The 72,089-nt window shown below is 36.7% G+C and overlaps 2 protein-coding genes and 2 non-coding genes across 4 annotated transcripts; 3 read left to right on the top strand and 1 right to left on the bottom strand.

Annotated features, from left to right (window-relative positions):
- The first annotated feature begins 27,385 nt into the window (after positions 1-27,385).
- LOC141669463 (small nucleolar RNA R71) lies at positions 27,386-27,492 on the top strand. Its single transcript, XR_012553747.1, has one exon. It is a non-coding gene; the product is annotated as a small nucleolar RNA R71 (small nucleolar RNA).
- Positions 27,493-39,274: 11,782 nt separating this feature from the next.
- On the top strand, positions 39,275-39,381 carry LOC141670092 (small nucleolar RNA R71). Its single transcript, XR_012554339.1, has one exon. It is a non-coding gene; the product is annotated as a small nucleolar RNA R71 (small nucleolar RNA).
- An 11,887-nt stretch (positions 39,382-51,268) lies between these two features.
- LOC141666648 (uncharacterized) lies at positions 51,269-54,892 on the top strand. Its single transcript, XM_074472768.1, has 2 exons — positions 51,269-51,346; positions 51,645-54,892. The coding sequence occupies exon 2, from the start codon at positions 51,648-51,650 to the stop codon at positions 54,774-54,776; it is 3,129 nt and encodes a 1,042-aa protein (XP_074328869.1). The 5' UTR covers positions 51,269-51,346; positions 51,645-51,647; the 3' UTR covers positions 54,777-54,892.
- A 4,557-nt stretch (positions 54,893-59,449) lies between these two features.
- LOC141667111 (kinesin-like protein KIN-12E) lies at positions 59,450-68,793 on the bottom strand. The gene is made up of 22 exons (XM_074473473.1): positions 68,441-68,793; positions 67,768-67,923; positions 67,598-67,681; positions 67,292-67,411; positions 66,657-66,770; positions 66,294-66,386; positions 65,948-66,037; positions 65,769-65,839; positions 65,577-65,651; positions 65,334-65,421; positions 65,198-65,256; positions 64,911-64,974; positions 64,614-64,679; positions 63,719-63,877; positions 63,530-63,634; positions 63,157-63,392; positions 62,817-62,886; positions 62,679-62,735; positions 62,530-62,592; positions 61,816-61,875; positions 61,630-61,709; positions 59,450-61,551 (listed from the first exon to the last, which is right to left on the bottom strand). The coding sequence occupies exons 1-22, from the start codon at positions 68,678-68,680 to the stop codon at positions 59,613-59,615; spliced, it is 4,089 nt and encodes a 1,362-aa protein (XP_074329574.1). The 5' UTR covers positions 68,681-68,793; the 3' UTR covers positions 59,450-59,612.
- Between the last annotated feature and the right edge of the window lie 3,296 nt (positions 68,794-72,089).

The raw sequence follows: 72,089 nt of genomic DNA, 5'->3' as shown, positions 1-72,089 counted from the left end.
TATACACATATATTATTCATTTAATAATTCCATAGTTACACTTTAATTAAATATAAAAGTATACGAGTCGTTACATTTTAAGTGTGATTAAAAAGGCCATTATGCGTCACAGTGTAGCTCAGGAAATACCGGAATTACCTGCTTTAAATGTGGTAAGGTTGGACACATTGCCAGAAACTGTAAGGTCGCTCCTCAGGGCAGCGTAGGAGGTAGTGTATCTCAAGGACCGACAACCAGCACATCAAGAGCCAGAACCTTCAAGATGACCAAGAGATCTAACGCTCAGGATTCGGATGTAGTTGCAGGTACGCTTTCTCTTAATTTTGTGCCTGTTAAAGTTTTATTTGACTCGGGAGCGTCTAAGTCCTTTATATCTAAAAAATGTATGTATAATATGGATTTAATGTTGGAAGACTTAGCTGAGCTCTTGACTGTAACACCCCAAAATCCAGGGTCGGGGATCCGGGTTGTCACGAGTTCCATTTCCCTTAATAATACTTAATCTTAATAATCAACCAACTACTGCGTACTGTGACCCCATAATATACACACACACCATAAGTTATAGTCTCAGAGATGAATATCCAAAAATAACACAAGTCATTTTATTCCACAATTATAAGCCATTACACCTCAAAAGGGTTTCTGAATAATTTTACATATTCTTTGCCATTATTACAATTCATAAATGTACATAAGTCTGGCACATCAAGAGTTGAAAGCCTATCCTATTGGTAGTTCCTACCTCAGCTACAACGGCATCAACGCCTACAGGAAACTGCAGAACGTTTCCTAACCGCTCACGAATTGGGAGCTTGATCCTGTTCATCTTGTCTATTTGTTGTTGTGTGATGAAAGAAGAAAGCAAGGGTGAGTAACAAGCCCACCAAAATAATATGTATAATAATTTACAATATATGAGCATTCTCATAGCTCTCATGAAAGTGTTGGTAAAAAAGAAATGAACCAAGTTTGATCTCTTAATGCGACTAAGTCGTAAAATATTTAGTATATATGTATACATACTTTTCAAAATCTTGAAATCCTCTGTCATGTATAATATACACAGAGTTCCAGTTTATAACTGTATATAAAAAAATATCATTGCAAGGTGATCTCATATATCTAACCTTGTCTCAACGTTTTTCTGAAAATCTTTGTCATGCATAAGATAATCATTAACCAGATATAAGTTGAAAAGGTGAAGTTACGAGATACTCCAATATACTTATATTTTTTCCGAATACTACTTGAACTACCACCGTTCAAGGTATAATCTGTTTCAAAAGTTCATCACATAGATGAGACTACAAGATAAGATTTGAATAGATTCAATCCTTGAAATATCATTATAAATAATGAAGTTACGAGATACTTCATTAAGTCCCGATATATATATACACCTATATATATATCTCATATTTTCCTTGGAAACCTCTATTATAAAAAGTATAAACAGAGTTGTAATATCCAATTAATTTGGAAAGGAGAAAACCTTGGCATAAACCTGATATCTTGTTGATCAGGCAAAGATACCAATAAGTAACCTTTTCTACTAGTAGATGGACGAATTCCCCACTGGTCATCACCCTGGCCGCATTAGGACCTTATGCTGGACTGCCACTCAGCCACTTACGCATTTGATGGACTCCCACTGAGCCACTTACACTTTCATGAACGCCCACTGAGCCCATGTTGCTTATGCCGACTCAAATAGATGGACATACTTCCCGAACGTTGGGCAAGTAATCAAAATGTTTTATCAAAACAGCAACCTCGTTGCGAATATAAAATACACCACAGAGCCGGATCCCTCAATTTTTAAGCAAGTATTTAAATCCCCTTCGAAAGGAAGATCTTAAATTTGAAAACGAGTTTTGGGATCCACTTTAACTTTTAAAATCATTTTGAAGACTCGAAAACATTTTTAAGAATGGTTGGATTAATGTTGATTTAATAAAATAAATCAGTCCCGATATGTTGGAGAATATCTGAATATTATTATTTAAATAATATTCCCATAAAGGATAATCCTTATAAAAAATAATTGAAGTAGAAGTTTTAAAACTCATACTTGAAATGAATAATAAATAACCAAAGATATACTTATACGAAAGCACGATCTTTATTTGAATAATCAAAAATAAGTTTGATTATCGAAACATTATTCTTTAATAAAATAAAGAATATTATTTAATAAAATAAGCGGAGTCATAAGTCCTTGAATGAATATTCAAAAATAATATTCATTAAATAAAGTAAGCGGAGTCATAAGTCCTTGGATGAATATTCAAAAATAATATTCATTAAATAAATTTAGCGGAGTCATAAGTCCTCGAATGAATATTCAAAATAATATTCATTAAATAAAATAAAGTTATCGAATAAACCTTATTCGATTAATAGTTTTGAAAACTATATCAATATATATATATATATTATACTCGGGAACATCGACTCCCGGTTTAGAAAATGTTCACCTTTGGGTCCCCTATACTAAGGGTATACGCAACTACTGCTTATCTCTAGCATAGGTATTATGTAACTTATAAACATTTGAATCAACAATCAGATATCAAGATTACGAAACAGACATGCATATATACCATATCAGCATGCTCCAATATATCACAAAATTTGCTAATAACAATCATGCACTTATCACAAGATAATGCATATACATATATTTACATCATAACAACAGTATAACGGGTAGAAAACTTGCCTGAGTGTTCCCGGATAGACTTAAGCTTAGAGTGGGTCCGATAACCTATGAACAACAACATAAGTCGGAATTAAACCCCGATCTCTTAAGAAACTAGACTTTAACTAATTGAACCCTAACGTTCGCTTATGGTCACTTCTACGCTTAACGAATCACATAAGTCATTCGAGTACCCTCAGCTCCACCATTTTTAATAAATTAACCATTAAGAATTTTAAGGCGATTCTTTCGCGAGTACTCTACCAACTTCCTAATACACTTTACATAATTGTTTCATACTCCAATTAGTCATTTAAGGGCCTTAACCAAGGTTTCAAAGTAAGGCGAGGGGTATTGGTTTGTTCGCGAAACGTCGTTACTTAAAACGGTCGTTTCTCCTAAACCGTACATCAGATTTAAGCGAACCACACATCAAAACGAAGCTCGTAACATTAACTATCTAAACATGGAAATGGTCAGAATCTAAAAGTGAGTTAAAGGGTCCTGAAGTTAAGAACAAAATAGTCTAAGGTAAATCGGGCATTACGACGGCTATGTTTACGCGATTTCCCAAATTTTACCATTCCAAATCATATCATTCCAACTACCAATCAACAACAACTCAAGATACAAATCAATGCTACTAATTTCAGTCATAATAAGCCCAATAATCTCAATTTAATCCAATATCATACTATTTTCAAATTCAACCAAACTACTAAATCAAACAAGGTTCAATTCATGCTTAAACATTTAAACTACTACTCCTCCATTAACAATCATCAACACCTCAATTAAAATCCAATCACTACAAACCCAACCAAACTTTAAACACACAAGCATCATGTTTCTAATGAACTATATTAATCAAAACCACTCCTAAATATTCAAAGTAAAACTAGGGTTTAAAGTTTTATACCTTCCTTGAAGCTTTTAATCCATGAAAGATCCTTGGAATGCCCATGGAAGCCTTAATCTATGCTTAAGCTACCTTGACCTTACATATAAAATCAAGAATCAAAAATTTGTTCTTGAAAGTTACTATTCACCCTAAACTAAAATGATTTATTTGAGCTAGCAAACCTTGGATTCAAGCACTCAAACTACTTGCTCTTCTTAGTTATGAAATATAGAATCCAAGGAAACAAACCTCTTGAATTATAATTGAGTGGAGCTTGGATTTGGAAATTTTTCTTCTTGTTTTTTTTCAAAAAACCGTGAGCAAGGAGATGGGGGGAAGAAATGAATGTGTTTGCTTGGTTGCTTCCTTTTTTGTTTGTTAATCAACCTTTTACCATGGTAAAAATTGTGTGGCTCACAATCAACCAACCAACCCTTCCCATTTGGTCATGCTTATGTCATCTACTTATGTCATCTTGTTACACTTGTCTTCCTCTTGTTGGTGTGATGACATCATCATCCACTAACCCCTTTGATTAACTCCTAATTACTTGGCTAATGATCGCTGATCTGTTATACGGTTCGCTTAACTTTCGTTCGCATTTATCGTTCGAGGGATCATATCCGGGATCTTATTATTTGGGTTCCCCTACCCTTTCTCAATATTTATATTCCTTTTATAATCCCCTCTTATAATCCTTGAATTTAAATCCTTTTAATCAAGTTACCTTATACTCAATTCTTTCTGTATCTGGTGGATTTTTGGGAAAAATCAAAGTGTTCGAATTTGGATTCTGACGATCTTTACATACACTTATTTACTTTATGGAATACTAATACGATCTTAGAATTTCCATAACAGTACTCCTATATAGCGTGGTCTGATAATTTTCCTTAATTAGCATCATCAGCAAAAGTTACTATTTATCCGTGTTTCAAAAATTCCAAAAATTGGGGTTATTACATTGACCATAGAAGTGGCCAATCAGGATAAGGTTTCAGTAAATTAATTTTGTCCTAGGTGTCAATTAGAAATCTGCGGGTATTCCTTTTCAGCGGACCTAATACCCTTCGAGCTAGGAGAATTTGACGTGATTCTAGGAATGGATTGCTCACCCTTGCAGCTTGTTTTATATTTATATGTTGTAGATGTCTAGAAGACCAGTTAGACCACGGCAGAATAAAGCGTCAGCCCCCTCTGGTCCCGGCTCCTCTGAGGTAGCTTGTATCAGACCATGAGGTTTGATGAGTTGCTGTAATAAGTTAGAGTGTCAGGTTGTGGAATAAATTGGTTGTAGTGTTGTAACCTAAATAATACTTGAACCTGTATCATATCTTAGTTTGGGGTCGTGTTTATATAATAATGTTTAATTAGTAGTCTATATTCGTGGTTTGTTATATTTTAGTGACATCAGCCCCTGACCCCGGGGTTGAGGCCGTCACACAGGCTGCCTTAGAAGCTAAGAATGAAGCTGCAAAGGTTGCTACCAAATCAGAAATTCAGAAGCCTTCCACAATAACGGAAACTGAGAAGAGTGAAGAACCAAAGCACAAACCAGGAAAGAGGTATAGAAAGCAAAGAGCTAAAAGGAAGCTGGAATTTGAAGAAAAAGAAGAGAAAGAAGATGAACCTGAGCATGCCCAGACTACAACTACAAATCAATCAACTTTTCCCACAATAAAGCAAGTTGAATTCAAGGTCATTCCTAAAGTGAACTTTCATGGTGAACCAATTATTCCAAAGGATGAACCAATAGACCGGGAAATCCTACCCATTCCAGATCTTAATCTCCCAATTCCAACCTCCTCTAAAAGAAGAAAGAACATGGCAAGCAAGCCAGTCAAATCTATTCCATCCAAATCCAAAACTCTACCTAAGACTAAACCTATAGTCAACAAAGGAGATCAATTATTCATTTGTAACATTAATGAGTTCTCAGATATCAATCTCTATCTGGATGAGCTGGATGAAGTGAGAGCTATTAATGCCCTTGTTAGTAGCTAAACATGCGCTAAAATTACACGCAATTATACGCGTTCGCAAGTAGTATAAGATATAAATCAGATTCATTCCCACAGGGACCAGTTTAGGTTAACTTAATAATTTATGTACTTAAGCAACAATGTATTAGTTTTTATTCAATGCTAAGACGAATAACAAATTGAGGTTGTTTATAACTAAGAATTAAACTAACAATTATAACTAAGGGAATAAGAATGATTGAATTAATATATATGACAAACATGGGATTCTAACTTCATTAAGTACTTCATTCAATAGCCTTTTCGTTCTTAACCTTAGCATGTAATGGTGATGACACTAATCAAATAACACGAAACTGATAAACACCAACTTTCGTTGTATGAATACCATACTACCAGACATCCACAAAAGAGATAGAAGCTGAATAGGCACCAATTATATTGAGACCCTATATGTCTATAGAATTTGACAACATAACGGTTTAAGCACAAGTTATCTATCTTGATTACATAGGACAAGTAAGATGGTTAAAATTACCCACGAATCATGCATAACAAATACATGAACCTATGCTAGCATGGCAAGTTCTAAACTCTTAAATTCACTTTCGCTTCATTAAGAATTAACACACTATCTTATAAGTTCGCGACGCTCATAAGACGAATACGCACAACCAATACTAGGTTATCATAAAATCACTACAAACTAAGGTATCGAATCAAATCAACAAAAGAAATCCATAAATAAATCCGCTAGAACCCCACAATAACGACTAGCCCATAATCGGACTCATCATCAATGTGGGTTTTGATGAAAGCATGGTATAATAAATGTAGTTTTTATAACGAATAACAAAACAAGTTAACACAAGAGTATAGGTTCAACAAAACAAGAAACGAGCATCCAAGATTACAACTCAAAACAAAGATTCACAAGAATAAACTAGATCATCCTCTCCTTTGTTGAATTGTGCTATAGGTCTCTTGCCGACTTCTCCTTAGCTTTGATACGTCTCTCCTTGATATCTTATGAAAAATGACCTAAAGTTATGATTATATAGCAGCTCCATGCAAAGTAGAAGTCTTTCTCTCAAAAGCCAGGTAGAATCAGGATTCTTCTATCTCGACACGGCGCAGCCGCGCACTTGATCAGCGCGGGCCGCGCTGGGTTTCTGATGTTTGGGCGCGGCCGCGCGCTTTAACAACGCGGGCGCGCTGGCTTTCTGATCAAAACTTTGACTTCTTCTTTTTCCTTCTTGATTTGAGCTGGTCTTCCACTATCTTTATTCCAACACCTTCTTGACACCAAATTAGCACCAAAATAATGCTAATTCACCTGATTACCTGGAGAATGCCTGAAAATGCAAAAATACTAGAAAAAACATTAAAACACCAATAATATGAGTATAAATACTCTAATTCAAAGCTTTATGGAGCGTAATAAAGTGTCATAAATGCCACTCAACATACCCCCAAATTTGAATCGATGTTTGTCCTCAAGCATAAACAGACTCAAAAAATAAGAAATAAAAATGCATGAATGCAACTAAATGAATGCAACTATCCTCATAGAATAACTAAACCAATCAACAAGCAACACCTCAGCAAATGCAGTTATTCGCATAAAGATCAACCAAACCCCACAAATCAATCTACAAACCAAAGACGTGCGTGTGTGCAACTGCTTACAAATATACTATCACAACTATATCAACAATCATGACTCACTACTTATCAAAGCAATTGCAAGTTTATAAATAGAATAAAAGCTAGACTCAAAATAACTTATCACACTTCAATTCTTATATCGGAGTTTTACATGTATTCACACTTTTATTCATAACAAAACAAAACAAATATGCTTATTTAACCGTGCAATGAGTGAGGTCCACAAAAGACTTATACAATAGTACCCATGTAGCAAGCATTAGGTTAGCGGATCCCAGGCTATAAAAGCCTTAGGTCACTAGGCACAAAGTCCCCTAAGAACTTAATAACTCGAGTACTAAAGAGCCCACTCGTGATCAATTTTACATAACACTTTTTTTTCTTTTTCTTTTTTTTTCTTTTTTTTCAAATTTCTGAACGAGTGTGTTTCGTTCCATATCGCTCAACCCTATACTACTCATATAAATATGAGCCGGCTACTAGCCATTTGACACCTAGCCACACAACTAGCAATGAACTCTAATTTCCTCCGATTTTTAAATATCCATGCTAACTTATTATTAAGAGAATATCCAAAATTCTAAATATAAACAAGAGATTAAACCTCGACAAACAAACAAACCATGATCATGATCTAGTACTTTAGCAACCTACAAGACTTAGTGAAATACAATTGTCTCTAGAATGCAAATCAATTCGATAAGACTTAACATCACTAAATACGACATCACTACACTAGCATCAATATCACAAATTAATCCGAAAAATCATCTAAGAGATCATATTATTATGCACATGCATGAAACTACATGAACAAACTATCATTAAAAACTATCAAAAAAACTACTACATGGTAAATATATGCAAACTATATGCACTAAACTATCATGAATATACAACTATATGCGACTCACACAAAACATATTCCTTCAACTACTACCCCCAAACTTAAAATATTCATTATCCTCGGTGAAGGTAAAAGTAAGGAATCAGACATACCTACTCTGAATCAGAAGCATCATCCTCAATGGGTGGAGTGTCAGGCGTGTCTGGAGGCGGATACACGAAGTCCTCACCAAATACTGGCCACTGGATGTCAACACCGGTAGCTCTGAAAGCTGCCCCAAGTGCCTGGGTGAGATCATGTGCAAACCGACTATGGATGTCGTGCATCACATCCATCATCCTCGCTAGACACCTATACTGCGTCGAACTCAAACCAGCTCCAATCTCTTCTCCTGCTAATCCCTGCTGATGCGATGAACCAGCCTCCTCTCCTAACTGAGCTCTCCAAGCTACTCTACGGGCCTGCGAAGAACCTCCCGCAAAAGTCTAATCTGCTGGTACACCACCTGGCAGATGATAATATGAATAACCAAGCCCCTTAGGATCGGGATTCCCTCCATACCAATCCTGCATACTCAATAGTGTAGAACTATCAATAGGAGCACTGCGAAGCTGAAGCTGCTCATGTGCGGGCCAACGAACACCAACTGCCACGCACAACTTTGTCACAACGAACGCATAGGGTATAGAACCCGTAGTACCTCCTCTCAAGAACCTCAAAATCCCCTGATAAATAACCATCCCCAAATCAATGTAATCGCCCTAAAAAATACCCCACAACAGATGAGTACGCTCCACAGTAATCTCATGCACATGGGAAGATGACATGATATTAGCACAGATAAAAGAATTCCAAACCCGTGCAAACCTGTTTATGCATGACGCAGGGAACTTGGAGTAAACAGTAGTGCCCCTCTTGAACTTCCAGTGAGTCTTAGGCACTCACAGAGTCGCAACGATCAGATCCAAGTTGAAGTCCTCAAGAGTCTTATCATTCCAAGTGTCCTGACTAGGCTTCCTCGCGGGCTGCTCGATCACCCTCTTAATGGCATAAGCACTGTACTATACAGCCATCCCCCTAACCAACGTGAAGCCATTCTTCTCCGCCTTTGCGTTAACATAGAACTCACGCAAAATACTCGTGGGCACAGCAGCGGGAGCCTCACAAAAAGGAACCTAACCCATCTCAAGAATCATCTCCAATAGCTTACCATCTTCCCTGATGGTAGAAACCCTTGCTCCTTAGCAATAGGCTTCGAGAGAAGCCTCGTGTACTCCTCTTCAGCCTCAGGAGTAGAAAACCTTGGCCTCACACCACCCACATATGAAGAATCGGTGGTGCTGCTGCCTAGTTGTGTTCTTTGTCGCTTCGGTGCCATTGGGATTGAATAAGAGAGAATAAAAACTAAGTGTTTGAGAGAGATTTATGTTTAAGAATTTTTGAAGTGGTGGAGAAGTTTGTGTATAAGTTTATGTATTTATAGGTGGGGAGATGAGAATTAGATATGGAATAGAAGTGGGAATTGATTATGGGAATCGTGGGAATAATGGGTTTGATTTGGAGAGGAAAATTTGGGATGTGGAAGAGTAAAATTCGGTTTGAAATTGATTTTGTAGCAAAAATCCCATTTTTTACTCTTCAGAGTGTTGTTTTTATTTTTTTCTAAGTCGGGACCCCGGCACGGTCGCGCACTTGGACAGCGCGGGTGCGCTCACCTTCTGGAAAACCGGCGCGGCCGCGCGCTAGATCAGCGCGGGCGCGCTTACCTTCTGGAAAAACAGCGCGGCCGCGCACTGGATTAGCACGGGCACACTCAGCTTCTGAAGTTGGCCCTGAATTTTTTTCTTTTTCTGACTTTTTTGTGTTTTTCTCTTTTCTTCTTGCTTCCTCTACCTACTAATGTACAACAAAGTTGGGTGCCTCCTAAGAAGCGCTTCTTTTATGTCGCTAGCGCGGCGTAGAACCTTGAGCTCAAATGGACAATAGAACGGCACTAACCACCTCGCGGTTTGCCATGTCACCATAGTAATGCTTCATCCTCTGACCATTGACCTTGAATGCTTGGCCCGGATCACTTTCAAAAATTTCTACCGCTCCATGCGGAAACACAGTTTTGATTATGAAGGGCCCTGACCACCTTGACTTTCACTTTCCAGGAAAAAGACGGAGATGAGAGTTGAACAAAAGAACTTGTTGCCCCGGCACAAATGATTTGAGCACTAGACCCCTATCGTACCACCTCTTCACTTTCTCCTTGTACGTTCTGTTGTTCTCATAAGCTTGAAGTCGAAACTCGTCGAGTTCATTAAATTGAAGCATCCTCTTCTTTCCAGCTACATCCAAGTCAAGATTCAATATCTTTAAAGCCCAATACGCCTTATGCTCAAGCCCCACAGGCAAATGACACCCTTTACCATAGATCAACTGAAACAGCAACATTCCCAATGAGTCTTGTATGTTGTTCTATACGCCCAAACAGCTTCAGCAAGCTTTGAAGACCAATCTTTCCTCGATGGACACACAACTTTCTCTAAAATTCGCTTGATCTCTCTGTTAGACACCTCAGCTTGACCATTTGTCTGAGGATGATAAGCGGTAGCAATGCGATGATTCACATTATACCTTTGGATCATAGCAGTGAACTTGCGATTGCAAAAATACGACCCCTCATCACTTATTATGATTCTTGGAGTTCCAAACCTTGTGAATATCTGCTTGTGAAGAAAATTAAGAACCACTTTCGCATCGTTCATTGGCAACGCCTTAACTTTAACTCATTTTGACACATAATCAACCGCCAACAGGATGTACTAATTGTTACAAGATGAGACAAATGGCCCCATGAAGTCACTTCCCCAAACATCGAAGACCTCAACCTCGAGAAGCACATTAAGAGGCATCACATCCCTCTTAGACATATCATCCACACGTTAACATCGATCACATTTTAAAACAAACTGGTGAGCATCTTTAAACAAGATTGGCCAAAAGAAACCTGCTTAAAGAATACGATATGCTGTCTTTTCTCCACCATAATGTCCTCCATAAGCCGTTGAGTGGCAATCTCGCAAGATCCCCCCCCCCCCGTTTCGCTGTAAGGAATACATCTCCTCATGATTTGGTCAGTTCCTTACCGAAAAAGAAACGGCTCATCCCACATATACCACTTCACTTCATGTAGAAACTTCTTCCTTTGAGCATATGATAAGTCGGAAGGCATCATATTACTCATAAGGTAGTTCACAATGTCTACAAACCACGGTTCTTCTTCTTGCACTCTAAACAACTGCTCATCGGGAAAAGACTCATTTATCAATGTCTTATCCAATGAAGTAGCATTAGGGTTTCTAAACGCGAGAGATGATCAGTGACTTGATTTTTAATCCCCTTTATGTCCTTGATCTTTAGTTCAAATTCTTAAAGCATCTAATCAATCTAGGCTTCGAGTCCTTATATGAGACGAGATATCGAATTGCAGCGTGATTGTTGAAAACTGTCACCTTAGTCCCAAGTAGATAAGATCGAAATTTCTAAAAACCATATACAATAGCCAAAAGTTCTATCTCCGTAGTAGTATAATTTAGTTGAGCACCATTTAGGGTCTTGCTAGCGTAGTATACCACATGAAATATGTTGTTCTTCATCTGCCCAAGAACTGCTCCAACTGCATAGTCACTTGTATCGCACATCATCTCAAAAGGTTCATTCCAATCAGGTGCAGTTATGACAGGTGCCGTGATTAAACTTCTTCAATGTCTCAAAAGCTGCAAGGCACTCATCATCAAACTTGAAAGGGACATCTTTCTTTACCAAGCTGCACAATGACTTCGAAATCTTAGAAAAGTCCTTGATGAAACGCCTATAAAAACCCGCATTGTAACGACCGAGGAATTACGCTTGTACTATATTATGATAATGATAAATTATGTGTATTATTATGTGATTAAATGTGTTAAGTTGTTAAACCATAACTGTTATGTGTTATGTGTTGGCTGTTTTGATCCAAACGTGTTTTGGATATTTATTGAGCGTTATATCGTCAGTTATATATATTATATTAAAACCTGTACAGCTCAAAATTATGTTTTAAAAGCCCGTATTTCAAACAAAATCATTGGCTCTATTTTATTAAAAATGCCCTATACCATATCGCTATTCTGAAACCCTAGACGTTTTACAAATTGACCTTTTTCGCGAAAAACGACTTTTCCGGACCCCTTCGAGTATCAAAAACCCCACAAAAATTACATTTTTATTTTTATATGATCATGAAATTATCATATATCATTTTTCTTTGTATTTTTGTAATTTTCACAATTTTTGGGAATTTTTAGTATTTATTTTGTATTTATTGGATATTTAAAAATTCAATATTAATGCCCAAAAATTATAAAAATTGGGGCCAAATATTTTTATTAGGAGTGTAATTAGACCCTTAATTTTACTGAGGGGTATTATTTTCATAAATATAAATACCTGATTTATTAGTAATTAAATCAGTTAATTATACAGAAAAATCAGAAAATAAAAAGAAAAAGAAAAAGGAATTAGGGTTAGGTTTTCTGTGAAGAACAGGGCAGGAGGATCAATCGCGATTTTGAAGGTGATTTCGACAACCAAATCGAGCGTGTAAGTAGTCAAATTGAAGCTGGTGATTCGTAGTTTCTGTTTATGTGATTATTTTTGTTGATTGTTGAGTTGATTTTAATTTCGTGTTTTCGGGTTTAATTCTTGAATTCGGGTTTGATTCTCTGTGTGTTGTTTGATGTTATTGTTGTTGGAGATGAGTAGATCGTTGTTGTGCGAGTCGAATGGTACCGAATTCGTGGTGTTTGGCTTTGGTTTCGTGCTCGTCGGAAAAACGGCGACGCCGCCGTCGTTCTTCATCTCCGGCTGTGTTCGACGAGGAAGGAGGACGGGGAAAGGCCAGGAAGCAGAAGGGGAGCATCGTTTTGTTGCTGTATGTCGAAAACGCAGAAGAAGCAAGTTGGAATCGAACGTTTCGTCTCGCCGGAAATTTCCGTCGGCGTCGGATTCTGGGATTGCAGGGCGGTGTTCTTCCCAACCCGATCGGGTCGGGGACGACCCGGTTGCAACCCGGTTTCGACCCGGGTTCAATCCTAAAAACCCTAAATCCTGTTATGTTTTTGTGTTTCTGAATAAAATAATTAACTATTTATATTTTAGTAATAAAAAATCATTTTTAATAATTCTAAAAATTAATTAAAAATTAGTTTGATATTCTGAAAAATAGTATTTATAATTTCTGATTTATTTTATTAAATTATAAATTCGAATTTATTTATTTAATTAATTATTTAATTATTTATCTAATTATTTATTAATTATCTAATTAATTAATAATTGGGTAATTAATTAATAATTAGGTAATTAATTAGTAATTAAGGATTAGAAATAATTAAGTGAGGTAATTAATAATCTAATAATTAGTTAATAGTGCGAATAATGATTCGATAATTAGAATTATTATTCGAGCGTTAGTTATTCGAATAATATTGTGATAATTATTCGTATCGTATAATAGTTATCGGTAATTATCTGTTTAGCGAATCGTATGAGTTTCAATAATAATAGAATAGTTCGGTAATTAGGCGAGAATTGCGAGTAGCTCGTAGTTATACGAGTGATTAATCGTTAAGTTGATTTATAATTCGAGTAATTCGTAGTTATATGATAAATAGTGTATCGGTTAATTAAATCGATTGATTATTTGTAAATAATCGATCTGATCGAATAAGTAATAATAATTTGAAATAAATAATAATAATTCCTAATAATTAGGGATTAATTATTTTAAAATACAATAATTATTAATTAATTATTTAAAAATATAACTAAGGATTGTTTAATTATAATTAATTATTAATTAATTAAATCTTGTTTAATTCATAATAATTCAACCGTTAGTCCAATTTGAGCGAAACGAAGACCCCTAGACTCGGAAAAATGAGACGAATCCAATAAAAATAGTTGTAAGTTATAATTTCTTCCGAAAGAAAGTGGTTTGGTGATAATTGATAGTTCGTAGGTCCTAGTAGGAGTATAATTGAGCCGAATAAATCCCGAAAAATTATAATAAAATCAGATAAGACTAGTAATGTAGGTATAAGCCTAGAATTGATTCTAAAAATAATTATAAATCTAGAAATTAATTATGTGCTTTATGTGCTACGTGCTTTACGTGATTATATGAACCTATGTACTGTATAAATGTATGTGTATATATACGAGTCAGATAGAAACGCATGGGTAGACTGATAAGGTTGCGTGTTATCAATTCAAGATACACGTATATAGTAAGTTATCTAAATGCCTATCTTTCCATGATTTGTTCAGTGTTAGCAAGGCCAAGCAAGCTAGGGTCAGAAGGCGGTGAGTTAAACCAGGTTAAGTACGCGCAAGGCAAGTTTTTCCCCTATTCTAAATTCAAAATAGTGATTTATATTTCTTTTCTATCATATCAGTTCTCTTTGATAATCATTGTTCATATACACTGTTACCCATTTATTATCGCTTGATTCCAATTTCATTTCAATTCTTGATTTACACAATTTATTGAATTCCCTGTTCATATTTTAATTCCTTTACCCTTGTTACATATACTCTGGTATATCCTGGTGTTGGGATATATCAATAGCATTCCGATTGTTCCGGATGCTAAGCCTTGGACTGGATGGTTACTATACGGGCTGGGTTTTACCCAGACCATTATTTAATAGGCCATAGTTGCCTGAGTACTCCTTATGTTGGTTGGGTCTATGCAGTTGGGTATAGATCCGCACTATATTCTGACTGATCAGCAGGTTATAGTACATATGTTGGTTCTTGTTTCCAGTCTTGTTCATTTGGTACTCGCCAGCATTGGCAAATTACTATTCTATACAGATTCAGATGGTTGTTCCGACCAGCAGCTTATTGTTTCACTCATTTCTCTTTCTTTATACTATATATATTGTTGCAGGCTTGTTGAGCAATTTTGGCTCATCCCTTTTTATTGTTACTCCTATTGTTTTACAGTTAAGGTAGAGAATGAAACCCATCAGAACCCGCATAGTCAAGAAGCGAGTCAAGCAGCGGGACCCTCTTATACCAAGAGTGTTCCTTCATATTCCTGAAGAGAGCTTTGAATTGCCAGATCAGGTGTAGCAGGATAAGTAGTAATGTTGGGTTGAATAAAAGTCTTGTGTAGTTTGAATAAAAGTTGTGTAGTGAGACTGTAGATAGAATAAAGTTTTGTATCAAAGAGAGTTCTTGAGACAGGTTTTATTTAGTTGGGTTTGTAATAAAGTGTAGTATGTGATTCTTGTTTTCAAACTCAGACCTTAAAAGATCCTGAGTATTGATAGTTCGGGGTAATTATTATATTTATATTCCGCTTGTGCAGGTTTAGTTGGTAATTGTTGTTAATAATGCCCCAAATCTATACCCCAGATTTGGAGGGTGTTACAGTTGGCATCAGAGCTTAGGTTTGACTTTTGAAAACAAGAACGTTAGGGCTAAGATAAGATAGTAAAATGAGATAGGATAGAAGTAAGAGTGTTAGGATTGTTTGTTTATGTGATTAGAAGTTATGAGTTTTAGGATTGTGATTTGATTGTTTTTATGTTATTATTTTTATGTATATTAAATGGCTTCTTTATCATCGTCTACGAAGAGGACCGAGACAGATCCAGTGGTTGCACCAGTATTAGCCCCAGTGTCAGAGCAGATCTTACCTCCATTGCCACTACCTCCACCATTGCCACCTGGACCACCACCAGAGATACCACTTCCCCCAGAGGTACCAGCTTTTGCAGATTATTTTCCATACTTTGAGCCAGAGATACCAGATTTTCCACCATTAGAGTTTCTGATGTTCGATATTCCTGACATGGTTGATCTTCCGCAGTCGGAGGATTTAGAGCCTCAGATTCCTATGCCACCAGTCGAGATTCCAGAGATGCCACAGATGGAGCCAGAGGCAGAGCCGCCAGTGTATGCACCTATGGAGCAGCCTATCTTATTCCCTGCCCCATTAGCCATTTATGCACCTGTTCTGGGAGTTTATCAGTTTCCCCAGCCAGAGTTTATGGATGAGATCATGGTAGATGGACCATTACCTTCTCGAGGTTCCAGCACTGATCTTCATGAGCATCATACAGTGACTTACCAACGCTTTCAGGCAGAGAGGGAGGAGAGGATTAGATGGCAGAACCAGTGTAGAGAGATCCTTGGATTGTATGAGACGCAGGCAGATGGTCCTGTCAGAGCATTACGACCAGATTATATACTGAGAGAGAGGCTACATCAGATTCATCGGATTAATTCTCAGCAGCTTACTGATTTGAGACAGCAGGATCTTAGTGCGGAGACAGCATATCGCAGAGCATTAGGACTTACTGAGGCAGTGCTAGAGGCATTACAGGAGGAGTTGAGCCACGTGCCACCAGGATTTTGAGACTAGCAGATCGATGAGTGTTGTATTATGTATATTTTGTAGATAGAGGCAGTATAGTATTGTATGACTAGTTGGTATGAGTATAGCTACTGACTTTGACTGATAGTAGTAGCAGTACAACTGTTATATCATAGGTTTTTGTATCAAGCACTGACACCTGTAGCTGGTGTTCTACCTATATATATATATATGAGATAATCTTTTGCACGTTTTCTTTATTTTATTTCCAGTTATTTAAGCATTTACAATTATTTCAAGTACCATTGGATATTTACAAATGTTGTTTTATTTACGATCATGTTGTACCCTTATATTTTAAAAAAAAAAATTAAACACATCATACTGTTTTATTTATTCAGTTATTTAATAAGCTGTTTTATTTTCCCAAATCAACTATTTTAATATATGTTTAATATACTATTATTAAAGAAGACCCATTGTTTATTTATCAGAAAGATGGCACCCAAAAGAAAAGCACAACCCGACTCATCAAATGGAAACACCGAGGGCCAAAACAATAATAACCAGATGGATCAGATGTTTAATCTCATGCAACAGCAGATGTTGATGATGCAACAACAAATGCAGCAGCAATAGCAGCAGTTCCAGCAACAGATGTTACAACAAGCCGCTCATCCAGGACATCAAGTACCACCAGCAGCACATACGGTCACTTTCAAGCAATTTCAGTCAGTGAAGCCACCGGAATTTATGGGTTCCACGAATCCTACAAAAGCGAGAGCTTGGCTGAAAGAGATGGAAAAGGCTTTTTCGTTAGTAAAGGTTGAGGAAGAACAGAAGATGGATTTCGCTAGCTACTTTCTGAAAGGCAAAGCTAATTACTGGTGGGAATCGAAGAAAGCTTTGGAAGAAGAAGGTGTGGTGACCTGGGATAGATTCACTGATCTTTTCTTGGAGAAATATTTTCCTCGTTTTATTAAGAACCAGATGGAGATCAAATTCCTGGAGCTGAAGCAAGACAACTTATCGGTTGCGGATTATGAGACCAAGTTCACTGAATTGGCAAGGTTTATTCCAGAGCAAGTGGATACGGACGAGAAGCGGGCCAAGAGATTCCAGCAAGGACTGAAACCATGGATTCGTAGCAGGGTAGCTGTGTTTGAACTGACAACTTATACGGCTGTTGTTCAGAAGGCTATGATTATTGAAGGTGAAAGCGAAGCAGCTCAGAAAGAGAAACGACCAGGAAATTTTCAGAATCGTTTCAACAAAAGGCCGGGATTTCAAGCTCGAGGAAAAGTAAACTTTAGGAGGCCATAACAAAATAACCAGAGGATGGGTAATCGACTACCTGCCCCAAATCAGTAAAGGCTTATTCGACCGCCTATATCTGATTGCAGAACGTGTGGTAGAAAGCATACGGGAATTTGCAACAAGCCAAATGTCACGTGTTTCAAGTGCAAGCAAAGGGGACACTATTCTGGAGAATGTCCGATGGGAAAAGCAGAAGTTACTTGTTTCCAATATGGGAGAAAAGGACATATCGCCAGAGACTGCAGAGGAATTGCAATGGCCACTAGTATTCCAAGAGTTTTAGCATTACCTCCACCTCTACTACCACAGCAAAATCAGCCTAGAGCAAGGACTTTCAATATGTCAATGAAGGAAGCGGTACAGAGTCCGAATGTGGTTGCAGGTACACTCCCTATAAATTCTGTAAATGCTTTAGTATTGATTGATTCAGGAGCTACTAGATCTTTTATTTCTGAAGAATTTATCTCTAAGATAGATTGTAAGATCCAGTGGTTAGATGAAGTGTTAATCATAAAATTAGCAAATGATGATCAGGTTGTAGTAGATCGAGTATGCCCGAGTTGTGATATTGAGATAGGGAGATGTTAGGGCAAAATCACGCACTAATATTCACGCAAGTATACGCGTTCGCAAGTAATATAGAATACTTTCTAGTTCGTTCCCTCAGAGACTCAGACTAATTTATTGTCTAATTAAACTCACTCACCAATGTATGATTACTTCTCAATGTTAAGATAACACTTAAAATTGTTGATCAAATATTAACTATAATTAACTACTTAATTAACCACTTAACTAACACTTCAATTTATCAATAATAAAACACTCATGAGATCACAACTTCATTATTACTTCCTTCTATAGCCATAGTTATTACCTTTAGCATGTGACAGTGATGATATTAATCGAATAACACGAAACTGATAAAAGCCAACTTTCATTGTACTAATACCATTCTACCAAACATCCACAATTAAGATAGAAGTTGAATAGTCATCAATTATGTTGAGTTCCTATATGTCTACAGAAATTGACAACACAATGATTTAAGCACAAGTTATTCCTTTCGATTACATAGGGCAAATAAAACTGTTAGAGTTACCCACTAATCATGCACAACGTACATGAACCTATGCTAGCATGGCAAGTTCTAAATCTCAAGATCCACCGTCGCTTCACAAGAGATTAACACCCTATCTTATATGTTCGCGACGCACATAAGACGAATACGCACAACCAATACTAGATATCATGCAATCATCACACACTAAAGTATTAAACAATTAACTAGAGAATTTCATAATAAATCCGTTGCAACCCCATGATCACGATTAGCCCATAATAGAACTTATCGCCATCATGGGTTCATATGAAATCATGATAAACAAACACAAGAAAATATCAACTAAACTGATTATATTAAAACAGAGTACGTCACAAGAGCAAATAAGTCAAAGCAAGAAAACTAGCATCCAACGTTACAACGAAACAAGAATCACAAGAATATATGCTTCCTCTTCGTTGCTGTGTGCTAAATCGGTCTTCTTCCCTATCTCCTTCGCTTCTTGCAAAACACAATCTAAAACATAATCTCCTCTTAATACTCTGTGAAAAACATCTCAAATCTACTTATATAATAGTCCCATAAAACTCAGATTACATAGAAGTTGGAAGCTAAACAGAAGTAGAAGTCTAAAATAATTCAGCTTTTTCCCCGACCCTGCGCGGCCGCTCAGCATTTCTGCGCGGGCGCGCAAGGCTGCTGTGCGGCCGCTCAGCATTGCTGCGCGGGCGCGCAGGACCCTACTGGAAAATTTCCAGGTTTGCTCCGTTTCTTCGCCGTAATCTGCCCGTTCTTTTCCTCTCGCAATGGTGAATACATGCCAAGGCTTATTCTTGATGATTCCTTCTCCGAAATGCAACTAATACCCTGAAATGCATAAACACTAGAAAAACGCATCAAATACACAAAATACTTGATTTCAAGACACCAATTTAAGCCATTTTAAGACATTCTAAGTGGTATAAAATGCCACTTATCACACCCCCAAACTTAAATCGATGCTTGTCCTCAAGCGTCACAGACTCAAAAACAAATAAAAAAATATGCATGAATGCAATCTATATGAAAATGCAACGATCCCCCTTACTACAATTAACCAACCAATTTGTCACGTCTCAACGAATGCAGTTAGGCATTAAAGATCAATAAACTCATGCAAACGGACATACAGCCAGAAACGTGGTGTGTGCAAATGCTTAACAGATATGCTTCGGAACTAGACCAATTACTATGACTAGACTATCCTCAAGGCAATCCTACGATTATACAAAGAATAAAAATTCTAGGCACAAAGTGATATACAACACTACAAGAACTTTGGAGCTTACTACGGAATCGTGCTTTTTATTTACAACTCAAATGCTTATTTGACCGTGCAATGAGTGAGGTCCACAAAAGACTTATACAATAGTATCCATGTAACGAGCATTAGGTTAGCGGATCCCAGACTCTAAAAGCCTTAGGTCACTAGGCACAAAATCCCCTAAGAACTTAATAACTCGAATACCAAAGAGCCCACTCTTGATCAATTACGCAATTTTTTTTTTTATAACTCTGAGCAAGTGCGTTTCGCTCCATCTTGCTCAACCCTAGACTATTCGCATAACATACGAGCCGGCTACTAGCCATTTGATGCCTAGCCATAACTAGCAACACAATTCCATTTTTACTCCATTTTTTTTTCATGCCTTTACCACTAAGAACCTATTATTAAATTCTAAGCATAATAAATAGATTATCCTTGAAAATAATCAGATCATAACAACAATCTAGTCCTTAAGCATTCTCTAAGACTTAGTGAAAATACAAGTGCTTCTAGCATGCATATCAACTTACACAACTTAATATCACTTTAATGCTATCACTACACTCGCCTCAATATCACAATTCAGTCGATAAATCATTGCAAAAGGGATCATGGTATATGCATGAGCTATATGATATGACAAACAAATAAAGCTATATATAAAAAAAACTATATGGCAAAAATTATGCAACTATATGAACTAACTATCATGATTATGCAGCTATATGACACACACAAAATATTCCTTAACTACCACCCCCAAACTTAAAATCTTCACTGTCCCCAGTGAAGGTAGTAGAAAGGAACACAGGGTATACCTACTCGGAGTCATCATCATCATCACCCTCAGTGGGTGGAGTATCAGGCGGCGGGTATGCAGAGTCCTCACCAAAAACTGGCCACTGGATATCAGCTCCAAGGCCTCGAAAAGCAGTCCCTAACGCAAGGGTGAGCTCCTGAGCAAACCTGCTCTGCGTCTCATACATGGCATCCATCCGCCGTGAAAGCCTCCTATACTGGGCATCACCCATCCCAGCACCCTCCTGAGCTCTCGAAGAACTAGCCTCACCACGCCCTGGCCTGGCCATAGTAGCACCTCGTACTGGACGCCCTCCTGGAAGATGATAACCCAGCCCATGCTCCTCAGGCTCACCACCGGTCCACTCCTGCATCCCATTCAGAGTGCCAGAATCTATCGGAGCTGCTGGCAACTGCAACTGCTCATGAGCCGGCCAGTTCACTCCTACTGCTCGGCATAGCTTCGTAACCGTGGATGCATAAGGGATGTTCATATGCTTTGCTCCCCTTAAAAACTTCAGAATTCCTTGGTAGATAAACTCACCAAGGTCCACATAGTATTCCTCATTCAGAATTCCCCACAACAACTGTGCTCTCTCAACTGTGACCTCGTGTGCATGTGAAGAAGGCAAAATATTAGCACATATAAATGCGTTTCATGCACGGGCATACATGTTCATGGCGATCGCCGGAAAGTGACGATACTCATTATTGGCTGGACTGCGGTTCCAAACTGTGCCCGGTCGACAGAGAGTCGCACAAATCAAATCCAAGTCAAAGTCCTCAGTAGTCTTTTCATTCCAGTTCTCCTCCTCGGGCTTCCTCTCTCGCTATCCAATCACACGGCGAATCGCCGCAGGATGATAATCAACCGTCAGCCCACGAACTACAGAAAACCCATTCTTTTCAGCCTTCGCGTTCGCGTAGAACTCGCGAACAACACTCATCGGTACTGCTTCGGGTGACTCACAAAAAGCTATCCACCCCTTCTCTGCAATCATGGGCAACAACTCACCATCCCTCCCTGATGGTAAAAACCCCCTCTCCTTCAGAATCGGCTTCCCCAACAGCCTAGTGTACTCCTCCTCCGCGGCTCTGTCAGTTAACCGAGGCCTTGCAGCAGTACCCCTTGATGAATCAGCAGTAGGAACTGTGCTGCTGCTGTCAATAGTGCGTGCTCTCTTGGGTGCCATTGATTTGTGAATAAAAGTGTGTAAGAACTGATTTTTGATGTTTATGAGAGGGTTTAAGTGTAGGAAGTTGTGGGAGATATGTAGGATAGGTGTATGTATATATAGGGTGTGGAGTAGGTTAAATTAGATTAGGAGTGGGGTTGAGGGATAAAATCATGGGGTAATGGGAAAAGAATTTGTGGGTTTATGGGCTGTAATGGGTTTTTGTGTTTTTGTTTTTTTTTTTTCTGAACTGTAAAAAAAATTTCTGGAACTCGACCCCTATGCGGCCGCTCAGCATAGCTGCGCGGGCGCGCAGAGGGTCTCTGGAAAAAAAAAATTCAGCCCCTATTTTCTGATTTTTTTGTGTTTTTTGGATAGGTTATTAACTTCTAAGGGTTCCTGTAACAACAATTCATGGGTTGCCTCCCACGCAGCGCTTCTTTTTTGTCATTAGCTTGACGTTCCGTACCTTTCTCACGTAGTCAACAAAATGGCACTAACCACCTCTCGGTTTGCCATGTCCCCATAGTAGTGCTTCAACCGCTGACCGTTAACCTTGAATGCTTGGTCCGAATCATTCTCAAAAATTTCCACCGCTCCATGTGGAAACACAGTTTTGACAATAAAAGGTCCAGACCACCTTGATTTCAACTTCCCAGGAAAAAGTCGGAGCCGAGAGTTGAATAACAGAACTTGTTGCCCTGGCACAAATAACTTAGGATGTAGCTTCCTATCGTGCCACCTCTTCACCTTTTCCTTATACATTTTATTATTCTCGTACGCTTGAAGTCGAAATTCATCAAGTTCATTAAGCTGAAGCATTCTTTTCTTACCAGCTGCATCTAAATCCAGGTTCAATTTCTTCAATGCCCAGTAGGCCTTATGCTCAAGCTCCGCCGGTAGATGACATCCCTTACCGTACACCAACTGAAACGGTGACATCCCAAGTGGAGTTTTGTATGTTGTTCTGTAAGCCCAAACAGCTTCATCGAGCTTTAAAGACCAATCCTTCCTTGACGGACAAACAACCTTCTCTAGAATGCGCTTTATCTCTCTGTTAGACACTTCCGCTTGACCATTTGTTTGCGGATGATAGGCAGTAGCTACTCGATGATTCACATTATAACGCTGCATCATAGAAGTGAACTTACGGTTGCAAAAATGCGATCCTTCATCACTTATTATTACCCGAGGTGTTCCAAACCTTGTGAAAATTTGCTTATGAAGAAAATTTAGCACTGCCTTTGCATCATTTGTCGGTAAAGCTTTAACTTCGACCCATTTTGAGACATAATCGACTGCCAGCAAGATGTACTGATTATTGCAAGACGAGATAAAAGGCCCCATGAAATCAATTCCCCATACATCAAAGACCTCGACTTCAAGCATCACATTTAATGGCATCTCATCCTTCCTTGACAAATTTCCCACTCTTTGGCAACGATCACACCTTAAAACAAACTGATGAGCATCCTTGAACAAGGTGGGCCAGAAAAAACCTACTTGCAGAATACGAGCTGCCGTCTTCTCACCTCCATAGTGTCCACCATAAACCGTGGAATGGCAGTCTCGTAATATCCCCTCCGTCTCACAGAACGGGATACATCTCCTGATGATCTGGTCAGCTCCCTGTCTAAACAAATATGGTTCATCCCACATATACCACTTCACCTCATTCAGAAACTTCTTCTTTTGCGCGGATGTCAAATTAGGAGGCATTATATTGCTGACAAGATAGTTTACAATATCTGCAAACCATGGTTCTTCCTCCTGAATTGCAAACAACTGCTCATCCGGAAAAGATTCATTGATTAACGTCCTATCTTGTGAAGTAGAATCGGGATTCTCCAACCTAGAGAGATGGTCAGCTACTTGATTCTCAGTACCTTTTCTATCTTTGATCTCTAACTCAAATTCCTGAAGTAAAAGCACCCAACGAATGAGTCTCGGCTTCGAATTCTTCTTAGAAACCAGATAGCGAATAGCTGCATGATCAGTGAATACTGTTACTTTCGTACCAAGCAGATAAGATCGAAATTTCTCAAAGCCAAAGACTATAGCCAAAAGCTCCTTCTCAGTAGTGGTGTAGTTCAATTGGGCCCCATTTAAAGTCTTACTCGCATAGTAGACCACATGGAAGAGATTTTTCTTGCGATGTCCCAGAACTGCACCTACCGCATAGTCACTCGCATCACACATCATCTCAAACGGTTCTGTCCAATCTGGTGTTGTAATAACTGGTGCCGTGATCAAACTCTCCTTGAGAGTTTCGAATGCTGCCAAACATTCATCATCAAATTTAAAAGGCACATCTTTCTCAAGTAAATTGCACAACGGCTTAGATATCTTTGAAAAGTCCTTGATGAATCGCCGATAAAAACCCGCATGACCGAGAAAACTACGGATTCCTTTCACTAAATTAGGTGGGGGAAGATTTTCAATGACTCCCACCTTGGCCTTGTCCACCTCCAGACCTTTGCTAGAGACCTTATGCCCAAGGATAATGCCTTCACGCACCATAAAATGACATTTCTCCCAATTAAGCACCAAATTAGTTTCCACACATCTTTTGAGTACGGCGCGCAGATTATTCAAGCATTCATCATATGAGTGTCCAAAGACGGAGAAGTCATCCATGAACACTTCGACGTTATTTCCAATCATGTCAGAGAATATAGCCATCATACATCTCTGAAAGGTGGTCGGGGCGCCACATAACCCAAACGAAACTCTTCGAAAAGCAAATGTGCCAAATGGACAAGTGAAGGTAGTCTTTTCCTGATCCTCTGGTGCAATACAAATCTGATTATACTCGGAATAACCATCTAGAAGACAAAAATACTCATGTCCCGCCAATCTGTCAAGCATTTGATCAATGAATGGGAGAGGGAAGTGATCCTTCCTTGTGGCTTTGTTCAATTTTCTATAATCCATGCATACTCTCCATCCTGTCACTGTTCGAGTAGGGATGAGCTCATTCTTTTCATTTGCGACCACAGTGATACCTCCTTTCTTAGGTACACATTGCACGGGACTCACCCACGAGCTGTCAGAATTAGGATAAATGATGTCTGCATCTAGCCATTTCAGAATTTCTTTCTTCACCACCTCCTTCATGATCGGGTTCAGTCTTCGCTGCTGTTCCACAGTTGGCTTACTACCTTCCTCTAACAGAATTTTATGCATACAATATGAAGGACTTATCCCCTTGATGTCTGCTATGGTCCATCCTATAGCCGATTTGAATTCTCTCAAAATCCTTAAGAGCTTGTCTTCCTCACTACCTGAAAGGTCAGCTGAAATAATAACAGGTAACGTAGATGAATCACCTAAAAAGGCATACCTCAAGTGTTCAGGTAATGGTTTAAGCTCCAAGGTAGGTGCTTCCTCTATTGATGGTTTGAGCTTCCCTTCAGCATTCTTAAGGTCAGAAGTACCAAGAGATTCAAATGGTATATCGAGCTTTCACTTCCATGGAGAAGCGTTCAGATATTGTAATTGCTCGTTGCTATCTTCATCATCGCTGTCAAAATCCCCCACTAAGGCCTTTTTCAATGTATCAGACATTAGCATGTGATCGAGTTCCGAAGTAACTGCGGAAGCAATCACATCCACTTTTAAACACTCCTCATCTTCTGTAGGGAATTTCATTGCCTTGAATATATTGAAGGTCACATCCTGATCTTGGACCCGCATAGTAAGTTCCCCTTTTTGCACATCTATCAAGGTACGGCCAGTCACCAAGAAAGGCCTCCCCAAGATTATGGGAATCTTTTTATCTTCCTCAAAATCCAGAATAACAAAATCAGCAGGAAAGAAGAGCTTATCCACCTTGACGAGCACATCCTCAACTATGCCCCTTGGGTAAGTAATGGAACAGTCCGCCAATTGTAGCGACATGTATGTGGGTTTTGGATCAGGCAGGTCCAGCTTTTTAAAGATCGACAACGGCATCAGATTAATGCTTGCTCCCAAATCACAAAGGCACTTGTCAAAAGTTAGATTGCCAATGGTGCAAGGAATGGTGAAGCTTCCTGGATCTTTCAGTTTTGGTGGTAACTTTTGTTGCAGAACCGCGCTGCATTCTTCCGTGAGAGCAACGGTTTCAAGGTCATCCAGTTTCACCTTCCTTGAAAGAATAGTCTTCATAAACTTCGCATAACTAGGCATTTGTTCCAGAGCCTTAGCGAAAGGTATATTGATGTGAAGTTTCTTGAACACCTCCAGAAACTTCCCGAACTGTCTATCCAGCTTTTGTTGCTGCAATCTCTTAGGAAAAGGTGGTGGAGGATAGAGCTGTTTCTCCCCTGTATTAGCCTCAGGCAGAGTGTGTTCAACAGTAGTCTTCCTTGGTTCCGCCGCTTTCTCCCTTTGCTTAGATTCTTCATCTCTAACTTCAGCTTCGACTTCTTTTGCCTTTTCAGCATCAGCTACTTTTCCAGACCTTAAGGTAATAGCCTTGACTTGCTCTTTGGCTTCCTTCCTGCCTGGTACTTCCGTGTCACTGGGAAGAGTGCCAGGTTGACGATTGAGCACTGCATTGGCTAATTGACCGATTTGATTTTCCAAGGTCTTGATAGAAACCGCCTGACTCTTGCACAACAGCTTAAGTTCCTCAAAATCCGCACTAGTAGGTGCAGCTGCACTTCCCTGTTGAGGATATGATTGCCTTATAGCATACTGCTGTGGTTGCTGGAATCCAGGTGGGTTAAACTGTTTACTCACTCCTTGCTGATATGGTGGCTGAATAGCATTCTGATTATTTCCCCAGCTGAAATTTGGATGATTTCTGTTGTTAGGATGATAGGTCGCTGGCACAGGCTGCTGTTGTCGCTGATAATTATTCATATACTGAACAGATTCGTTGACAAGAGAACACTGATCCGTAGCATGAGAACCTGCACAAAGCTCACAAACCATAGCTATTTGATTAACTCCATACGTAGCCAAAGAATCAACCTTCATTGATAGCGCTTGGAGCTGGGCTGCAATAGCGGTGGCTGCATCAACTTCCAGAATACCTGCTACCTTGCCTGATGTCATCCTCTGAGTTGGTTTTGATGCTCATTTGCAGCCATCGTCTCGATAAGATTATACGCCTCAGTATAGCTTTTAGCCCATAAGGCGCCTCCAGCTGCTGCATCGAGCATGGGCCGAGATTGGGCCCCCAAACCATTATAAAAACCAGTGATTACCATCCAATCCGGCATTCCATGATGTGGACATTTTCTCAACATTTCCTTGTAGCGTTCCCAAGCCTCGCACATAGATTCTGTAGGTTGCTGCGCAAACTGAGTAAGAGCACTCCTCATAGCAGCAGTCTTTGCCATTGGATAAAACTTCACCAGAAACTTTTGCGCAAGATCTTGCCACGTAGTGATGGACCCAGCTGGTTCAGAATGTAACCAGTCTTTAGCTTTATCCCTCAGTGAGAATGGGAAAAGCCTCAACTTGATAGCCTCATCAGTCACGCCATTATACTTAAAAGTGTTGCAGATCTCGACAAAATTCCTTATGTGCATGTTGGGGTCTTCAGTTGCCGCTCCTCCAAAAGAAACAGAATTCTGCACCATCTAAATAGTGCCCGGCTTGATTTCAAAGGTGTTAGCTTGAATAGCCGGATGAAGGATGCTTGACTGAATGTCATCAATTTTAGGCCGAGAAAAATCTATAAGAGCTGGATCAGCTTGAACAATACGATCTCCCATGTTTACTGGTTCTTTCTGCTCAGTTCCTGAATCCGAATCCTCAAAATCCAACTTCTCCGGGGTATCAATAACTTCGTCTTTCTCCTCAGCTGTATCTAAGGTCCTCTTGCGAGCACGAGAACGAGTTTGCATAAACGGTTGCTAAAGTACCTGAAACACAACCGAAAAGAGTAATTAACTACTACGTCCTAATCACTGAGTCCTAATGACCAATGATGGTAAGTACATAAACTAAACAAATACGCCGAGTCCCCGGCAGCGGCGCCAAAAACTTGTTAGGGCGAAATCACGCACTAATATTCACGCAAGTATACGTGTTCGCAAGTAATATAGAATACTTTCTAGTTCGTTCCCTCAGAGACTCAGACTAATTTATTGTCTAATTAAACTCACTCACCAATGTATGATTACTTCTCAATGTTAAGATAACAGTTAAAATTGTTGATCAAATATTAACTATAATTAACTACTTAATTAACCACTTAACTAACACTTCAATTTATCAATAATAAAACACTCATGAGATCACAACTTCATTATTACTTCCTTCTATAGCCATAGTTATTACCTTTAGCATGTGACAGTGATGATATTAATCGAATAACACGAAACTGATAAAAGCCAACTTTCATTGTACTAATACCATTCTACCAAACATCCACAATTAAGATAGAAGTTGAATAGTCATCAATTATGTTGAGTTCCTATATGTCTACAGAAATTGACAACACAATGATTTAAGCACAAGTTATTCCTTTTGATTACATAGGGCAAATAAAACTGTTAGAGTTACCCACTAATCATGCACAACGTACATGAACCTATGCTAGCATGGCAAGTTCTAAATCTCAAGATCCACCGTCGCTTCACAAGAGATTAACACCCTATCTTATATGTTCGCGACGCACATAAGACGAATACGCACAACCAATACTAGATATCATGCAATCATCACACACTAAAGTATTAAACAATTAACTAGAGAATTTCATAATAAATCCGTTGCAACCCCATGATCACGATTAGCCCATAATAGAACTTATCGCCATCATGGGTTCATATGAAATCATGATAAACAAACACAAGAAAATATCAACTAAACTGATTATATTAAAACAGAGTACGTCACAAGAGCAAATAAGTCAAAGCAAGAAAACTAGCATCCAACGTTACAATGAAACAAGAATCACAAGAATATATGCTTCCTCTTCGTTGCTGTGTGCTAAATCGGTCTTCTTCCCTATCTCCTTCGCTTCTTGCAAAACACAATCTAAAACATAATCTCCTCTTAATACTCTGTGAAAAACGTCTCAAATCTACTTATATAATAGTCCCATAAAACTCAGATTACATAGAAGTTGGAAGCTAAACAGAAGTAGAAGTCTAAAATAATTCAGCTTTTTCCCCGACCCTGCGCGGCCGCTCAGCATTTCTGCGCGGGCGCGCAAGGCTGCTGCGCGGCCGCTCAGCATTGTTGCGCGGGCGCGCAGGACCCTACTGGAAAATTTCCAGGTTTGCTCCGTTTCTTCGCCGTAATCTGCCCGTTCTTTTCCTCTCGCAATGGTGAACACATGCCAAGGCTTATTCTTGATGATTCCTTCTCCGAAATGCAACTAATACCCTGAAATGCATAAACACTAGAAAAACGCATCAAATACACAAAATACTTGATTTCAAGACACCAATGTAAGCCATTTTAAGACGTTATAAGTGGTATAAAATGCCACTTATCAGGAGATGTCATTTTTCAGTTGATTTGATACCTTTTAGGTTAGGGGAGTTTGATGTTATTCTAGGAATGGATTGGCTATCTAGTAATAATGCTCAGATTGACTGTGCGAATAAAAGAGTGAAATTGCAAACTGAAGAAAATGAAACGGTAATATTTAAAGGTGAGAAGCAAAAGCAGAAATTCCTATCAATAATGCAGACGAGAAGATTGCTACGCCAAGGATGTCAAGCTTATTTAGCCTATGTACGGGATGCTGATAAGGGAAATCCAAAGATTGAAGATATTCCTGTAGTTTGTGAATTTCTTGATGTTTTTCCAGACGAATTACCAGGACTTCCACCATATCGGGAAATCGAGTTCACTATTGACTTGATGCCAGGGACTGAACCAATTTCGAAAGCTCCATATCGAATGGCACCTGTTGAAATGAGGGAATTAGCAAAGCAGTTGCAAGAACTTCTCGACAAAGGAATTATAAGGCCAAGTGTATCCCCATGGGCGCACCAGTATTGTTCGTGAAAAAGAAGGATGGTAGTATGCGACTGTGTATTGATTATCGTGAGCTGAACAAGTTAACTATCAAGAATAAATATCCTTTACCTCGCATCGATGATTTATTTGATCAACTAAAAGGAGCAGCATGGTTTTCGAAAATCGACTTACGATCAGGCTATCATCAGTTAAAGATCAAGGCCGAGGATATTCTAAAGACAGCGTTTAGAACGAGGTACGGACACTATGAATTTCTTGTGATGGCTCTTGGATTGACGAATGCACCTGCAGCATTTATGGATTTGATGAATCGAGTATTCAAGAAGTATTTGGATAAGTTTATCATTGTATTTATTTATGACATCTTGATCTACTCAAAGACGGAAGAAGAACATGCAGCGCAGTTAAGAACGACATTGGAGATATTACGAAAGGAGCAGCTTTATGCAAAATTTTCAAAATGTGAATTTTGGTTGAAAGAAGTGCAGTTTCTAGTGCATATCATCAGTAGAGAAGGCATTCAAGTTGATCCAGTAAAGATTGAAGCTGTGTTGAATTGGGAAAGACCAAAGACGCCGACAGAGGTTCGAAGTTTCTTAGGATTGGCAGGATATTATCGAAGATTTGTCAAAGATTTTGCGAAGATAGCAACACCGCTGACCAAGTTAACTCGACAAAGTGAAAAGTTTGAATGGAATAGTAAGTGTGAAGAAAGTTTTCAAGAGTTGAAGAATCGGTTGGTGACTGCACCAGTATTAGTACTGCCAGACGAGCAAGGAAATTTTGTTATTTACAGTGACACTTCGTATCGCGGGCTAGGATGTGTGTTGATGTAACATGGTAACGTCATTGCATATGCTTCGAGACAACTTAAACCTCATGAGCAGAAATATCCTACGCATGATCTGGAATTGGCAGCAATTGTATTTGCATTGAAGCTTTGGAGACATTATCTGTACGGTGAAAAATGCGAAATCTACACGGATCATAAAAGTTTGAAGTATATTTTCACGCAAAAGGAACTGAACATGCGACAACGTCGATGGCTGGAATTGATTAAAGATTATGATGTTACAATCAGTTATCATCCAGGAAAAGTAAATGTTGTAGCAGATGCACTGAGCAGAAAAGAAAGGTTGAATCGGTTAACTTCATGTGAAGAATTGGTTAAAGAATTCGACAAATTGGAAATTGAGATTCGTATTCCCCATGAATCTGCAGGAACTATCTACGCTATGACTTTTCAACCAGGGTTGCTAGAAAAGATTCGCCATTGTCAAGATAAAGTGATGAGTCAAGACGACAACTTAACGGGAGAGGAGATTACAACTCAGAAAGATAATGAAGGAATTTTATGTTTTGCGTCAAGAATCTGGATCCCTAACGTGGCAGAACTAAAAGAAGAAATTATGCGAGATGCGCACAATTCGAAGTATTCCATTCATACAGAAAGCACGAAAATGTATCACGATTTGAAGGAAAACTTTTGGTGGCCGAATATGAAGAAGGAGATAGCAGAATGGGTGAGTAAATGCTACACATGCCAGCGAGTTAAAGCAGAACATCAACGTCCGAGTGGGTTATTGCAACCGTTAGACATTTCAGAATGGAAATGGGAACATCTAGTGATGGATTTCGTAGTGGGACTTCCAAGAACGAAAGCAAATCACGATGTAATTTGGGTTATTGTTGATCGATTGACGAAATTAGCACATTTTCTTCCAATTAACGAGAAATTTTCATTGGACAAGCTAGTGCACTTATATCTTAAAGAAATTATGATGCGTCATGGAGTACCAGTATCGATTGTATCGGATCGAGATCCTCGTTTCAATTCAAGATTTTGGAGACAATTCCAAGAATGTCTAGGAACGAAGTTGAATATGAGTACAGCTTATCATCCACAAACTGACAGTCAAAGTGAAAGGACAATTCAAACGATTGAAGACATGCTACGAGTTTGTGCGATCGATTTTGAAGGTAGTTGGGATGAACATTTACCCCTAGTGGAATTCTCTTATAATAACAGCTATCACGCTAGTATTGGAATGCCACCGTATGAAGCATTATATGGGAGGAAATGCAGATCACCAGTGCATTGGGATGAAGTTGGAGAACGCAAGATTTTGGGTCCAGAATTAGTTCAGCAGACAAAAGAAAAGATTGAACTTATTCGAAAACGAATCGAGGCAGCGCAAAACAGGCAAAGCAAATATGCAAACCAAGCAAGGAAGGATATGGACTATCAGGAAGGAGAACACGTATTGCTTAAAATATCGCCATGGAAAGGATTGACCAGATTTGGCAATAAAGGGAAATTGAAGCCACGATACGTTGGACCATTTGAGATTTTGAAGAAAATTGGGAAGGTTGCGTATGAGTTAGCTCTACCACCCCATATGCAGCACATTCACAACGTATTTCATGTATATATGTTTAAGAAGTATAATCCTGATACAAGGTATGTAATAGAGTATGAACCAGTAGAACTTCAGGCAGATTTGTCGTATATAGAGCAGCCGATAAGGATTTTAGATAGGCAAGAGAGGGTACTAAGAAATAAGTCTGTGTCATTAGTAAGAGTTTTGTGGAGAAACCCAGTGGTTGAAGAATCAATCTGGGAGCTTGAGAGCGAAATATTAGAAAAGTATCCTCAGTTATTTGCATAGTGTGATTCTGAGGATATTAGAAAAGTATCCTCAGTTATTTGCATAGTGTGATTCTGAGGACAGAATCTTCTTAAGGGGGGGAGAATGTAACGACCGAGGAATTACGCTTGTACTATATTATGATAATGATAAATTATGTGTATTATTATGTGATTAAATGTGTTAAGTTGTTAAACCATAACTGCTATGTGTTATGTGTTTGTTGTTTTGATCCAAACGTGTTTTGGATATTTATTGAGCGTTATATCGTCAGTTATATATATTATATTAAAACCTGTACAGCTCAAAATTATGTTTTAAAAGCCCGTATTTCAAACAAAATCATTGGCTCTATTTTATTAAAAATGCCCTATACCATATCGCTATTCTGAAACCCTAGACGTTTTACAAATTGACCTTTTTCGCGAAAAACGACTTTTCCGGACCCCTTCAAGTATCAAAAACCCCACAAAAATTACATTTTTTATTTTTATATGATCATGAAATTATCATATATCATTTTTCTTTGTATTTTTGTAATTTTCACAATTTTTGGGAATTTTTAGTATTTATTTTGTATTTATTGGATATTTAAAAATTCAATATTAATACCCAAAAATTATAAAAATTGGGGCCAAATATTTTTATTAGGAGTGTAATTAGACCCTTAATTTTACTTAGGGGTATTATTTTCATAAATATAAATACCTGATTTATTAGTAATTAAATCAGTTAATTATACAGAAAAATCAGAAAATAAAAAGAAAAAGAAAAAGGAATTAGGGTTAGGGTTTCTGTGAAGAACAGGGCCGGAGGATCAATCGCGATTTTGAAGGTGATTCCGACAACCAAATCGAGCGTTTAAGTAGTCAAATTGAAGCTGGTGATTCGCAGTTTCTGTTTATGTGATTATTTTTGTTGATTGTTGAGTTGATTTTAATTTCGTGTTTTCGGGTTTAATTCTTTAATTCGGGTTTGATTCTCTGTGTGATGTTTGATGTTATTGTTGTTGGAGATGAGTAGATCGTTGTTGTGCGAGTCGAATGGTACCGGATTCGTGGTGTTTGGCTTTGGTTTCGTGCTCGTCGGAAAAACGGCGACGCCGCCGTCGTTCTTCATCTCCGGCTGTGTTCGACGAGGAAGGAGGACGGGGAAAGGCCAGAAAGAAGAAGGGGAGCATCATTTTGTTGCTGTATGTCGAAAACGCAGAACAAGCAAGTTGGAATCGAACGTTTCGTCTCGCCGGAAATTTCCGCCGGCGTCGGATTCTGGGATTGCAGGGCGGTGTTCTTCCCGACCCGATCGGGTCGGGGGCGACCCGGTTGCAACCCGGTTTCGACCCGGGTTCAATCCTAAAAACCCTAAATCCTGTTATGCTTTTGTGTTTCTGAATAAAATAATTAATTATTTATATTTTAGTAATTAAAAATCAGTTTTAATAATTCTAAAAATTAATTAAAAATTAGTTTGATATTCTGAAAAAAAGTATTTATAATTTCTGATTTATTTTATTAAATTATAAATTCGAATTTATTTATTTAATTAATTATTTAAATATTTATCTAATTATTTATTAATTATCTAATTAATTAATAATTGGGTAATTAATTAATAATTAGATAATTAATTAGTAATTAAGGATTAGAAATAATTAAGTGAGGTAATTAATAATGTAATAATTAGTTAATAGTGCGAATAATGATTCGATAATTAGAATTATTATTCGAGCGTTAGTTATTCGAATAATATTGTGATAATTATTCGTATCGTATAATAGTTAGCGGTAATTATCTGTTTAGCGAATCGTATGAGTTTCAATAATAATAGAATAGTTCGGTAATTAGGCGAGAATTGTGAGTAGCTCGTAGTTATACGAGTGATTAATCGTTAAGTTGATTTATAATTCGAGTAATTCGTAGTTATTTGATAAATAGTGTATCGGTTAATTAAATCGATTGATTATTTGTAAATAATCGATCTGATCGAATAAGTAATAATAATTTGTAATAAATAATAATAATTCCTAATAATTAGGGATTAATTATTTTAAAATACAATAATTATTAATTAATTATTTAAAAATATAATTAAGGATTGTTTAATTATAATTAATTATTTATAATTAATTATTAATTAATTAAATCTTGTTTAATTCATAATAATTCAACCGTTAGTCCGATTTGAGCGAAACGAAGACCCCTAGACTCAGAAAAATGAGACGAATCCAATAAAAATAGTTGTAAGTTATAATTTCTTCCGAAAGAAAGTGGTTTGGTGATAATTGATAGTACGTAGGTCCTAGTAGGAGTATAATTGAGCCGAATAAATCCCGAAAAATTATAATAAAATCAGATAAGACTAGTAATGCAGGTATAAGCCTAGAATTGATTCTAAAAATAATTATAAATCTAGAAATTAATTATGTGCTTTATGTGCTACGTGCTTTACGTGATTATATGAACCTATGTGTTGTATAAATGTATGTGTATATATACGAGTAAGATAGAAACACATGGGTAGACTGATAAGGTTGCGTGTTATCAATTCAAGATACACGAATATAGTAAGTTATCTAAATGCCTATCTTTCCATGATTTGTTCAGTGTTAGCAAGGCCAAGCAAGCTAGGGTCAGAAGGCGGTGAGTTAAACCAGGTTAAGTACGCGCAAGGTAAGTTTTTCCCCTTTTCTAAATTCAGAATAGTGATTTATATTTCTTTTCTATCGTATCAGTTCTCTTTAATAATCATTGTTCATATACACTGTTACCCATTTATTATCGCTTGATTCCAATTTCATTTCAATTCTTAATTTACCTAATTTATTGAATTCCCTGTTCATATTTCAATTCCTTTACCCTTGTTACATATACTCTGGTATATCCTGGTGTTGGGATATATCAATAGCATTCCGATTGTTCCGGATGCTAAGCCTTGGACTGGATGGTTACTATACGGGCTGGGTTTTACCCAGACAATTATTTAATAGGCCATAGTTGCCTGAGTACTCCTTATGTTGGTTGGGTCTATGCAGTTGGGTATAGATCTGCACTATATTCTGACTGATCAGCAGGTTATAGTGCATATGTTGGTTCTTGTTTCCAGTCTTGTTCATTTGGTACTCGCCAGCATTGGCAAATTACTATTCTATACAGATTCAGATGGTTGTTCCGACCAGCAGCTTATTGTTTCACTCATTTCTCTTTCTTTATACTATATATATTGTTGCAGGCTTGTTGAGCAATTTTGGCTCATCCCTTTTTATTGTTACTCCTATTGTTTTACAGTTAAGGTAGAGAATGAAATCCATCAGAACCCGCATAGTCAAGAAGCGAGTCAAGCAGCGGGACCCTCTTATACCAAGAGTGTTCCTTCCTATTCCTGAAGAGAGCTTTGAATTGCCAGATCAGGTGTAGCAGGATAAGTAGTAATGTTGGGTTGAATAAAAGTCTTGTGTAGTTTGAATAAAAGTTGTGTAGTGAGACTGTAGATAGAATAAAGGTTTGTATCAAAGAGAGTTCTTGAGACAGGTTTTATTTAGTTGGATTTGTAATAAAGTGTAGTATGTGATTCTTGTTTTCAAACTCAGACCTTAAAAGATCCTGAGTAGTGATAGTTCGGGGTAATTATTATATTTATATTCCGCTTGTGCAGGTTTAGTTGGTAATTGTTGTTAATAATGCCCCAAATCTATACCCCGGATTTGGAGGGTGTTATACGAATGCCCAAGAAAACTGCGAATTCCCTTAACAGAAATAGGTGGAGGAAGATTCTCAATGACCCCCACCTTGGCTTTGTCCACCTCAAGACCTTTACTAGAAACCTTGTGCCCAAGAATAATGCCCCGTCGCACCATAAAGTGATATTTCTCCCAATTGAGAACCAGATTTATCTCAGCACACCTCTTAAGAACGTGTCCAAGATTTTGCAATCATTCATCAAAATAATCGCCAAATATAGAGAAGTCGTCCATGAACACCTCCACATTCTGGCCAATCATATCAGAAAAGATGGCCATCATACATCTCTGAAATATGGTTGGTACACCACACAGACCAAAAGAAACTCGTCTGAAGGCGAAAGTACCAAATGGACAAGTGAGAGTAGTCTTCTCCTCATCTTCTAGAGTGATACAAATCTGATTGTAACCCGAATAGCCATCCAAAAGACAATAGTACCCATGACCAACCAATTTGTCAAGCATCTGATCAATGAAGGGCAAAGGGAAGTGATTTATCCTAGTGGCCTTGTTCAGCTTCCTGTAGTCCATACAAACTCTCCACCCTGTGACTGTTCATGTAGGAATAAGATCATTCTTCTCATTTACTACCACAGTAATTCCACCTTTCTTTGGCACATATTGAACTGGGCTCACCCATGAACTGTCAGAAATAGGATAGATGATCCCTGCATCTAGCCACTTAAGAATTTCCTTCTTCACTACTTCTTTTATGATCGGGTTAAGTCTTCTTTGCTGCTCAACCGTAGGCTTGCTACCTTCTTCTAGCAGAATTTTATGTATGCAATAAGAATGGTTGATTCCCTTAATATCTGCTATAGTCCAACCAATTGTCGATTTGAACTCTCTCAAAATCCTCAGAAGCTTCTCCTCGTCGCTACTTGAAAGGTCAGATGCAATAATAACAGGCAAAGTAGATGCATCACCTAAAAATGCATACCTCAAATGCTCAGGTAAAGGCTTAAGCTCAAGAGTGGGAGCTTCCTCAATAGATGGAGCTTTGTTCAATTCCTCCATTTTAAGAGATTTAAAAGGCATATCAATCTTCCTCTTCCAGGGAGAAGCATTCAAATATTACAATTGCTCTTCACCTTCGTCATCTTCACTATCTGAATTCCCCAATAAGGCCTTCTCTAAGGCATCAAACCTCAGCAATTGATCAAGTTCCGAAGTCACCGCAAAATCGACCAATTCTACCTTTAAGCACTCCTCATTTTCCATAGGAAATTTCATAGCATTAAACACATTAAAAGTTACATCCTGATCCAGCACTCGCATTGTAAGCTCACCCTTCTACACATCTATCAAGATTCGGCCAGTCACCAAGAAAGGTCTTCCCAAGATTATGGGAATCTTTTATCCTCCTCGAAATCAAGAATTATGAAATCAGCAGGGAAGATGAGTTTATCAACCTTGACCAAGACATCCTCCACAATACCAGCAGATATGTAATAGAACGGTCGGCCAACTGTAAAGTCATATAAGTTAGTTTTGGATCAGGTAAGTCCAAGTGCTTTAAGATTGACAAAGGCATTAGATTGATGCTAGCTCCCAAGTCATATAAGCATCTGTCAAAAGACACTTTTCCAATAGTACACGGAATAGTGAAGCTTCCCGAATCTTTAAGCTTCGGAGGCAACTTCTGTTATAGTACAGCACTACATTCCTCCGTGAGAGCGACAGTCTCTAAATCATCTAGCTTAACTTTCTGAGAGAGAATACCTTTCATAAACTTTGCATAACTAGGCCTCTGTTTAAGATCCTCCGTGAAAGGTATGTTGATATGAAGTTTCTTGAACACCTCCAGAAACTTCTTAAATTGCTTTTCCAGCTTTTTCTTCTGCAGCCGCTTAGGAAAAGGCAGTGGAGGATAGATCTGTTTCTCCCCTGTATTACCCTCAGGAGGAGTGTGCTCAACAGTAGTCTTCCTTGGTTCCACTTCTACTTCCTGCTGCTCTATTTCTTTTTCAGCCCCAGCTTCTTCAGTCGACACTTGAGTTTATTCGGGATTCGCAACCTTTCCAGACCTCAAAGTGATTGCCTTTACCTGCTCCTTAACTTCCCTCTTTCCTGGCACTTCAGTGTCACTAGGTATTGTACCAGGCTGACGATTTAGCAAGGCATTGGCAATTTGCCCAATTTGATTTTCTAAGGTCTTGATAGAAACAGCTTGGCTCTTGCACATAAGCTTCAACTCCTATAATTCAGATTTTTCATTGGCTTGTTGCTGCTGAAGTTGCTGTCTTGGTGCATATTGTGGTTGCTGAAAACCAAGGGGTTGTACTACTTAGCTGGATACTGCTGATAAGGTTGTTGAACCGCATTCTGAGCGTTCCTCCAACTGTAATTAGGATGATTGCGGTTGTTGGGATGATAAGTGGTTGGCACAGGTTGCTGCGAATGCTGAGAGTTGCTCACGAACTGAGCTGATTCACTAGAAATTGCGCACTGATAAGTCTCATGGGCACCAACACAGAGCTCTCACAGACAATAGTGATTTGATTAACTCCATAATTAGCCAAAGTGTCCACCTTCATGGTCAAAGCCTTAAGTTGGGCAGCTATAGCAGTTGCTGCATCAAAATCCAGAATTCCGGCGACTTTTCCCTGAGTCAGTCTCTGAGAAGGATTCTAGTATTTATTAGCAGCCATCGGTTCAATCAATTCATAAGCTTCATCATAGCTCTTAGCCCACAAGGCTCCTCCTGATGCTACATCGAACATGGGTCTAGAAGTAGCACCCAATCCATTGTAAAAATAGTTTATAAGCATCCAATCATGCATGCCATGGTGTGGGCACTTCCTTAGCATCTCCTTATATCAATCCCAAGCCTCACACAGAGATTCTCCAGTTTGTTGAGCAAACTGAGTAAGAGCATTCCTGATTGCAGCAGTCTTCACCATAGGGAAGAATTTAGTGAGAAACTTTTGAGCAAGATCTTCCCAAGTGGCGATAGACCCTGTTGGTAGAGAATGTAACCAACACTTAGCTTTATTCCTCAGAGAGAATGGCAAGAGTCACAGCTTGATAGCATCTTCAGTCACATCATTGAACTTGAAAGTATCGCGGATCTCGATAAAATCCCTGATGTGCATATTGGGGTCTTCAGTAGGAGAACCCCCAAACTAAACTGAGTTTTGTATTATCTGAATGGTGCTTGACTTGATCTCAAAAGTGTTAGCCCTGATGGCTGGCCTGATGATGCTTGACTGAATGTCATTGATCTTAGGCTAAGAATAGTCCATCAAAGCCTTAGGATTTTCTGCTTGATCTCCCATCTCTACTAAAATTGGTTCCTCGATTTTCTCTTCTTCTTCTACCTTCTTTTCTTCTTCAAAAACTTCCCTTCGAACTACCACAACTTCTTCCTCAGCTTTATCCAGAGTTCTCTTACGAGACCGCGAACACGTATGCTTACACCCTCGCTAGAGTACCTGGAATAAGACAAGGAAACTGATAAGTAACAATGTCCGAGTCAATGAACTTTAACGACCACTGATGGAAAACGCATAAACTAAAAATTAACACCGAGTCCCCGGCAGCGGCGCCAAAAACTTGTTAGTCGCTAAACACGCGCTAAAATTACACGCAAGTATACGCGTTTGCAAGCAGTATAAGATATAAATCAGATTCGTTCCCATAGGGACTGGTTTAGGTTAACTTAATAATTTATGCACTTAAGCAACAATGTATGGTTATTATTCAATGCTAAGATGAATAATAATTTGATGTTGTTTATAACAAAGAATTAAACTAACAATTATAACTAAGGGAATAAGAATGATTGAATTAATATATATGATAAATATGGAATTCTAACTTCATTAAGTACTTCATTCAATAGCCTTTTCATTCTTAACCTTAGCATGTAATGGTGATGACACTAATCAGATAACATGAAACTGATAAATACCAACTTTCGTTGTATGAATACCATACTACCAGACATCCATAAAAGTGATAGAAGTTGAATAGGCATCAATTATATTGAGACCCTATATGTCTATAGAATTTGACAACATAACGGTTTAAGCACAAGTTATCTATCTTGATTACATAGGGCAAGTAAGATAGTTAAAATTACCCACGAATCATTCATAACAAATACATGAACCTATGATAGCATGGCAAGTTCTAAACTCTTAAATTCACTTTCGCTTCATTAAGAATTAACACACAATCTTATAAGTTCGCGACGCGCATAAGACGAATACGCACAACCAATACTAGGTTATCATATAATCATCACACACTAAGGTATCGAATCAAATCAACTAAATAAATCCATAAATAATCCTCTAGAACCCCACGATAACGACTAATCCATAATCGGACTCATCATCAATGTAGGTTCCGATAAAAGCATTGTATAATAAACGTAGTCTTTATAACGAATAATAAAACAAGTTAACACAAGAGTATAGGTTCAACAAAATAAGAAACAAGCATCCAAGATTACAACTCAAAACAAAGATTCACAAGAATAAACTAGATCATCTTCGCCTTTGTTGAATTGTGCTATAGGTCTCTTGTCGTCTTCTCCTTAGCTCTAATATGTCTCTCCTTGATATCTTATGAAAAATGACCTAAGGTAATGATTATATAGCAGCCCCATACAAAGTAGAAGTCTTTCTCTCAAAATCGAAGTAGAATCAGGATTATTCTATCCCAACACGGCACGGCCGCGCGCTTGATCAGCACGGGCGCGCTGGGTTTCTAATGTTTAGGCGCGTCCGCACGCTTTAACAGCACGGGCGCGCTGGCTCTCTGATCAAAACTTTGACTTCTTCTTTTTCCTTCTTGATTTGCGCTGGTCTTCCACTAGCTTTATTCCAACACTTTCCTGACACCAAATTAGCACCACAATAATGCTAATTCACCTTATTACTTGGAGAATGCCTGAAAATGCAAATACACTAGAAAACACATTAAAACACCAATAACTTGAGTATAAATACACTAATTCAAAGCTTTATGGAGCGTAATAAAGTGTCATAAATGCCACTCAACAGTCCACAACAGACTTTCAGAAAGACTTGTGTTCAGATACAAGGGTGGAAAGGAGTTTACTTGGAATCTTCATAGGATTCTCAATGAAGGTTTCTCTGTTCTTAGTGAAAATTTTCTCCTCAATCAAGAAAAATTTTGGCTTTAATATTGATGCTAAGAAGCAGATACTCAACCAGATTGAAAGAATAAGGCAAAGCTGGAGAGACCCAAATGCACTCCCAAGAGTCTTAACTATTCCTTACACTGGAGATATAGTGCAGTTGAGGCCATATTGGCTAATGGATTTCAAGGATGAAATGAACATAAGAATATTCTTAAGATTAGATGATCAGCTAAAGATATCAAATAATAAAACTCTCAAGGAAATGCTAGAGATGCTGGATCAACCAAATGAAGATGAATCTGAGTTCTACAGATAACTCCAACACCAGATTGAAGAGAACAATGAAAGGCTGGGAAAGAAGACTAGACATTCAAGGAGAAAAGATTAATTTTCTCAGACTAGAGGAGTACCTTGAAAAATGGCTTGTGAGATTTCTATGAACTTTCTTTTGTATAATTTTCAATAAATTGCAGCACTTATCAGTTTTATCTACTATTGAATAATCTCTATGTAAAAAGGTGTTTTGTTATCATCAAGTCCCTCTAAATTTATTCCTACAATTCTAGTAGACATAAATTGGGGGAGATTGTTAGGAATATGTTGTTGACTTGATGATATGCTACAAAAACACCTTAGTAGATTTGATTAAGTGTAATTATAGCTTTCACCGGATAATGTACTCTGTCATCCGTCGAAAGAGTAGCTTATGTTTAAATAAGTTTTGGTAGCACATTTATGCATAATTGTAATGCCTTAGATAACTAGAAATTATAGGATATTCTAAGTCATGTTGACTACTAGATTGATATACAAAATAGGTTGGCTAATTGTAAATATTAGAGTTAACTGCTATGAAGATACTCACAGCGGATGTTCCACAAGGTTTCAATTGATGATCAACTAGAGTTTCAACGGATGATCAACCAGACTCTCAACGGATGATCAACCAGACTCTCAACGGATGATCCAACAAAGTCTCAACGGATGATCCAACAAAGTTTCAACAGATGATCAAATTCAAAAGCAGTTGATAGTGACTTAACAGTCACATGGGTTGATTGTATGTAAATGGAATGTGGCAGCCTATTAACAGGTTTTAGAGAACAAAGAAGCATTTCCACTTCCATGCTAACTTGAAGATATTCAAAGATGCTGGATGGAAAAATGGAGTAGCATGTAATTAGACTAAGACATTTTTGTCTTATTAGTTTGTCTTTTTATCATGTAACTTGATGATATATAAACCAAGAGTAGCAAGTTCAAACATAAGTAAGCAAGAACTGAGAAATAGAAAAAGTTGTATCTCTTAAGAATTTCCATGTTCTACGTGTATCATACTTGTAAGCAGCTGTGTGTATTTTTGCATCACAGAGTTCTCATCAATATATATATATATATATATATTTGGCGGGTCAGTTCAATCCACCAGAAAGTTTTTAATCCTTGTGTTTAATTACTTTGTGTTTGAATACATCTATATTTTTATTTCGCACTTTTGCAGATTCAAACACTGATATATTTATATTTGTGAGAAGTTATTAAAATTGAAAAGAAACCAAAAATTACATTCAACCCCCCTTCTGTAATTCTAGTTGTTAGATTGTTTGGGAATAACATATATCTTCAAGATTCTATATAAGACTTTCGGTGTCATTCTGCTCAATTCTCTTCCTTTTCTAATAGCTGATATTTTATGTTCAAGGTGGTCAGGAAGATCTAGCAAAAACTTTAGGTTAACCTCCTCGGCTTCATAATAATTATCATGAAGTTGCAAGTCATTTATCAGTTTGTTAAACCTTTCAAAAACTTCAGTAATTCCTTCTTTAGCCTTAGCCATGAAACCTTCATACTGAGACACCGGTATTCTCCTTTGATTAGATCTTACTTCCTCTATACCCTCACACAAATTTCAATCTTCTCTCAGATATGTTTGGTTGTGTCACAGTTGATAATATTTTTGTACATGACATTGTCAAGTGACTCTATCAGAATTAGTTGCAAGCCACTATCCATAGAGACTTCTCTTTTTCAGGTTCAGTGTATTTTGAGGGGTCTTTAGGAGCAAAGTGAGCTGGAATGACCATGTCTCCATCAGTAGATTCATCAACCCTTTCCATGAGAATAAAAGGGCCATTCTTGAGAATCTGAATGTACATTGGGTTGGCCATCCGTATGAACAACATCATCTTTTTCTTCTAAGGTGTATAGTTAATTTTATCAAAGGCTGGTACCTTGATACTACTTATCTTTTATGCACTCATACTTATAATATCTTTATATATTTACTTTCAGATTTTGCTCTGATACCACTTGTTAGATATTGAATATAACACGGAGGGGGGTGAATGTGTTTCTTGGATTTTTAGCCTTTTTAAACTTGTTTGGATATTGTGTGAACAAAGCAGTTTAAATTTGCAGAGATATTGTGTTAACAGAAATAAATCAACAAGCACAATATTTTAAAACTCACTTAATTTGGATTAATTAAGTTTGTCTTGCTACAAATTCTGTGTTCTTAACAATATAAGAACTCAGCTTCTTTCTTAAGAGAATACAAGAAAAATTGATATGTTTTGTTACAACTAAACTTAGGACCAGTGCATGCTTTATACACTAGCAGCACGGGTTTACAAGACTTGCACTAAAATGTACTCAACTACTTTCTAAAGCAACCTTTTTCTATTTCCATTTCTAGCTTAGCAAATCTTTGCAGAATCTTGCAAGTATGTGACCATCTTTTGTCCAGTTAATCTTGGCCCTTGATCTTGTATTCTCCCAGCTACTTTGTAGACTTTTCAATCTAGTGAATAGATCGTTTTTTGACTTATAATCTTGAATCTTGAACTTGTCTGCATTCTTTATTTGAGAGGCATATCGAGATCTCCAGTTTGTTCTATATAGAAGTGACATCTCGATAAGTATATTGATTTATCGAGATCTCTTAGTTTTTTATAGGTATATTTGACTTGTCGAGTTCTCTTGATCGTTGCATGTGAAATGACTTGTCGATATGTCTGAGATCTCTACATGTAGAAATGACTTGTCGATATCTCTGAGATCTTTACATACACATTTTGACTTGTCGATATCTCTGAGATCTCTAATGAGCAATTGACTTGTCGATATCTCCAATTCTTCACATCTTCGTTTGACTTATTGATATCTCAAAGTTTTACATGCAGAAATGACTTGTCGGTATCTCCAGTTCTCTACATCTTCATTTGACATGTCGATATCTCCAATACTTCTCTATAAGCCATTTTGGGCTTCTCGATAAGTCATTCTGAACTTCTCGAATGACTTCTTGATATAACTTGATCTGTGACTTTTCGATATCTTGACTTAGAACATTTTTCATAAAACAATTTTATTCAACTCCAAGCTTCTACACTTTTCTCTGGGCATGATCATGGCTAGATCTTCTTCCAGAGTTTATTCCTTAGCTTGAATCTGTTCACAGAAAAATACTTCAGTCTAATCTTCTATCCTTTTTACAGACTCAAGTAATACAATACAGAATAAAGAATTGATTATCAAACAACTAAATTTTAGGGATGTCAATGTGACTTAGTCTTGTTATTGTACAAGCATGTCTTGCACAACAGTTCTTGAACCTCGGACTTCATGTTCTAAAAATTACACTACAAATATAAAATCTTTAATAAATCTAGTGCATTGATTTAATGAAGTTATGTTTCAAATAGTATAAATTGTGCAGGACTTTTTTTGGATTTCAAAAATTTTAGCGTATTTAATTTAGATTTTTAAAAATATCTGGATGTATCAATTTGAACAATCCTTCGAAATCTCATAATATTCAATACAAATTCTAAAATATTTAGTGGTATTCAATCATTTCAAATCATCTTCAAAATCTATAGGTATTCATCCATGAATTATTAACAACGTGTTAAATTTGAATTGAATACACCACTCGTTTATAATGTGAAAAATATTGCTTAGAAATTATATAGTTGGATTAGAAATTGAATTTAAAAATTAGATGGTAAACCGTTTTATTAAAAATTAGATTGGTTAAAAGATATAATAAATAAAGGTGAGTAATTAAATTAAGATCACATATAATACAAAATACATTAAATTTAATAGTTTTTTTCAAAAATACATTTTTTTGAAGTTTTTTTGTAAAAATATGACTTTTTTAAGTTTCAATTTATAGAAAATAAGATTTTTCATTTTTTTTGCAAAAATACGATTTCGCAACGTGCTGCAACCAGATGCAACCCGGTGCAAACTCAACTGCAGACAAAAATCTTTTTAGTACTTTTTCAGAAAAATTGCATATATATGTGATTATTTTTTTGTTACAAACTATATTTCTATGATTATTTTCAAAAATAAAGAATACCTAAAATACATCACTTTCTACCTTCAACTGCCCAAAATGCCCAGATGCGCACGAACCGCCCAAAATACCCACGAAATACGCATTTCAGGGATGCGTATTCATCCTTTTAAATTTTAACAAAGAATACACTTTTGATTTGACAAAGAATACGCATGTTCAACATACGTATTCACAAAAAAACAAAAAATGAATACGCATGTTGAACATGCGTAGTCTTTGTTAAAATTTTGAAAATTGAATCTGCATCCCCGACATGCGTATTCAGTGGGTAAAAAAGGCGGAATATCCCGCCAATAGGTATTTTGGGCAGACTTTCCCAAATGGTGGGCATTTTGGTTTTTCATCCTTTCAAAAGATGATAAAATTGTAAAAAAACTTTGGAGAAAAAAAAAGTATTTTTGGTAATTTCCACCATGGTTGATTTTCGAGAAACAACCTCGGTGGGTGGAAGTTATAGGTAGGCAATTTTGGCCAAGTGCACGTCTATGTACATAGGGGTGGCAATTTCGGGTAATGGGTCGGGTTCGTGTCGGGTTGACATTACCCTATCCAATTTTTAGGTCTACCCGAACCCGACACGACTCGAAACGGGTTGAAATATTTAAACCCGAACCCGACCTGTGAATTATATTCTTTACCCGAACCCGATCTGGTCCTACACGAGTTACAAGTGGGTCGATTTAATCCTCTCCGAGCCGGAGTGAAAAAGCAAATCAATATCAGTTTCAAAGCTAAAAACTCAAAATCAACTTATAACGACTCGTGTATTCTTTTTAAATTATTTAATTATGCAATTATGGAAATTATTAAATAAATAAGATATGTATGTTGGTTTTGACCGCTATGTGTTGTTTGATTATTATCCATATATGATTTATGGTGTACCGGGTTGTCCCCGAGATCAATTATGGAGTCATATTGAATTGTTTTCACTTTTAATAGTGAATTTAGTGCAAATTTATTTGCATGAATATTTGAAATGTCTCTAAAATTATTTTTATGGTTTTATAATTATAATAATTATTTTTGGGATTTTTACAAAATTTAGAAATCAATATTTCATCAATTATTTAACCCTGTATGATTTTCTGATTACATTTATTTGTAAAACCTGTATTTAATTCCATAATTCTTCAAAAATTATGAAACTCATATTTATTTAAGTTTGGAATATTCCGAGAATTTTAAAATTATTTTGGGAATTTTCAGGATTAATTTTACCCGCGCGTCGATTCATTTAATTGATAAAAGCAGGTATAAATTGTATTTCAGAAATTATTTTAAAATTACGAAATTTATGTTTTTATAAACTTCGGAATATTTATAATATTTTATAACCATTCTCGTAATTTTCTAAAATTGTATTATGTGCCACTTGGTTCGATAAATTGCAAAATGCGGGTCAGAACCGGGCTTGCAAATGGAAAACCAGACACGTATCGATTGATAAAAGAATTCACAGACAGGTGGCAGCTAATTATTCGTGGTTGTTGCAGCGTGTTAGTCGTTTAATAAATAAAAACACACCTCTGTGTTTTCTTCTTCACTCTCATCTCTCTATTTCTCGACTCTCTCTCTCTGTTCTCTCTCTCACCTCTCGTTTCTCTCGTTCTTCCTTCGTTCTTCTTCTTCGTCTCTTTCTTGTGCCGTTTCTTGTTGTCGTTGTTTGCTCCGCCACCACCGCCTAATTTCCGGTGAGGCTTGGTGGTCCGATTGATTCTATTGGTTATGTATATATATATTGTGTGTGTATACATATGCTCGTGTGTGTGTGAGATTATGTGGTGTGTGTGTGTTGCGTGTGTGGCCGGTGTTTTTGCCGCCGTTGACCCCTGTTTCCGGTTGTTGTTGTGGCTCTCCTGTTCCTTTTCCGTTTCTGCGCGTATGGCGCGTATGGTTGTGGTCTGTTATTTTAATATTATTTTATTAATTTCTCTGCAGGAATTTTATTCGATTAATATTCGTGAAATGAAATATTTTAGTGCGGGGAATAATTGTAAGTAATCGGTGGAATTTCGCGTTGGAAACCCGGAATTAATCGGGTACCCGCAAAATTTCGCCGCCGTCCACAATGAATTTTTACGAGTGGACGGTGGACGATGATGATGTTTATCTGAGTCCTAATATTTTAAAATGAATAAATTAATTCGTGGAATTATTTTTGAAATGAGAATTTGATTTTTACAGTAAAGTCGAGTACGTAATTTAGTCGACGAAGTGTGATTGGATTGATTGTTGGGTTGAAATGATAGTTAGGATTGTGGTTGTTGTGAATTGGATTGTTGTTATGGAATTGACGTCGATTGATGTTTCGACGGGTAGTCCGATAAACAAAGGAGACGTTGCCCGATTTCCAGGAAATTTACCTACAAAAATACGGGAGCGTATCCAACGATTATTGGGACGTCGAATGGTTATATAGATATATATGTGTTCAATATGAAACTTGATTGCACGATGTGATGAAATAATTTTCTAAAATCCATAACCCTGATTTTGTAAAATTACACATATACGTATTTTCGGAAAACGAATACCAACCCGATTTCTCGAGAATGTAAACCCTGACTGTTGGGTGTGTTGTTATATTATAATAATCCATATAATTACGAGTCAAGTTTGAATATCGTTGGGTAAGAATTAGTATCGAGGATATATCAAGCATACCTAGACGTCTAACGTAGGGTATTTCGACCCTGTAGGTTATAATCGGGAACCTGAAAGTGGACGATGGACTAGAAATGACCTAGTAGTCAGTCAACGAGCTCAGTAGAGTTTCAACAGAAAAACCTGAGTGTCCAAGTCGAATCCAATGGGATCTAGTGGTTGGACGTTAAAGCCTGAGCGGCAGAGTCGGATCAGAATTGATCAGTAATAGTTGTAAAGCCTGTAAGGCAAGTATTTCTGAACTTTTCTTCAAGATATATATTACCAATATTTTCGAACTGTTTTATAACATGTCGCTATTATTCAAAATAACTCATGTTTTATATTGTAAGAGCTTTAAACCATTTAACCTTGAACCCTGATTTTCTTGATCTTGAGCCATAAGCCTTATTCTTTGTAATCCGTCCTTTGTTGATCCTCAGACACCAAACCATACAAATATAATACTACTTCTCAAAGGTATAACTACCAAACACCAAACACTGAAAGAGAATGATTTGAAAACACAGAAAATTTTATACTCCAATCATTCTTAATAGCATCAAAGAACCATATCCTGAAAAATCATTACTGGTCAAATACCTGACCCTAGTACAAACTGAAAACCGTTTCTTATACATACCCTGATATACCCTTGAGATATCCATGAGTTCCTTACGTTTTTATGCAAATGTTTAACCATCATTGATTATGATCTTGTTTTATTGAATCATATTGTTATCATATTGAACTGCTTTAGGATTGGATAGTTTTTATATATGTGGACCAGATTCGTGGTCAGACCATATAGATGGTCAAGTTAGGCCAATGTGTGCCTTCGATCCAGTAATTAGAGCAGTGTTGTGTGCTTGCTCGGGGTTAGTGCGTGACTGATCAGCAGCCTAATCTTGGTTTTTAAAAACTTAAAATAAATATCCAATTCTAATGATTAGTTAAAAAGAAACTTGATTCCTTTGAATCATCTCATTTGATCATTATTTGACCTCAGTTATCACTATTATGACTTGCTGAGCTAGTTAGCTCACCCTTGCGATTCTTTTATATATTTTACAGTTAAAAAGGATATGGATGATAGAGAAGTGCCTCAGTCCAAAGTGCGGGTTAAGGTTCCAGTTTGAAGTGAATCGAGTTAGCAGGAGCTTCATGCAGTGGAGAGATAGTACGATTGTAACAAAAACTTTATAATCAATTGTAAGTTAATTCAGTCGGGATTCGGTATGATGTAATAAATTAAGGTTGTGGCTTGTTTTCATACTTAAACCTGTTGCGATCCATGGTTACATAAAGCAGGGTCATTGCAAATAATATTTCTTATACAGGTTAATATAATGTGTTTGTGTTGTGGACCCCAAAATGCTGACCCGGGTTTGGACGGCGCCACACAACTTCAGTACATAATCTCTCTTAAAGGATACGAAAGGGAATTGAAATAAAAAACTAACACCCGTATATATATATATATATATATATATATATATATATATATATATATATATATATATATATGTTCATAATATGTGTACATACAAACCGGATCTCTAATTTATCAATAGTTTAATAAGCAAATCATGGATTGACAAAGATATATATTGACTTGATAGAGAAATAAGATAGGAACAGAATAATGAAAGAGAGAGAAATGAGATACATGAGTGATGAGAAGATGAGAGAAGCGGCTATGAAAATAGGGTTATGATTGATATTGACTTGTCATGTGACTCTGTGAGGCATTTTAAATCGAATTGGGCTTCTATTTGGGCCGAAACACATGGTCTGAAAATAAGATAAAGCTGAAAGATATGTTTTAAACATGTATATGTATATATGTTGGCTTAATTTCGGGTATTTCGGGTTGGCCCGAAATTGACCCGATTTTTTTTGGGTTAATTTATGTCAACCCGACCCGAAATCAAAAAACCCCAACCCTAATTCGTATTTTTCCGTGTCGGTTTCGTGTCGGGTTTCGGGTCGTGTCAATTTTTGCCACCCCTATATGTACATACACTTTTATACAACCCTAGGATGGGGTTGATCAAGCAAAACTAGAGAATGTAAGGATCAGAGAAGAGGCAGATCGCAGAATGGAGCTTTTGAGCGTGAGAAATATTTGAAGGAATACTATCATTGGAATTTTTGGTAGTTTTTGCATTGCTAACATCGTCTCGTTTTATAAGGGCATAGTTAAAGATTTCAAATTTTGGATATTGATTCACGGTTGATTGGAAACTATGTACAAATTTAAGTAAGCCCCTGGTGAATATGGTTTAAGATTTTATCTCGATCACTCTCATAATTATTTGATAGAATTTTTTTTATTCTGAATGGCTATTGGTTGGTTTTTGTATATTATTTATGAGGTTCCCTTATTTTTAACTTAGCGCGCCTTGAATATACACACAAGTCGGGATATAAACAGTTTCTTCATTCTTCAGAACCGGGTTATGAAGGTAAGATTGTGTACATATTACCGTTTCTAAACTCTGTTTTAAACGGGATATAACGGGTATATTTTGTTTGGTTTGGTTTTTCTAAATATAAAAATGCAATAAGTTAGTTGGAAAAAAATAAATTGTAAAATATAATTATTAAAATTACAGGTAATCGAGGTTTAGATCTGTATATATTGGAAAGATTAAACATAGATATCTGAGACATTGGTCGGGGACAATAACAAACCCCAGCGCCTCCAATATTTTCTTCATAGGTCTGTCTCTCTTTCTTCTTGATTTCAAATCTTTATTGCTTTTATATATCCCTCTCCCTCTCCCTCTCCCTCTCCCTCTCCCTCCACACACGTATTAAAAGTACATATCTTCTTTTTTGATATTGTATACTGTTAAATTTTTTTAGGGTTGTTTAAATTTTTAGTGGTTATAATTGAATTAATTTACTGGGGTTTGTTGTTTAAATAGAATAACACAAATTTGTTGTTGGGTTTTGTTTATATTTGCTTTGAAGTTAGATTGGTAGTTTGGGTTCTTGATTGATTGATTATAATTAAGGTAATGGAGGTGGGTGATTTCGAAACTGAGAAAATTAGGAATATTTGCATTCTGGCTCATGTTGATCATGGCAAAACTACTCTTGCGGATCACCTCATTGCCTCTTCTGGAGGCGGTGTTTTGCATCGTAAGCAAGCCGGTAGGCTTAGGTTTTTGGATTATTTAGATGAGGAGCAAAGGCGTGCTATTACCATGAAGAGCTCTTCTATTGGTTTACAGTTTGATAAGCATGCCATCAATCTTATCGACTCTCCAGGTCATATGGATTTTTGTAGTGAGGTTTCCACTGCTGCCAGGTTGAGTGATGGGGCTTTGGTTTTAGTTGATGCTGTTGAGGGGGTTCATATTCAGACTCATGCTGTTTTGAGGCAAGCCTGGATTGAAAAGCTTACGCCTTGTTTGGTTTTGAATAAGATTGATAGGTTGATTTGTGAATTGAAATTGACTCCTATGGAAGCGTTTAATAGGTTGCAGAGGATTGTTCATGAGGTTAATGGGATAATGAGTACTTATAAGTCTGAGAAGTATTTGTCTGATGTTGATTCTATTCTTGCGGGGCCATCAGGGGAGTTGAATGATGACAACTTTGAGTTTATTGAGGATGACGAGGACGATACTTTTCAGCCTCAGAAGGGTAATGTTGCATTTGTGTGTGCGTTGGATGGATGGGGATTTTGTACAAGTATGTTTGCTGAATTTTATGCAAAAAAGATTGAGAAAAGGAATCGCGACAAGAAGGTCAAGGTGAATCCTGCCACAGTGAACAAGGCTTTATGGGGTCCTAGGTATTACCTTCCCAAAACTATGATGTTTGTGGGTAAGAAAGGAGTAGCTGGAATGAGCAACCCTCAACCACTGTTTGTGGAGTGGATACTAAAGCCAATCTGGCAGCTTTACCAGGCATCTTTAGAACCAGATGGAGACATTGGTATACTTCAAAATGCCATCAACAACTTTGAATTGAAAGGATTGGAACATGAACTTAAGAACAAGGACCCAAAATCCAAGCTTCAGTCTGTCTTGTGTCATTGGCTTCCATTGTCAAATGCTATTTTGTCAATGGTTGTGAATTGTATGCCAAACCCTATACAGGCGCAGTCTTTTAGGGTATCCCGTTTGCTTCCTAAGCGAGAAATTTTAGATGACGCTGAAAAGTCTGATGTAGTTGCCGAGGCAGAGGTGGCAAGAAAGTCTGTTGAGGCTTGTGATTCAAGGCCAGAAGCACCGTGTGTTGCATTTGTGTCTAAGATGTTTGCTGTTCCGATGAAGATGCTTCCCCAGAGGGGCCCACATGGTGAAATAATCAATAATTCTTCAGAAAATGGTGGAAATGGAGATTCAGATGAGTGTTTTCTTGCATTTGCCAGGATATTTAGTGGGGTCCTTTATGCAGGACAGAAGGTATATGTGCTTTCATCTCTATATGATCCATTGAAAGTGCATGATATGCAGAAGCATGTTCATGAAGCTGAGTTGCATTCCCTGTATCTGATGATGGGTCAAGGTTTGAAGCCAGTTGCATCTGTTAAGGCTGGTAATGTTGTTGCTATTCGAGGCCTTGGGCAACATATACTAAAGAGTGCAACACTCTCATCAACAAAGAGCTGTTGGCCTTTCTCTAGTATGGTTTTCCAGGTTTCTCCAACTCTGAAAGTGGCAATTGAACCATCTGATCCAGCTGATATTGGTGCACTAATGAAAGGCTTGAGGCTTTTAAATCGTGCTGACCCTTTTGTGGAGGTTACTGTTTCTGGTAGAGGGGAGCATGTGCTTGCTGCTGCAGGTGAAGTTCATCTTGAAAGATGCATAAAGGATTTGAAGGAGAGATTCGCAAAGGTGAGCTTGGAAGTCTCTCCACCTCTTGTGTCTTTTAGAGAGACTATTGAATGTGAGGAATCCAATCCACTAGAGAATTTAAGGTTGTTAACTGGGACTACGGACTTTGTAGAGAAAATAACAGCCAATGGAAGGTGTGTTGTCCGCGTGCAGGTTATGAAGCTTCCTACTGCCCTAACTAAGGTGCTTGATGAGAGTTCTGAATTTCTTGGAGATATTTTAGGGGGTAAAACGGGTCAGACATTTAATACTTTGGAGGCTCGTAAAGCTACAATCAAGGAAGATGTTAATACTGTTGAATCACTTAAAAAGCGCATAATGGATGCTGTTGAAAGTGATAATTTATATTGGAGCTCGCAAATTGATAAAGAGTTGGTTGAAAAATATAAAGTGTTGTGGCAGAATTTTCTGAAAAGGATATGGGCGTTTGGACCGAGACAGGTTGGTCCGAACATCCTCCTCACCCCTGACATAAAAAAAGCTGCCAATATTGATTCTTCTGTTCTTCTCCGAGGTTCGCCTTATGTATCTCAGAGATTGGGGTTCCTGGATGTAGAAGAAAGCAATAGGATTAGAAAATATGAGACATCAACAGCTACGATGAATACGTTGTACCAAGAAGTTGAGACTCTTGAGAGCAGTGTTATGTCTGGGTTTCAACTTGCATCAGCAACCGGTCCTTTGTGTGATGAACCTATGTGGGGTTTGGCATTTGTTGTTGAGGCTTATGTTTCCCCGTCAACTGGGCAATTTAATGATTCTTCAAACTCTCAACAGCAAACAGAGCAATATGGCATGTTCAGTGGGCAAGTAATGACTGCTGTCAAGGAAGCATGCAAAGCAGCTGTACTCCAGAAGAAACCCCGACTTGTTGAAGGCATGTACTTTTGCGAATTAAACACACCAACAGAATATTTAGGTCCTATGTACGCAGTTCTTGCACGTAGACGAGCACGAGTGCTGAAGGAAGAAATGCAGGAAGGGTCTCCTTTGTTCACAGTTCATGCTTATTTGCCAGTTACGGAAAGCTTTGGATTTGCTGATGAACTGAGGAGATGGACATCAGGAGCTTCAAGTGCTTTACTTGTTCTTAGTCATTGGGAAGCACTTCTGGAGGATCCTTTCTTTGTACCAAAAACTGAAGAAGAGAAAGAAGAATTTGGGGATGGTGCTGGTGTACTCCCCAATACAGCTAGGAAACTAATTGATGGTGTAAGGCGGCGAAAGGGTCTTCCTGTGGAGGAAAAGGTTGTCCAGCATGCAACAAAGCAGAGAACACTGGCTCGGAAGGTGTAATACCTTAAGTGTAGTATTTTACAATGTCATTGGTTACTATAAACTTCACCTTTAATTTTATTTTGGTGTATATGAAAATTTTGGCAGTGATATCCAGAAAGACAATATTTATAATACTACGATTACTTTGCTAATGTAATGAAATTTTTGGAGTGAATTTTTCTATCTTGTGTGCTTGTGCTTGTTCTTGAAAGATTTTGCCAAACACTACTATATAAGCGTATTCTACATCTTATTTAGAGATTAAAGTGGCGGGGCCATGCTATAGGATCCGCTGCTGCATAAACATTCCTTGTCTTGATACGAAATAAACATATGTAAATGCCCAATTGGATATATAATTAGGATTGTTGATATCTGGACTTTGGTTTTAAGACCACTTAGTTTTCATCAATATAGCTTTACTTAACAGGAAAGGGAAAAAAAACTGACTGTGTTGTTTATTCTGGGAATCTGTATTCTGATTCATGTGTGAACTGGACTGTCTATTTACAATATAACTCTGATTCTCTGTCATTGCATGACGAACAAGGACCGAGCGATGAACCGGAGAAGAATTTGATGTTTTTTTTTTATATATACGATTTAATGGAATTTTAAGATTCCTGATTTGGTTGATTTGTACTGCTTTCAGCCACTTATGCCAGATTATATTTTGAATTTAGTATCAGTTATGCAACATCTGACTTGGTACTTTCAATTTCAATTGAAAATCCCACATCAGATATCTGGTGTGTACAATATTAAAGCTTGTAGTGATTTTCTAGTTTAACGCCTTACTAGGCGAACTTTTGTCTTTAAAGGTGGCCCTAGTTATACAGCCTTTTGGCGAAGGCATAAACATGACCGGCTTTGTGCAGGCACAGGCCGATCCTCCAGGGGGCATTGACCTCCTTAAATTTTTAATTTAGTTAAATATGTATATTTATATTATATAAAAATTAAAAATAACTCCCGTTAATTTTTGTAGAAAAAGATTACCCCTATTTAAAAAAAATCATCGAGTCGACTTTCTAATTATATAGTTAATATGAGAACCAAAACTGATCATTTTTAAAATATAAAGGGTATTTATCACCTCGTTCAAAAGATGGTTGAAAAATACAAAAATATTAAATATCATTTGGTTTAAATCTTGGTAAAATTGTCAGTCATTCTAACAATTGCAAAAATAATAATTAAGATATTATTTTCGGTCAAAAATATTTCCAATAATCAAATATATAAAGTCGTAGTTTTAAATTTTTTCGAGTCAACTTCGAGTCTATTACGAGCCGAAACTCGAGCAGAATATGTCAAATACTCGGCTCGAGTTCATAAAAAAAAGTACAACTCCCCTTGTATTCAAACCTGAATTCGGCCCGGTGTGCGGAAGGATTTCTATGATGCTAATTCTAATAACCTGTCCTTCTCGATCAAGACAGCGGGGTTGCACGCAGAGTACACAGGAGGATTGTACACACATTAGAGGCTCAAAGTAACTCTGATTGGGTTGGGGTCATGTTAGCTACATGCTTTTCAATTGTGCATTAATTAGTCATCTCCTTGGATTGCACTAATAGCATCTCCAATAAAAATTGCCCAAAACATGGCCAAATTTTTTCAAGTTAATATATATATTAATTTTTTATTTTATCTCTCCTCCATATCATTTTTGACAATTTTTTTCAAAAATACACTTTAATAGTGGACAACCTCAATAGTTGTCAATATGATCCATAAATTAGTACAATAAAAATAAATTACCAAATTGGGAATTTAAAAATGGAAATAAGTTTGAATATATTTTTTGAATAAAAGTTGCATTTAACTAAATGAGGAAATTGCCAAGTTTTGACAATATTGGTTGGCAATCTATTGGCAATACCATAACTCGAATAGGTTGGCAACCAAAGTTGTCATCACATATAAGTATTGGCAACATCTTGGCAACTCCTATCGGAAATACTCTAATAGGGGCTTGTGTGTCCATACGTACATGTATTAATTTTAATAAATTTGAAGTGTTTTTATTGGAGATTAATTAAATGCAGGGGTCCATCAATATTTATGATGAAAAGAGCAATTAAAAATTAACACATTATTTCTTATTGTGTGCGTATGGGTTTATTGGAGATTAATTAAATGCAGGGGTCATCAATATTTATGATGGAAAGAGCAATTAAAATTTAACACATTATTTCTTATTGTGTGCGTATGGGTCTATCATATAAAAACCGTTCTAGGAAATAGGCTATTTGTTGTGTTTCTGATCATCTATCCGGCAATCAAGGTCAATCATTACGTATTAGAGCTGGTAATTGTTTCGTTTCCGTATATTTTGATATCATGTACTTTCGTGTTTCGTGTCATAAATGTCTAATCCAAACCCCAATCGTTAAGGATTCGTTTCGTTTTGTATTTGTGTGCCTTCATTTCGTGTACGTTTCATGCCGTATTTCGTGTAATTTAAAATTAATAATAAAAATAAAGATAAATAAAAAATATATATAAATATTAAGTTTTTACTAGTCGAGTGTTAAATTAATAAGTCATAAAGTCTCAAGTCTTATTAAATTTAAGAGTTATTTGCAAAATGCATCCACAGGATTTGGCCCAAATGCGTTTTTTGCCTATATTTATATAACTGTACTTTGTATCTCCTAACTATTTTTGGCGCGACAAATTGCACTTTTTGGTTAATTTTGTTAAAATTTTAGGGGTATTTTAGGAAATTAAAATATTTAATTGTTTTAAAAAATTTATTTAAGGTTTTTAACCCTCGAAACGATATATTCTGAAAAAAATTAAAGAATGAAAGTTGTAGGGAATGAAAATATCTTCCTGAAATAAAAAGGTTCAAAACTGAAATATTTTTTTATAATTCTTTTTAATAAATTCATTAAGTATAGATTTAATTTAATTTTGGCTTCGTAAATTTTTTGATAATTTTTTAATGTTATTTTTTGAAAAGATTTTTTCGGTCTCTACAACTTCCGTTCTTTAAATTTTTTTGAAAAATATTATTTAGAGGGTCAAAAAACTTAAATAAGAATATAATTATAATTAAATATTTTAATTTCCTAAAATACCCTTGAGAATTTTAACAAATTTAATGAAAAGTGTGCAATTTATCGCGCCAAAAATAGTTAGGGGATGCAAAATGCAGTTATATAAAGTATAGGTAAAAAACGCATTTTGACCAAATCAGGGGGATGCATTTTGCAAAAAACTCTAAATTTAAATTTGAATCTATTCTTTTTATCTATTTTCTGTAAATATTATATGTAAAATATTATTATAAAATATATGTATTTATATAATTTTGATAAATTTATTTAAATATTTATTTATTTCGTATATTTTCATTTAACCAAGTGTAAACTCAAAATCGACTCTAAATTCATTCATGTACACAAACCAAACCCTTTATTTCTATATCATTTTCGTGTCGTTATGAAATACAGAGCTGTAATCAGTGTTACAGAAATCGCCGATTTCGGCGATTTATCGGCCGAAATATCGGAAATTTGTCAACTGCCGATCTTACAAGCCAAAATTAGTGTACTAATCGTTTTCTGCATATCGGGTCAAAATTCGGTAGAAATCGGTCAACATCTGAGTTGCGAAGAAAAAGTCGGAGATATATGAAGCTACGCTTTTCCGGCAGAAGCTTAAGTGTGTTAATTGGAGTTCCGTTATACAAGTGAAGAAAATGATGAACATATACAAATGGAAGAAACATGAAAGAAGGAGAGAAGACGGTAATAAATACTTAAGAAAGAGAGAGAAGGGGTGGATGTATAAGAAGGTTGATAGATGATGATGAAGGATCGGGATGATGGGACTGAACCCAAATTCCTTGTTCTTTTATGTTTATTTACTTAGAATCTGCTTTTCAATTCTTTCACGGGGAATATACTTTATTTTATTAAATTAAATATATTTATATTTATTTTTGTGTAATAAGATAGGTAGGGTCATTGTTCCACAAATTCATTCATGTACGTTTTTTTAGGAAACAATCGTATACTTTAACAAACCAATCTCATAGTGACAAAATAATAAATCTCTTCATATAAAAAAAACTTTTAAAAGTAAAAGTTTAATATATTTGTGTTTATAATAATAATAATAATCTAATTTAATATATATTTTATAAAAATAATATTTAAATATATCCGATTTTTTTCTGATTTTATATACCGATAAATCCCCGATTTCCGATAAATCGCAAATCGGTAGCTCAACTGATCTATCTCGATTTCCGATTTCTATAAGACTGGCCGTAATTGTAAAGCAAAGATAGCAAAGATACAGAATGGTGGATATTATATTTGCTGTTAATACACCACGCTGTTCCAACTTCGGTGCATGAAAAGCAACGTAAAATACACACACATATCTACGTGGAGTTATCACCCGTCATTAGCCTTTGTTTCTGTTCTGCACCTTTACTAGCAAGCAAAAACATTTTACATAGCAAGAAAACTGAAAAAGATGGTTATGAACTCAAAATTAACACAAGTTGACCTGATTTATCAAGCTGTGAATAATGTTGTACTTGACAGAAATGAATTTCCTGGTAACGATCTTACTTGTTATTCACTCCATGGGGTTAGAAGAAAAACCTTTGATCCCCTCCAATTAAGTGCAGAAACAGGTGTACTGATAAAAATACAAGAATGAATGCATGTGGATACAAATAATACAACAGTAGGCTTGTTCCATTTTTCACAGAGGTCTTTTTTAGGGTAAATACCACATTACCACTGAATTCAGGCTAAATTAACAAAATAGCATCGAGAATACTGTGTTTTTGTACAAGCCAGTTTAAAGAAGAATAACTACAAGGCTTCAGTTGAGTGAGCAGTCATCGCCAAATAATGACTTCAACTCTCCAAGAAATACCTTTACATTTTCAAGTTCTTTCTCTATATTTTCAGACAGAGAGCCCGAGTAACACATTTCAGCCGGCAACTGAGCATTCATCTTGATAACTGTACTTCTTGCAGTCTGCAACTCCTCCAATCTTTTTAGATCAATCTGCACTTCTTCATCTAATATATTCAGCTCCTCACCCTTCAATTGATTATCAAAGAAATTTTGCTGATACTCAAAAATCAGGCTTTCAAGTTCAGTCATCCCTTCTTCTTTCGTATGCAGTATAACATCCTTCTCTTCTATAATACTTTGAAGCTTCTGCTCTGCCTCTTTCACCTTTTTTGAACCTTCATCTATTTCCTTCTGAACAGCCTGTGTCTGGTAATCCACTTTCTCAAACTTTCTGCTCAAATCTTCATGTTCCTGTCTTAGGAGCCCAAGTTTTTGGTGAACCTGCTTCGCTTCAAGTTGGTGCTTTGTTTTCTCTTCCTCAGCTTTGAGTAAATCTGTAGCTTTACTGTCTTTCCAGGTTTTATGCGACTGGTGAACCTCTGTCTTGTTATCATCTATGGCAATCAGAACCTTTTCGCTTTCTAGCCTTCTGTTCTCCTCCTCAATTTTACTGTTCAACTCTGCAATCTTGCTCTTCAGTTCAACTTTAGCTTGTTGAATCTTTTTCTTGGCCTCTTCAATATCATATCTATTAACTTCGAGTTGCGCCAGTTCTTCTTTCTTTTGGTTTATATAGGATAACAACTTGTATAAGTTTGTCCTTGCTCGATATTCTCGCTCTTCAAAATAACCGAGTGATGAAGAAAAGTTTGATACCGAGTACTTGAGTGCCATCAACTTCTTTTCAATCAAAGAACCTCTTTCCAGAATCTCTGAGGAAAGGATATTTAACAACCTATACTCCTGCTGTTTAACTAGGATACTATCATCCAATGCTTCTATATTTCTGGAGAGTTCTCCGATCTCAACAAGTGCTCTCTCAAGTGACCCAAATACAGAAATAGTGTTGGTTGAAGTTGAAAGCATGTACTGAACTTTGTCCAGATCTGAATATAAATCCTTCGAAACCTTTATTCTAGTGTCATCTGGTGACTCATTCAACTGAGGGTAGCCTGTAAACAATTTATCTTTGTCTGATGCTTCTAACTCAGCAAGTGGCACAGTCTCTTGGATATCATGGTCCATAAAATCACACTCTACAACGCTTCTTGCATCCACAAAACATGGAATTTCATCTATGTCAAGATAATCATCTATGTCAGGTGTAGAAGATTCATCAAACTTTAAAGGATCCCCTTCATCTACCCGTACAAGCTTTTCGAGGCAATTAATGTCTTCCCTCTGATTACCAGAAGTCGTCTCAGCAGAATAAAGCACTCTTTTTAACTCATCCCTCTCTTGCATGGCTTTTTCATAAAGACCAAGTAGCTTCTCATTCTCTTCATGCATTTCAGCAAGTTGATGTTCTAAATCCTCCATTTCCTGTTTACTTTGTAGCACTTTTTCTTCCACAGATCCAATTATGTGACTACTCTGATTATCGCTTTTTTCTTCTTCAGGAGCACAGGAATTCGCTTTATTTATATTCTCAGCAACTGCATGCTCATATATTTCAATCAATTTATTGTTGTCTTCAATCAACATCTTAAGTTTCATCCTGAGTTCATCATTTTCTTTGGACAAAGCAACTGCAATTTCTTGAGCTTTTGCTTCTCTTTGGCTTGCTGAAGCGATTGCATCAACCATAGATTTGAGTTCGGTTTGATCATTCGAAGCAACAGTTGTCAGTTGATCAGATGATAGTGGAGGAAACTCGAGCTGAGATTTCTGCTTCTCTTCTTTCATGGCAACTTGTAATGATCTCTCTTCTTTTACTTCTTTTACCAGGTCGTTTAGCTTCCTACAAGTATTTCTACATTATTATGGAGTCAACAGGAATCTGGAAGTGAGATACGAAATTAGGAGAAATTGATTATACCTCTCCAATTTGTCTTTCTCCCCAATGCAGGAATCAAGTTTTTTACGTAGTGCATCCATTTCTGATTGGTTTTGAATAGCCTGCGGAAAAGGTTTATATATATAAACATAGCTTACTTCTCAACCTCTTGGGAGTAGGTAATGTTAATAACAAGCATAAAAACAACGAAAATTAAGACATCCATACCTGCATTCGGAGGAACTCATTCTCTTCATTTACTCCAGACTTCCAAGGTGATGTTGATTCCTACCGTAAACATATTTTAGAATTTTAAGTTGGGAAGAATATATCCATGGAGGTCGACATTTTAGCAGATTTATATCAACATAGTTCAAGTACAGACAAGAGCAGAAGTGCAAAACACAGAGTTTGTATCAGATGTCAGGATCGGACAAGGGTAGCATGATCTGGATGACTTAAATTTGATTACCGAACATGTGCTTCCCACCATTAACATACATATTTTGGATTTGTAAGTGGGGGACAATGTATCCATGGAGGTTGAAGTTTCAGCAGATTTATACTGACAGTTCAATTACAGACAAGAACAGAAGTGCAGAACACAGAGTTTGTATCAGATGTCAGGAACAGACCAGCATAGCATGATCTACATGACTTAAATTTGATTACCGAACATGTAAGATATGGGTATATTAGAAGTGTTTACTTCATCATCATCTCATTTGGTCATTATGTACATCATAGCAAGTCCAGTAGCTAGATGATGATTAACATACATGGCAAGGATAATAACTACCCATAAATGATAGATGATAGATGACGTGAGTATAAGAAACTTTTACGAAAAATTGAAATTGTTGTTAGTACATAAGAAGATTTAGTTCACCTACTTTGCGTTACATTAATGACATTAACAATATATAGGCATGCAAGTATTACCTTAGTGGAAGCCAACATATTACAATCATTTGAAGCATCATTCACCATCTCAGATATATTTCTCTGTAGAAACAAAAAGCAACAAAACTTAGGCTAACGATACACGCAAACAATTGAAACCGTAATACGTCATCATGTTCTCTGAGAACCTGACTAGTTGAGGGATCAGATTCATGCATAAGTTTCCAGTCAAGGGCTTCGAGTAACTGCAAATTGTAAGAAAAAATATTAAAATATATATGGATCAAAGACTAGACTCGAGAAGAATATGCATCCAACAAGTGTACCTTATTCTGTAAAATCATAATTTGTTCATTCAACCTTTCCCATTCACCTTCTTCGGAAATCAATTTCAATCTGTATTTCCAAAGATGAGATTCAACAAAATCGTAAGGTTTTAAGTACAACTAAATGTACTTAAAATGCAATTCTATCAGCAGTTTAAAGAACTATTATAGCTATTAAAATATAAGATTTTATTTAAATTTACTAATATGTTTTAATATGTAATAATTGTTATATTTGTACTTGATAAAGAACAGTGGTCAAACATATGACAAAGAGGTAAAAGCGCCTGTCAAAGAATTAGCTTGGAGAGAATAGTTTGACCGTGGTTACTCAACATACCTTTGAATCTCTTCTTTTAATCGCAGATTTTCCATGGCAAATTTTGTGACATCCACATTCTTGTCCACCTGGCTGCGCAGTACTTCAATTTCTTGAAGGTATTCTTCCTTTTCTTTTAGCAAGTGCGTCTCGGCTGATATCTTACCAGAAGCAAGGTCTTCCAGCCTCTTTATTCCAGATTCTCTGAACCTTAATCTCATTTTCAATCCTTGTACCTCCTTTTCTCTTTGTTTAGCCTGATTTTTTTAAATACAAGCATCACTTCCACATGTATAGTTTTCAAGTCATCATTACATACTTCATTATTACAATATCATGTCAACATTTCACATATTAACGAAAGCAAAACCAAGTGCAATATTTGTGAACCTACCAACTCCATTGCTGCAACATTTGATGCAGTCAATGTTTGCAATGCCGTGTCTTTGTCTTTTTCCCTCCTGAAAGCTCCTACAAGGGCAACCTCATACTCTCTTTTCTGAAATAAAAACATAGCATTTAGAATTCAAGCCAGCTAGGGACAAGTGACAACTATCTCTCTGCATAAAAGAAGTAAGAGTACCTGTGACACCCTTTTATCAACTTTGAATGGAGTGAATGATCCATCAAGCCCTTCCCACTTAAAGGACCCAGGAGATCCTAGAAAGGATACAGACCAAGCGTCATTTTCATGATTCTCAGCTCCTCCATTGACTATATTCTGCAGCCGTGACACTTCTTTCTGCAAACACCAATGAACAAAGGTCATTTCTTTAGCAGATAATTGACAGTCACAAAACTTAAAAATCAATTGACAAAATTCCTTGTCGCGGAGCTGTCTATATAATAATAAAGTTGCAACTACTTGCAACTTGCAAGTGATGTACACATGTCTGTATTTAAGACTAAATTAACTTAATTTGTGTTATGCCCGGTCACACTATACATACGAACAGTAAGTAGGTAACAATATTATGGGAGTCAGTGAATGTCACTTGTTTCATATATGTTTAATAAATGTAAGATATTTATTAAATTACACAGTTTAAAATAAATTATATTTAGACATGTTTTTGACATTCCCTTAAAATTTGCTAAACATTCTGCTGAGAATGTTGGGCTGGAGGGAGCACTTCTATTAAATCCTAATCCAAGAATCTCATAGTGCAGCTATGATTGTCAAGCACATGTACAAGGATAGTGTCCACTAACATAAGGAGAAGATAAAGAGAAAGTGAAACTAACACACTCATGCTCGTAGAGGGGGTCAAGAAAGTAGGGCCTATGGTGATAGATGGGGATTTCATAAATATATATATATATGTGTGTGTGTGTGCGCGCGCGCGCATACCTCCTGAAAATATGTACATTTACTATAGGATCAGTAAATATATACACAGACCTATATAAAATAGAACTTTTTTCGATAAATATAGGATAAATCTAATCTTTGATGAAATCAAAAGAACTGAAAGGACCTTGAGTTGTTGAATCTGCAACCTCATAGCAAGGACGTCTCCAGAAGCGTCTTCATTTACAGTAGCCTGAGGGAAATTAGAAGCATCTTATTAGAACCAACCTCCACAATTACATATGACCGTGAATAGAAAAAATATCTAGGCACTTTAATTGGATACTTATAACATAGCCTGCTAGTTTCCAACCTATTTATATAATTCAACAGCGAGTTAAACAATAACTCACAAATATATAGGGTGTGAGCTAATCACAGGCCTAATTTGAAAGTATTAAATGAAGCAATACAGATGACATACATGATTCTTAATGAATTTAGCCCGCTGAGCAAACTTTAGTGTGCTTAAAGTCTCCAGAGAGCAGCTGTGCCCAAAAATTGTCATTTAGAAGAAACAATCACAAAATCTAAATCAAACGATCCGGATAAATTAGATTGCTCCACTTCTGTTATATCAGCAATTGATGCAATAATCTTATTCAAAAGAATAATTATAATGATACCACTGTTAGATATTTATACCATGTACATTTTATCAATTCGTTACGGAAAAATATTCTTTTCTTTAAGGGGGAAACAATCACTGACCAGCTGGAAGGACTAATATTTGCTATTATTGTTGTTTTTGAATTCCCTCCGAGAGAATCCTAAAAGAGTAGTAAAGATCAAATTAGAAAAAAACAATTTTTAAGGCATGATGTTGCTTGTAGTGTAGGACAATTACCTGAAGCAAAAATGTAAGTTTTGAATCGCGGTAAGGGACATGCAGTGATTTTCCATTAGATATACTCACGAGATTCATAATCACGAGTCTGTATCCCAATCAATTTCAGTCAAAAATCAAGTGTCGGTAATTGGATCCATATTGCACGATACATGTCTACTTTGTAATATATTTGGGAATATCTTATCAATCAACTACACTCGATTAGTTGACAATCCAAACTTTAAAGCTTAATGAACATACCCCAATGTTGAAAGAGACTTGTTGATGTTGGTAGCTTCTTTGAGGCGTTCACCTTCAGCACCAGAACTCTTCTGCCTAAATTAACAAATAAAGGCCACATTAGATAAAGAAATAACCTTTAAAGTTATTTTGTTCAACCGTACACGAGGAAAGTCTAGAAAAGAGGATTTAAAAAAAGCAAAAAATAGGTACCTTTCAGAGCCTGCTAAATCGACAAGGTTAAGCCTGGCAAAGCGATGATGGGTCACACCTTGAGATTCCCACTAAATATAAACAACTTATTAGCTTGTGCAGTTTTTTATCAATGAAAACTGGAAATTTGCCAAGTTAACCATTTTTAGAAAGAAAACATTAAATTGGATAATACTTACTTTACTTTCTATGATGCATGTAAATACACTATGAGAACGACTACTTGCACGATTCATATTCGTAGCAGCTACCTTTCTGTTTGCTGAACCCTGGATTGGATTAAAAGTTGTTAGAATATAAAGAGATGTTGATGAATCAAATGGGAACTGACTACTCACACGTCTCATAGCTTACACCTAAAGATGAAACCCAAAATCCAGGAACAAACTAGTAGAAGGTCTATAAGTGAGTGCTATCCTAGTGAAGCTGAAGATCCATAGATATTTTCTTGATAGGTACAATCACGATATTAAATTGCTGCTCACACCAAAAAGCTAATAGTTAATAGGTATGCAACTGCAGTACCTGAACAAGTTGTTGAAGCACATCTCGAGAACTTGAAACTTCTACCTCGGTTAGATTATCTACATAAACCCCCTTTTTAGTGTCTTCTCTGATCTGTGCACAGAGAGACAGGCAGTAAAATGGTCACGTTTATATGTGTGTTTAAAGAATACTAATAGCTGAAAAGGAATAAAAAAGGATCAGCATAGATCAAACTGAAACTCATGGAATGTGATCATTAGTAATTGAACTGATATATAAATAACATGACAAATTTGGTTCAAGTACAGTGAAGGGTTAGTTTTACTAAGCAATGAGTGGAGATGTTTTTTTAATTAAAAAGTAAAGATGTTGTAACATGTAAATCAGAACTTTATTAGTTACCTGTAAGTTGATAGATGAAGGATCAAGAAGGTCAAGAATTTGCTCATTGTATATTTCCAGAAATGAGCATTTGCAAGTATATCTGATCTTTTCCTCTCTGCGCGCCTCCCTTTCCTGTGAGATCACCATTATTATTTCAAATGTAAACAAGTTTGTAAATGGATTAAAAACTTACAATTTATAAATAATTGGATATTCAAAGATTATGCAAGGACAATTCTGCATCCACACATGTTATATTTTTTTAAAAAAATTACAGTATACCTTTAAGAATCAAGAGAGACAAAGGCTACTTAAAACATATGGGCGTGTAAACACCACTTGGCCCTTGTAGTGTCTCGAAGAAGGGGGTGAAAAAAAAAAGTTTTTTAACAGTGGCTACTAAAAACATATGAGCGTGTAAACACCACTTGGCCCTTGTAGTGTCTCGAAGAAGGGGGTGAAAAAAAAGTTCTTTGATAGTGGTTATATAATTGTTTAAATCAAATGCATGAACAATAATTATACTTCATTAACAGATCACTATCATGGAAACTTCTGTTTTCCTTTGAGTTCATCATTCATATGTTCTGCTCTATGAGTTTATCTTCCAAACTATGGCAGATTAAACATGCATATAAACTAAAAACAGTTACCTTTTGAATCCTTGAGAATAAGTATTCGAAAACTCTAGGAGTCATTCCACAATTCACACTATGCCTTCGAGTGCCACCCTCAATGTCACCGAGCATTGTGTGAGTCTTTCCACTTCCAGTCTATTTGTAAACAATTAAACATTAACAATGATACCAAAATACATAGAAGACAGTGAAATTTGGAAGCATCATTTTTGCCATGAATTTAGAGAGATGTGTTAATAGTTCAATATCAGGGTCCATCAACAGAATAGGTAAAGTAAGTAATAAGAACAACAATACAAATTAAGATCAAGAGAAGCTCACCTGCCCATAGGCAAACATGCAACTATTATAGCCACTTATACAGTTTTCCACCATTGGTACTCCAGCCACTTTAAACAGCATTTCCTGATATTTAAGTTATATGAATACCCCGACATAGATAAATTTTAAAAAATATATATAAGTTTAATGAAATAATTGAGCAAACATACCTGGCTAACACTTTCATCTGCAACAATGTCAAAAGTAAAGCGTGATTCTGGATGCCCAGTCCACGTAACAGTCTGATTGCTATCTTGCCTTACACATTTACTAGATCCTTGCAAAGATATCTCAGAACTGCTCAGAGGACGCAATCTTATAATGACCTGAGCATGATTACCCGAAACTACGTCAGTACATGATAATATTGAATATCTGAACAATTTAATCTTATCTAATCTGGTTTACCATGACAAACAAACAATACTTGCCTCAGAAAAATACAAGAATTAATAAAACTTGCAATATAAGACATACTGACATCATAATGTATCATGTCAATTTCTTTAACAAAGTAATATAACCAGAAGATAAAACCGTCAACAAGGTACAATACACATTTCATGACTTAAAACAATACATTCTCCGAAGAAAAAACAACTCGCATTCATTTATTTAATTTAATAACAAGTAACACCACAGCGGTAACAAAGTAGTAAACCGGCTAATTAAAAAAAACACAATACAAAACTATCAAAATAAGAATCTAACAAATTCACGCCGCTAATTCACTACTACAAACTTACTAAAACATCAACATGAAAAATGAATAAAACTAAATTGATTGAATAAAGATAACAATAGTTATGCTATTTAATTAAAAAAGAAAAGAAAAAGAGGAACCTGAACATTGTGGTCTTTCCAGAAGGAAGGATCTTCGTAAATCTGGAAATTCTGATCCTCTTTATCCAAGGCTATGTTTGGAAAAGCTGAAGAGTGAAGAAGATGTTGCTTGGACGCAGTCTTCTGCAGATCCGGAGTGCTACGAATGGAAGGAATCGGAATGGAATTGTGCTCCGAATTGCGGTCGTGGAACCCAAACCTGCTTTTGATAGCACTCGCCGCTTCCGAAATGAACGGCATTGTTACACGGTTTTAAGAGAGACACAGTTGAATCTGGAGATTTTTCTAGGGTTTAGAAAGTGTGTGAGTTTGTGTGTGGAGAGAGAGAGAGGGGGGGGGTTTGAGATTGGAATTTGAAGAGGGGGAAAGTGAGTGTTAAATTATAATTTTGAAATTTTCAATGGAGGGAGGAGCTGACTGAGATTACACGTGGGTACAACTACGAAAATGTATACATAACGTTAGTTTTTTAAATAATGGTTAATCTGTTACAACATTGTTAAAACAGAAAAATGTTCCAAAATACGTACTTAGTTAGTTGGCTTATATCTGTATGTTTTAGTAAAATTATGTAGTTTTGTATCAAATTTAAAAAGATCACCCTTTAATTCATAAAAATAAAATTTTAATAAAAATTATCTAAACCCATTAGGTTAAACTTAAAGTGTGCGGCTATTATTTATAGAAACTTGTGTCCATTATCATCATATTATCATGGATGAACGAGATTCACCAGATAGCAATAAAATTAATGAAATAATTTTTTCATATGACTCAATTAAAAATATAGATCAAAACGAGCTTTTAGTAAATTTTGAAGCAGAGATAGGAGATGATGATGAATCACGTGAATGTGTAAATTATAATTAACACATAGACTACTTTTTTACGCCTCGTGTTGGTATGGAGTTCCTTGATAGCGATAATGTTTATGAATTTTATAAAAGATTTGCTTTAATACTGGGATTTTTTGTTCATATATATTTATCTCAAAGGTCAAAAAATGGTGGTAATTTTTATCGAAAAATGTTTGTTTGTAACAAAGAAGGAGTTAAAAGTGTTGATAAACGCGAAGAGGGGAGAGAAATTAAAAAACTTTGTCGTGAGACAAGAGAAAATTATAAAGCTCATATAATTGTTCAAGTAAACCCCCATGGAGGTAGCTGGTGCATCAAAAAATTTACTGATGTGCACACTCACCCAATGATAAATTCTCCAAAAAGGTCCATTTGAGGACTCATGAAAAGGCTTGTGATGAAGCACTCGTCAGGACAATCGATGGTATAACAAATGTGGTGTTGGGCCCTCCAAAATTTCTCAATTAAATGTGCATGATAATTCTGTTTTAATGACTAATTTCAAAAGTCCAACTCAAATGACTAAGGATGAATCAGGAATTCCCAAGTCAAATGAGGTCAAACCTAAGAAACTAAAGAAGAAAACTAACAAGGCAGGACCCAAGGAAACTTGGGTACCAAAATCAACTTGATTTGATTTTGATGTGTGCAGGAAAACAGAAAGAATCTTTGGTACCTGGATAGTGGTTGTTCAAGACCCATGACTGGAGATTCTACCCTGCTCACAAAGTTCAAGGAGAGAGTTGGCCTAAATATTACTTTTGGAGATGACAGCAAAGGTTATACTGTGGGATATGGCTTGATTTCAAAAGACAATGTCATCATTGAAGAGGTTGCCCTAGTGGATGGTCTCAAGCACAATTTGTTGAGTATCAGGCAGCTTTCTGATAATGGCAATTCAGTAACCTTTAACTCAGAAGCTTGTGTTGTGACAAACAAAAGGAGCAACAAAATGATTCTCACTGGTGTGAGAAGAGGAAATGTGTATCTAGCTGACTTCAACTCATCAAATGCAGAATCTGTTACTTGTCTTCTCAGTAAAGCAAGTCAAGATGAAAGTTGGCTATGGCACAAGAAGCTGTCCCGTCTAAACTTCAAGACCATGAATGAGCTTGTTAAGAAAGAACTGGTTAGAGGTATTCCTCAAGTGGAGTTTTCTAAGGATGGACTGTGTGATGTATGTCAAAAGGGAAAGCAGATTAAAGCATCATTCAGAAAGAAGCTTGACTCAACAATTGAAGAACCTTTATAATTGCTACACATGGATTTATTTGGACCAGTCAATGTGTTGTCCATCTCTAGGAAAAGATTTTGCCTAGTAATTGTAGATGATTTCTCAAAGTTCTCTTGGACATATTTCCTAAATTCTAAAGATGATGCTAGTAAAATTATCATCAATCATATAAGGCAAGTCAACAATCATCCTGATTTCAAAGTAAGAAGAATCAGGAGTGACAATGGAACCGAGTTCAAGAATTATGTGATAAGATCATTTTGTGAAGAGAATGGAATAATGCATGAGTTTTCTGCAGCAAGAACCCCACAACAAAATGGAGTGGTAGAAAGGAAAAACAGATCTCTTATTGAAGCTGCAAGGACAATGCTTGAAGAATCAAAATTACCAACATATTATGGGCTGAAGCTGTGAACACTGTCTACTACACTAAGAATATTTCTTTGGTGAATCAAGCAAAATGCATGACACCATATCAATTGTTCAAGAACAAGAAACCAACTCTAAATTTTCTTCATGTCTTTGGCTGCAAATGTTATATCTTGAGAAATCAGTCTGATCAACATGGAAAGTTTGATGCTAAAGCAGATGAAGGAATTTTTATTGGATATGATGTGGGAAAAGTACATAGAGTCTACAATCTAAGAACCAATATTGTTATGGAATCAATATATGTTGTGTTTGATGATAAAAATATTGAAGGACTGCAAGATGAAGATTCTCATGAGAGTCTCAAATTTGATAATGTGGAGATGGTTAGTGATGATAGTGATGATGAAAGTGATCAGGAAATAATGGAAAAGGATAATGCAGAAAAATCTACTACAAATGAAGCATAAAATTCAACATCTGTCGAGTTACAAAATGTTTCATCCGTCGGGAGACAATCTGCCTTATCCGTCGGGAGACAATCAGCTTCATCTGTCAGAACACAAAGTACACCATCCGTCGGGTTATTAAGAGAAGCTGAAAGTTAGAATAGATCACTAACAGAAAATTCCATTTTCTCAAATCAAAGATTCACAAACTTAGGGGGAGTTTCTAATAATCAAAACTCAGTCACACATCAGGACAACAATGAGGCCTCTTCATCTAGAGCTAATCTACCTCAACAAAGAAAATGGACAAAAGATCACCCCTTTGAGCTCATCATTGGTGATGTGTCTTCTAGAGTTCAAAGAAGGAGAGCAACTCAAGAAGAATGTCTATATAGCAGCTTTCTATCTAAGGAATAACCAAAGAAGGTAGAAGAAGCTTTGTTGGATCCTGATTGGATTTTAGCTATGCAGGAGGAGCTAAACCAATTTGAAAGGAATATAGTATGGAAGCTGGCACCCAAGCCTAAAGGAAAGAATCCAATTGACACCAAATGGGTATTCAGAAACAAGATGGATGAAAATGGCATAGTAGTAAGGAACAAAGCTAGAGTGGTTGTTAAGGGCTATTGTCAACAAGAAGGAATAGATTTTGATGAAACTTTTGCTCCTGTTACAAGACTTGTAGCCATCAGAATTTTCTTGGCCTATGCAGCTCATGCCAATTTCAAGGTCTATCAAAT

Source organism: Apium graveolens, chromosome 6 (assembly GCF_009905375.1).
Source record: "Apium graveolens cultivar Ventura chromosome 6, ASM990537v1, whole genome shotgun sequence".
Lineage (NCBI taxonomy): Eukaryota > Viridiplantae > Streptophyta > Magnoliopsida > Apiales > Apiaceae > Apium > Apium graveolens.
The sequence above is the reverse complement of the archived record's forward strand: the minus strand, read 5'-3'. Positions and strand labels throughout refer to the sequence as shown.

What these genes read in the sequence shown, in the direction of transcription:
- LOC141667111 (XM_074473473.1), bottom strand. Translation starts at nt 68,680, where the DNA reads ATGCCGTTCATTTCGGAAGCGGCGAGTGCTATCAAAAGCAGGTTTGGG. An exon ending in TATTCTCAAGGATTCAAAAG is followed by an intron (nt 66,771 to 67,291) that starts GTAACTGTTTTT and finishes GTGATCTCACAG; the next exon opens with GAAAGGGAGGCGCGCAGAGA. An exon ending in CTGATCCCTCAACTAGTCAG is followed by an intron (nt 62,593 to 62,678) that starts GTTCTCAGAGAA and finishes TTGTTTCTACAG; the next exon opens with AGAAATATATCTGAGATGGT.
- LOC141666648 (XM_074472768.1), top strand. Translation starts at nt 51,648, where the DNA reads ATGGAGGTGGGTGATTTCGAAACTGAGAAAATTAGGAATATTTGCATT.